This window comes from Ostrinia nubilalis, chromosome 11 (assembly GCF_963855985.1).
Source record: "Ostrinia nubilalis chromosome 11, ilOstNubi1.1, whole genome shotgun sequence".
NCBI lineage: Eukaryota > Metazoa > Arthropoda > Insecta > Lepidoptera > Crambidae > Ostrinia > Ostrinia nubilalis.
In genome coordinates this window covers 8569465-8641553 of record NC_087098.1, presented here as the reverse complement: position 1 = coordinate 8641553, position 72089 = coordinate 8569465, and the positions used below count along the sequence as shown (strand labels likewise).

At 36.5% G+C, this 72089-nt stretch overlaps 1 protein-coding gene and 3 long non-coding RNA genes across 4 annotated transcripts; 2 read left to right on the top strand and 2 right to left on the bottom strand.

Moving 5' to 3' along the window:
- The first annotated feature begins 1520 nt into the window (after positions 1-1520).
- Positions 1521-7536, top strand: LOC135075985 (protein Daple-like). The gene is made up of 5 exons (XM_063970432.1): positions 1521-1679; positions 1923-2040; positions 4572-4707; positions 6816-6879; positions 7378-7536. Exons 1-5 carry the CDS (start codon positions 1596-1598, stop codon positions 7534-7536), a joined length of 561 nt encoding a protein of 186 aa, XP_063826502.1. The 5' UTR covers positions 1521-1595.
- Positions 7537-12481: 4945 nt separating this feature from the next.
- Positions 12482-13109, bottom strand: LOC135075875 (uncharacterized). Its single transcript, XR_010258137.1, has 2 exons — positions 12901-13109; positions 12482-12608 (listed from the first exon to the last, which is right to left on the bottom strand). It is a non-coding gene; the product is annotated as an uncharacterized LOC135075875 (long non-coding RNA).
- A 4992-nt stretch (positions 13110-18101) lies between these two features.
- LOC135075874 (uncharacterized) lies at positions 18102-19743 on the bottom strand. The gene is made up of 2 exons (XR_010258136.1): positions 19615-19743; positions 18102-18657 (listed from the first exon to the last, which is right to left on the bottom strand). It is a non-coding gene; the product is annotated as an uncharacterized LOC135075874 (long non-coding RNA).
- Positions 19744-37055: 17312 nt separating this feature from the next.
- LOC135076200 (uncharacterized) lies at positions 37056-38458 on the top strand. Its single transcript, XR_010258205.1, has 2 exons — positions 37056-37282; positions 38324-38458. It is a non-coding gene; the product is annotated as an uncharacterized LOC135076200 (long non-coding RNA).
- Positions 38459-72089: the final 33631 nt, after the last annotated feature.

The window sequence follows — 72089 nt, the reverse complement described above, 5'->3', positions numbered from 1 at the left end:
TCCGTGGAACACAATTTCTGACCTCGGGACTTTATTTAGCCTAGTTAGGTGGTGAACATAGCAAAAGTCCCCGCCCTTAGCCCTTGAGCCGGCGGGGAGAGGGGGGTTTAAAGGTACCACTTTTCGGTTTTTCGCTTAATCCTTGGAAACTATGCGTCCTAGTGACATGACTACTATGAACCAAAAAAAGCTTATTCAATTTGCTACAGGTGAGACCGTCAAGTTTTTCTATATCTTGTATAGTTTTTGCGGCATCTGCTCTAGAAGGTCTGTAAAATTGGAAATTTTATTGTTGTCTTACATGTTCCTTTCAGGAGAAAATCGACTAAATCAACATTGAGCAAACACTATAGACATGCGGGAGCATGTTAAGCCTAGTTCCATGGAGGGGACTGCACCGTGCGTATATTTAGACGAACCAATTAGAGCCACTTTTGACTCCTCATCATTCAAAAACTACTGTGCATTAACACTTCAAATTTGGCTCATGTATTGAGACTTGCAAGATATACATCAGCTTCAAATTTCATAAATATACCTCAAACGGTTATTTAGGTATTGACGTTCAAAAATCGATATTTAGAGCACTAAAATCTGTCTATCACATGTGAAATGTTAAAATTTACTGGTTTTTTATTTGTTCCTTTGTATTTACATAACTACCTTTCTGGATGCCAAATTTGAACCTTCAAGGTCATCTGGAAGTGGTTAGAATTTGGTCTATAGGTCAGACTTGTAGATTTTTGGACGTCAATATCTAAAGAACCGTTTGAGGCATATTTATGAAATTTGAAACTGATGTATATCTTGCAAGTCTCAACACATGAGCCAAATTTGAAGTGTTAATGCACAGTAGTTTTTGAGTGATGAGGAGTCAAAAGTGGCTCAAAGTGATTCGTCTAAATATACGCATGGTGTAGTCCCCTCGCTGGAACTAGGCTTAACATGCTCCCTCATGTCTAGAATGATTGCTCAATGTTGATTTAGTCGATTTTCTCCTGATGGGAATATGTAAGACAAAAATAAAATTTCCAATATTACAGACCTTCTAGAGCAGATGCCGCGAAAACTATAGAATTTATAGAAAAACTTGTCTATCTCACCTGTAGCAAGTTGAATATGCTTTTTTTGGTTCAAAGTAGTCATGTCACTAGGACGCATAGTTTCCAAGGATTAAGCGAAAAACCGAAAAGTGGCACCTTTAAACCCCCCTCTCCCCGCCGGCTCAAGGGCTAAGGGCGGGGACTTTTGCTATGTTCACCTCCTAACTAGTCTAAATAAAGTCCTGAAGTCAGAAATTGTGTTCTACAGTTTTCCACCTATAATGCTTTATTGACTGGACTATAATTTTTATCGGCTATATTCACCATAGTCAAAAATCTGCGTGCCCAAGTTAAGCTGTATAAATTCTGATTTCTTTGCTTCGTTCAAAGACAACAGAGAAAAAACGTTGAAGTTTTTACATAATTTTTGGCGGGCGCGTGGTTACACAATATTTTTCACGCAAGCCGCAAATTACTTTAGTATTGAAGCTGTAGCTGAAACCTGCGTACTACTTAATTGCTTACCTACATAAAAATATCGGTGCCTTGAAAATGTTTTCTCCGGAGGAACAACAAATTGAAATTTGCTTACTGAAATCGAACTTGGAAAAAATTGGAGATGATTTGTTGGTTCAAGTAAGTAAAATTAACTTTTACCACGAAGTCCTACTTAACAATCCGTTTGATTTTTGAATATTTTGCAATATGGTATTATCACACGTTACAAATACTTATTGAATGTTTTTTACTCGACTTAATCAAATATGCGTTTTCAACATGTCCGACGTTACGAGTATGACGATAAGTTTTGAAAGGTATACAATATTAATTAAAAAAATCAATTTGAATTACTTATGATTTTTCTTTTAACTATTTTAGAATTCGGCGATGCCCGCCTTAGACGCTGAAAACGAGCAAAAGTATCGGGAGACCATGTCGGCGCTGAGAGTTGCACGCTCCCTCAATGCTGAAAGGGAGCGTCTCAACTTGGAGAATGGTGAGTTCCATACACATTTGCCTTTACATAAGTAGGACAAATAAATAAAGGACAACCAGGCGGCTTGATGTCTGCTGCTTTATTTCTAAGACTTTTGACAACATGTCAAAAATCAACGACTCATGTTGGCGCCTCGCGGGTCGGCATGACAATAATAATACCAATTACGGCGGGTTCATACTTGAACCAGAGTGAGATTATTTGCTCAGGTAGCCTTCTACTAGAATTCACCATTGAAGCTCCACTGGATTAATTCTGTGGTAAGGAATCATTAAAAATATTGTTCGAAAAACATTGTTAGCTATGTAATACATCTTAAAGGCTTATCTTGAACCCTTTCTCCTATTTTCATCTTTAATTCTCTAAACACAAGAGAATTTCTATTCTTACCGAAAGGTTCGTTTTTTAAGAAGTCTGCATTTGACAGGGTGCTTCGAAGAGATTATATTTCTTTCAATATAATTGATACTCGAAGTAAGAATAAAATTTAGCTCAGCGAAAAATCGTATTACGTCGAGCATCTAATAAACAAAAAAGAAATTGTTTTTAGTGACATTAATTTAGGTATACAATCTAAAAATAAAACATCTTGAATTTGCTTTTACTGTTCACAATAACAATTTAACTTTTTTTGCCAACAATTTTCCGTTCATAAATTGATTATGACTCTTTATAGACTACTGACTGACTTTAATGAACCTCTACAATATTTTATGTAATAGTTAGCTTTTACCCACGCCTTTGCCTAGGTAAGTAGGTAGGTAAGTGCGTGTTTTTTACATAAGCATTTTTAGCGCAACCTGCCAGTCACAACACTCTTTCTTGCTAAAACCATTAATATGAATTTAAACTCACTTTGGCAGAAAGCAAAGTACTGTACTTGTAGAAAATAAAATAGGATTGTAAAGAAAGAGATGTTTACTTTATGCGGACATTTTATTGACAGCTAAATCACTTGTCAAACAAATAAAAATATAAAATCTTCGTCCATCGACAAACTCAAAAAGAGGTTTTGTACAACCCTCCGAAGAATAAAATAAGAGAAAAACAAAAAAAAACTAATTCTCCGTTTCTAGCTCCAGTGGATAGAGTCGCTGCACCGGTCGCGTCATCACTCCTGTCGCCGTCCGGATTTCCGCAACTCTAGGCCATCCATCCGTACCAGTCATAATCTTTATGACTCGGCCTAGTGGCCACAGTGTCCTTTTCTGGCTACTCTCTATCAACACTATCTCGCCGACCTTAATTTGCCGCTGCACAGCCCTCCGACCGCGATGAATCAGCAATGCCAAATACTCCTTCCGGAAACGACTTCTGAGCTCTATCCTGAGGTTCTGCATACGCTTAGATACTGAGTTGAGGCATTTGGCATCGACCGCATCTATGTCTTCCACTCTTGTACTTGGCAACTCGTGCAGAAACATTGCTGGTGTTAGCGTACTAACCATGTCATTCTGGCCAGTGTAGGTTAGCGGTCGCTCGTTGACAACTGCTTCTACGTCACATAAAATTGTATACAGCTCAATATAGTTTAAGCGAGCTTTACCTAGTACGCGCCGCAACAAGTCTTTGATAACTCTGAACAGTCTCTCAAACCAACCGCCCCACCATGCTGCCGTAGGAGGATTGAATATCCATCTTATCTGTTTTACCGCCGTCTCGGCTTCAATATCTTTCCAATTCAACTTCTTGAATAAATTTTGGGTACCAGTGAAATTCGAACCGTTATCAGAATATATAGTGTGAACACGACCACGTCGTGCAATAAACCGCCGTAATGCACTAAGAAAGGCGCTAGTACTTAATGAGTCTACCAACTCCAGATGCACAGCGCGAAACACGGCACACGTGAATAGAACAATATACACTTTATCCCCTGACTTTAAATACAGTGGACCCGCCAGATCTACTCCTGTTGTTTCAAACACAGCTGAAGTTTCCTTTACCCTGTTTAATGGCAATGGTACACTTGGAGTTTCAAAATGTTTCACTGAAAAAAAAAAAATGTAGCAAGCTCATGTAAAGAATATAAATGACACTAGCTTTCCGCCCGCGGCTTCGCCCGCGTGGAATTTTGTCTGTCACAGAAAAACTTTATCGCGCGCGTCCCTGTTTCAAAAACCGGGATAAAAACTATCCTATGTTCTTTCCCGGGACTCAAACTATCTCTATGCCAAATTTCATCAAAATCGGTTGCGAGGTTTAAGCGGGAAAGCGTAACAGACAGACAGACAGACAGACAGACAGAGTTACTTTTGCATTTATAATATTAGTTGGGATTAGGTAGATCAACCGTAGAGTAGGATACCTGCTCAATGAACCGACGACCTTTTGTAGATAATTCTTTGCGGCGTTGTGGCTCTTATGGAAGACAGGTAATGGTGATGTTGATAATTATAAATACTAGGCACATTACTGAAATATTTTAACAGATTCTTCTAATTTCACCCCTAGTTCTTACGTATTCAAATCAGCATTTAGCTCACATTTGTACTAATTACATTCCATGCATACATTATGTTCCGTTTCAGTGAAGTTAACAGCCAAACGCATGCAACTGAAGCGACAATGTGACGACATTACTAAAACGCTGGAACGTGCGAGAGCGAATCGCGACGACCTAGCTGGTTCATTAAAACGCGAGGAACAAGAAATGGAACTCCTAATGTATGAATACTATTAAATTAATTACCACACCCATCACTTCTGCCCCTCGTACAACAGTGAAAGAGAATAGTAAAGCAAGTTCACATGATCACCAAAATTGCTATCGCATTTCGTTCACGTAGATTGCAAGCGTTATGAGAATTCTGGCAGTTGCGTTGTGGCTTTGTTCTTACACGCATGCTTTTGTGAACGTAAGAGTTAAAAGCCTATAAAGCTATTTTACTATTTCCTTTTACTATGATAACGATTCATCCCTATTACGCTGGCGGGTCGTTATGTATTCATTTTGCACAGTCATTGTGACTTCGATGACTCTATATCGATTGCCATTTGTTTGTCTGACCTTTCATGTCTAGATTTAACAAAAACAAATGTGGCTTATGGTAATATGGATAAATCACTTCGCTACAAAAACAATTTTTGAAGCTTTCCAAATACAAATTAGATAAGTTCCTGACTCCTATAATGATTATAATTGTATACTTTACATACTAATTTACGTATATTTTTGTTTTTTATGTTATGTACCTACCTTACTTACTTATTCAGCTTTTATGTGTAGGTAGGTACCTAGGTAGGTAGGTACCTAAAACTATGAAAGCTTTTTCATTATGCCAGCAAAAATTTAGAGTTTACTAACTAGAGATTGCTAACACTAATGTGCACTCATTAGGGCACTAAAGTTGAATTGAGGTCAGCTGAAAAATAAACTAATGTATCTTTATGACCAACTTCTAATCTACTCTTCACACTCACTAATCACTCCTCTCAAAATTTAGTCATGCGACAAATTAATATATTTTGGCACAAACTTTGTTTTCCAAAACACCATTTGAAGTCATTTTGAGGAGCACACGGACTATTTAGGCTGAGTTGTTCTACTTTATTTTACCCGTAGCAATAACATTAACTGGTGCTTTTTTATGGAGTATGACAGATTTTTGACGTTTCTCAAAGTTAAAGCAAGATGGTGCAACTCAGCCTTAGTGTGCTTTGCCAGGCATACACGATCCTATCACAAGAGGGGCTCTCTTGGTTCAATAATTCTGACTTAACTACTCCATATTATTGAAACTTGAAATTAAGTACAATGTCAAAGACATACTTTCAGTTACACGGCTAGTGACTTTCTACGAGTGAAAATTACTTTCTTGAGTACCTATATCTTAAATTATCACGAATACATCCACATAATCTTAGAATTTATTTTATTTTATTACGTATGTACTACAGTTGAAAATCGAGTTTTGTTAGAATCTAGATGCTAGATGCTCGGATTGCTAGAATCTTTTATTAGTACCTATATATTTTATTAAATACATTTTGCACCGCCTGCTCAAATTCTCTGTTTTGCTTAAAGTTAGCTAGAAGAGAACGCCACATGGCATTAAGTTCGCCTTTTTGTACTGCTTTTTTGTGTGTGCAATAAAGTTTAAAAAAATCTAAATTGATTATTTATTATGTGTGTGGTTGACATGGTCAGACAGAGACAGTAAAAAAGTCTGAAATCTAGTACTTACTAATTTCATAAGGAATCATCCATCAGGTAACTCAAAATAGTGTATACTTTAATCACTACAATCAGGTACACATTCATATTTGTAGGCACGTGACATTACAACGATATATATAGGGTCTCATCTCGGTCTTACTTTGAGGAATCATGTTAATAACAAATTATTAAATAACTGTCAAATAATTTCATCTAAATTCCATCACTGTTGCTGTGAAGAATAAATCAGGGTGACATGGGCTCTTTAATAGGCATTACCCTATCAGGTCCCTTCCAAAGCTAATAACGATAGATATTAATATTAATCTTCGACTTGCTTTGCATGAGAAATAACGATGGCGTAGGATGAATCGATGAAACAAGGTAAAAATAAAGGGGAAAATGAAAAAAAAAATATTTTGAGGAAAATAATTATACTTTTATTATATTGATGGTAGGTATATGACGCACACTGAGAGATTTTGTGAGCCTTTTATAATAATAGGAGTCATTTTGTAACAAACACCTTCTTATGTACGTAGGTACTTTCACATACCTATCTCAGGATTCATACCAAGCACCTAATTTTAAATTACCTACCTCATTTGTTTTTCAGACGGAAATATGAAGATTCTTTGCGTGAAAAAGCGGAGCGTTTTAGAAAAACAAGCTCGTTTTATGTAAGTACTACCAGAAACTGGCTGAAAATTATTTTAGATCTTGCAAAGTCTGAGTCTTTCTTTTATCTTTATTGTTTTTGGAGGATCTATGCTAATGAATCTCAGCGCGTCTATAAATCTTTGTTTAATTAGCATTCTAATAGAATTTCCCGTGGCTACATTTGTCCAAACGTTAATTTCAAATAACACTCATTTGCTTTGAGTTCTGTTTATTGTTTGAGAAAAACTAGTTGCGAAACAGGTCTGTTATTTTATTTTGCATTATAAAGTTTGGTAAAATTTTAACAATTTAAATTCAAGTTACATACCAGTACCTATTGACATGTTTCTAATTTTTATGTATGAGAAAAACCTAGGAACATTGTAAATAATAAACGAGTTCACTAGAAACATTTTTTCATAAGCGTATGGCTTGAAGCCTTGTTTTTTTGTGATGAACTGTTTTTGTGCCGTCTCGCCTTCTCATTAAAGTAATAAATACAATCTAACTTTTATTAGAATGAGGACGAAATGAAAGCAGAATTGGAAAAAGCAAATAATTCAATAAAAGATCTTGAAGACGAAATGATGAATCACCAAAACATCGTGGACGAATTAAAACGTACACTGGACGAGCTCCAAGCCGAAGTACCGGAAAACCTGCTGGCAATATTGTAAATATTTCACGATTATTCATCCTGCCACATTTATCTTTGTCATCCCAACCATTACGAGGCGTTGTCTTGGGAATTACTTATATTTCTCCCCACCTTTTAATTTTTTTTCATCTTCATAAAATTATTTCACTTGTTACTCTAAATATTTCATCTTGTCAAGTTCTATTAGCAGTTTTCAACTTGTCATACTACAGTAACTAGATAGTTTTATTTCAATCGTTTAAGAATATCTTTACATAATATTATCTTGGTCATAATAGAGCCTTTGTTCGTTTTATTACAACCTCTTCCCACAGAAACTGTTACAGAGAAGGGAAACCATTTTTGTCATGAAATCTAGAGGGCCATTTCACTGCTATTTTATCTATAGTTACAACAATGTTTGTAGGTAGGTATCAAGAGTAATTACTTGGATCGAAATATAGGTCTAGACAAAAAAGAAAAGAAACTAAGTAGATTGTTTTGAATGTTAAAGATATCATTAAATTAAAGGCAACATCTCATCACTCATTGGATAACAGAATGATTATCCAATTTCGACCCAAGGCGCCATTCTTTTATAATAATAATAATAATAAGTCATTTATTTCAACACACAGTCATAGGTTTAAGGTTACAGTTAATAATTATAATAATAATAAAATATTTAAATTTCATTTCAATTCACATTAAATTAGATTCAAACAATTCAAACAGTAAACTTTTGCATATTGCTATTTAATAATAATAATATAAGGTGTTATTTTTTGTACTGATCATACTTTACCAACGCATCTAATAAAATCATACAAATACAACCCAAGTGTTTTTAAAAAAAAATTCAGGCTAGTTTTCGAGTAAATCGACAAAGAATGTTTCGAAAAAAATAAAAAATAAATCATCCTTTGAGCGCGGTGAGTATTCGTTTGTACGCACTATCGTAGTAGCCGGCCGAGGGCAACGACCACTGCCACGTGCCGCGCCGCGTGAGTCGGCCATATTGATATCGCTGCCAGTCGCTCCGCGCCCACAGCCCGCGCCGAGCCGCCGATCGGCATGCGGGAGCGCAACAACATAAATAATCGTCCCAGTCCGTCCAATGCGCCCAAACGTATTGCAGTGTATGTGTGGTTTATTACAATGACGCGCTTGATCAATAACAAAACGCAGGTGAAATTATGTTTCGGGCACACTAACTGGCCGACGAGAAACATTGACGAGTCGAAAACCTTCATACCTTGCTTGTTTGGAGCCGCGCAGCGCTTCAGGGAGCGCAGCCGTATCCTGACTTGACGAGATTCCGTGCGCTTCGAGGACGAAGTTCTGGATTTCAATTTCAATCACCGGCACAGTGCTGGCGGTACCCAGATGCGAGCGCCGCAGACGGCGGCTTTTGCGTAAAAATACGGAATGCCTTATCAAGGAGTTGTTGCCAGAGGGCCACGACCGCGACCTAGTTCTATCGATGGTTATTGCGGAAGTCTACCTAGGTACATACCTACAGTGTGATTTGGACAGATGAGTGCTTGTTTACGCGAAAGGGACTTTTTCCGTAAAAAAGTTAGTGCGCGAATTGTGAATACAACATCCGACGTGGTGTCTAGTGAACAGCAAGCAAGTGTGCAGCCCGAAAGCATTACCTCAATTCGATCGTGGCTAGATTAGACAGTGCAAGACAGTGTTTACGTGAACATTCAACAAAGGCTTGACGTTCAAAATGTATTGTGATTAGTGTAATAATAACCTAGGAACTTTAAATAACAACATTCAAAATAGGTAAATGTGTGAATAAGTGAAATCAATGAATCTAAAGTGTGATGGCAAATCATAATTTAGGAATTAAAACCAGGAAAATTGATCAGTGAGTTTTATTTACAACACCTGTTCATATTCAATATTAGGGTGCATTTCCACTGAAGCGAAGCGAAGTAGTAATAGGTATGTACCTATCAATTTTTTATTACGTCTCTAAATAAATTGCGTAGGCATTACGAAACCGTAGATATTGAATTCCAATTTCTATCCTTTTTTAAATTTCTAGTTTAACGCGGATGATTCGCCTCGGTTCGTTGGAAAAGTCCCCCGCTATTACACTAATGAAAATACACTTATTTACCTACTTATGTAGCTAGATTTTGTTTCTCCCAGCGCGTAGTACCTATTAACATGACGTAACATCGTACATACTCACGAGTGATAATTTTTGGTAACGTAGGTTTAGTGTAATCTAACCTTTATGTGTGTGAACGTTGAATGAATGCGCGCGGCCATTGTTCGTACTCGTATGAATGAAATGAGTAAAGAAAGAGAGAGAGGCAGTGAGTGAAGACAGGATGGTTGTAAAAATAATATCTTTTTTTTGTTAGGAAAAGTAAAAACAAAAACTAGCCTGAATTTTTTTTTAAAAACACTTGGGTTGTATTTGTATGATTTTATTAGATGCGTTGGTAAAGTATGATCAGTACAAAAAATAACACCTTATATAATAAATTTTTGGACAATTCCTTTTCTTATTACATCATAATTGAGTACTGTCTTTTCAATAATATTTGTAATAACACAGAAATGAGGGTTTAATATTAAAATATTTTTTGAAATAACGACCAAAACTTACATAAGGTAGGCAATAAATATTCCGGCTCAAATATATTCTAGTGAATTCGCAAGTTTTCCACACTAGTGGCTTTATTTGAATGAATAGAAAGACATTAGAGCAGATATTCAAAAGTAAATCTTGGAAATATTAAAAGTCAATGGAATTGAAACTTTTCATAATATTCCAAGACTCACTTTAAAAGGCAGAGTTTGTTAGTTAGTGCTGATGCAAAATCACTCATCGTCATTATCAAACAAATACATTAGGTATGTTCGATAGCAACGAAAGTAATTATTTTCTTGATGTCACATTCTTATTAAAATTTATTAATTGATTATTATGCAGTCGATTTTATGAATTACACTAATTAAGACTTAAATTGGAAAGCATTTAATTTTCACTTTATGACGAATAATATTGAAATCTTATTTCAGAGGGAAATCCGAAATGGATGAGGAAGTCAAAACCATAATGGCAAAGTACGATGCTGTCTTAGAGAAACGGAATAATCTCAATACTTCAAGAAAATAAATCTAAAATATATTTCAACTTAATTTCTTTCAAAGTCCATATTTCTAAATAAAAAGCAATAATTATATTTTTATTGAGTTTATTTATGTACTTAGATATTCATGAATCCTAAATGCTCTATGAAATAATGTTCATAAATATTCAAGCCTGTCACCGCAGTGAGACCAAAAGTAAATATCGTAAGTGATTCAAAATATTACGATCTTAACTAATGCAGAAACATTAAAGATCGGATAATTCCTTAAACTGAAAGATTAGTCGTAATAAATTAAAAAAGTCAAGGTTAAAAAGTTCCAACAATAGCTTAAGTAAGACAATGTTCTAGCTAGAGCTTCAGAGTTTTCAGAGCTATCCTACTAATATTATAATTGCGAAAGTTTGGATGTCTGGATGTTTGTTACTCTTTAACGCAAAAACTACTGAACGGATTTTGATGAAACTTTACAGTATAATTGTTTATAACCCAGAATAACATATTATAGGCTATAATTTATGACGATCTGTGACAAACTAAATTTTTCACGCGGGCGAAGCCGCGGGCAAAAGCTAGTACTTACATAATTAAATTGAAAACAGAGTAAATAAATACTTACTAACAGTAACTTAAAGTTATAACTGTTATAACTTTAAATTTTAAATAGATCCAATATTTCAGTTTATCCATGAGGTGTTTGATTTTTGTAACAATTTTTAATGTTTTAATGAAAGTCTGTTCGCGCATCTCAGCCTCATTGAAGCGTATCCTTTTTAATCTGTGGTCAGAAAATCCGCGCGCTTTTCTTCAATCATGAGAATCGAGTATCTGAACATTCGGAATAATAACAACCAATAAATCTTCTGATTTATTTTCGGAGGTTTGAGGTACGTATTGTCCCTTAATTTTTAACGTCTATTTCCTAGTCTTACAAAAAAAGATAAGAAATAACAAAATGATGACTGATTTTCAGAAAAAGTACCACACGAGCATCGCTTTTGTGATACTATAACAGGAGCAAAAACGGTAATGAGGGTTAACAGGAAAGTCGCGCGGTGGAAAAAAGTTCAGTGATTTCTTACAAAAACGACAAGGAGCAAAGTAAGTATCCAACTAGCTCACTAACATAGCAGTTGACTAAGGGTTGCTCATAACTCTTGACACTTCCTTTGTTGGACGCTGGCCAGTTAGACCAGCGCATCACATTTCGCCGCTGATGCCTTCACATTTTATGATGTGTCACATGACTTGAATGCGTGAAGGTTACTGCAAAATACCGCAATACATTACAAAAGGCGCTATTCTTGCATTGTTGGTATATTTTTAGCAGCAACGGTGTTTGATTTCATTCGGTGTTCACTTATTTAAAGGGATCGAGGGTTCTCAGAATTGGAAGACACTGGCGAATTTATTTTTTACATGATCTGTGTTGATATATTGTTACGTAAGTATTTCATCTTGATGAAAATTCAGTATTATTTTGGTAAAAAAATATTGAAAAGGCAATCTCTTTATCTGTCACCAAGTTTGAAGCTTTTTCCAGCCGCTTCGCGTCGCGTCTTTCGACAGAAAAATATAGTCTATAATAATAATGTAAATAGTATCTACTTATCTACTAGTAAAAGAGGTAGTTCAGTATAGTCTTAGCGATTATTCCCTACTTACCAACTTACAAAGCTTTCCTCTTTATAATAGGTACCTATCCACTTATCATAAATACTAATATGAATTTCCCCTGTCACCTATTTATTTACTTTGTTCGTATTTAATGAATACTTTGATTTGTTCATATTAACATTAATAAGTAGGTAGGTGCTCGTATTAGGTAATTGTGTCCCGGCGGGTAACTGTCTTAATTAAAATGCATTTTAGGCTAACATTGTATAATTTATTAAGGTTTGGCATCGTGAGGAGGTTTAATTTTGGAACTCTTGTGATTCTGGTAAGCACCTTGGAAGGCACCAACTACGGCAGCTCCCTGAAGAAATGTACTCTGAAAAGATACATGAAATAAAAAAGTAAGTTTATTTTTTCAATTTGGGCATCATGAAGTAAACGATCAAAAAGTAACAATAAGTACTTATGTTAATCAAAAACCTCATTAAAAAGACCGATTAATGTATTAAGATCCATGAATATTCAATTAAACTTCAGAGCTTTCCTCATTACAATTTCACTAATAATTAATAAAACATTTGGTGCGCAGCCAATTTCACTAAGACCTAGCTTAGCTTAAAACATATAGTACTAAGATTAAATGGTAAGTGCTTAATTGTAATACACACCAATCCGTCTTTAATTTTCTTTGTCCATGGCTTTGGAGTGGTGCTAGAGATGGCTGGGTTGGCGGCGGTTGTAGCGCAGCATATTTGCTCGCAGCAAAGCGCCACAATCAGAATTAAAGCAACGACCTTCATTTTCCCGTCTAATGCAAGCCTCTACGAGCGAGTGACGTGATCGCTACCAAAGACGCGCTTTTATGTGAGCGCACAGGGAAAATAGTCTACGTGAGTTACTTGTACGAGTAAAACAAATGAAGCGTATTTACCCGTATTTGCGTATTTAAGACACACCAGTCTCTTTCATACATCTATTTTTTCTACTACGTACGCAAAGCACTCTATAGTGAACAGGATTCTCAATCTTTACAATAAAATATTTTGTGCAGCAGACCCTTTCATTGGAAGTAAGGAACACTTCAAAAAACAAATAAAAATTCAAATTATCAATAACGAAATACCGTAAAAAGGTATTCTTTCCTCTGTTTATTAATGTCTTAATAATTAACTAACGATCCGCCCGTGTTTCGCACAAGTGCAATATGTTATACTTACTTACATAAAAACCTTCCTCTTGAATATCTTTATCTAATAACTAATAAAAAAACCGCATCAAGATCCGTTGCGTAGTTTTAAAGATATAAGCATACATAGGGATAGACAGCGGAAAGCGACTTTGTTTTATACTATGTAACGATGACTATGTAACACCATCATTTTCATGTCGCAGAAACCGTTGCTCAACCTTGTCTGTGTGATAAGGTTGATGACAGCGCTTAACCTCGCTCTTTGCTGTGCTTCCCTCCATTTGGCGTTCGAGTAAATGGTAAATAACAATGTGGAATGTAATTATAGTATAATTTAATAGGTTATGAGCACTGTTTTTTGCAAATATTTTACAAGTTTAATTGTAAAATGTTTGTAATAAGACTAATAAAATTATGTAACTTATCTCAGCTTCTCTTCACAAATGTTTGTTTGTACACAGACAAAATTTAAACTAAGTTACTGCGTGGATATCTGTTATTGGCTTTCCATAGTGTTAAGTGTCTAATGTTACATTGAAATCTGTAAGCTGTTGATGTCCCTAATAAATAAATAAATAAATAAATAAATAAATACCCAAAAGGATGTGTCACATTTTTATTGTTTAATTCATACACACTGTGTCTTCCAAATTCCAAAATGTAGCCCCTAAAGTGGGTGTGTCTGCTCAGTAGGTTACCAGTTAATAAAGCCGCCGTATTGAACATTATCATAATATACTTACCTACTTACCCACGGAATAGGTTATCACGCCTTTGAGTCACACATCTCTTTGCCCGTTATCAAGAAGTAAAAAATGAATAATGTATGAATCGTTTGTTTGTGTTTGTCTCTTATTTGTTTATATTAAGTTTTACACTCATCTGTCAGCTGAATAATTATACTTTACATTGTTAAATTCCATTATAATGATACCTACTCTACTACGCTTTAATAATTTAATGGGAAATCCGATAAAGCAAATAACATCAACAATTTTCCTGTAAAATTAATTACTGCCAATTTCATAAATATTATTGACAAAAAAACCAGTTGGAGGCTACTATTACGTGTTCTCATATTATTGTCACACTAGCGGCCGCCCGCGACTTCGTACGCGTGGATCCCGTTTTACCCCCTTCATCTATCTTACGCGGTTTAGATTTTTTCATACAAAAGTTTTTTCCCGCTAACTACCGTTCCCGTTGGAATTTTGCAATATCCTGTTGTAACTAAGCTTTAAATTTACTAAGGTACCTGCATGCCAAATTTCAAGCGTCTATCTTACGTGGCTTAGATTTTTTCATACAAATGTTTTTTCTCGCTAATTCCCGTTCCCGTAGGAATTTTGCAATATCCTGTTATAACTAAGCTTTAAGTTTACTAAGGTACCTGCTTGCCAAATTTCAAGCGTCTAACTTAAGCGGATTAGATTTCTCATACAAAAGGATTTTCCCGCTAATGCCCGTTCCCGTGGGAATTCCTAAGTATCCTATAACCTGCCCAGGAGTATGAAGAATAATTGTACCAAGTTTCGTTAAAATCCGTCGAGTAGTTTTTGTTTCTATAAGGAACATACAGACAGACAGACAGACAGACAGACAGACAGACAGACAAAAAATTTTCTGATTGCATTTTTGGCATCAGTATCGATCACTAATCACCCCCTGATAGTTATTTTGAAAATATATTTCATGTACAGAATTGACCTCTCTACAGATTTATTATAAGTATAGATTATTTTTACGTAATTATAGTAAGCAGGTATAAACATTTGAAATTATCTTTAATATCGATATCCCAAAGGTCTGGTTAACTTATTTTTTAAGAAAACCGATTTTCTACCAGATTTCATGCCCCTCTAACCTTTTCAAAGCATTTAAATTAATTGCTTTTTAATTAATCTAAAAGCTTTCAAACCAATTTGCATGCTTTAACTTCAAAAAAGGTTTGTCGATTTAACACAATTTTAATAATTATTAGATAATTATGATGATGCGTAAATGAGTCGGAAAATCTTTTACTCAAATTAATGTCAATGCCTTTTTATTTAATCAGGCTATTGATTGTTGGTTAACAATTATTTATTTATATTATAGGCAAAAGTACATTCTTTTACCTAAAAGGATTACCTAGGATAATGGTAAATGAGAGGTAATGGATGGAGGTGAATGGACTGTCTTGTGTAAATATGGTTTAAAATTAAACATATTTTTGTGAGACAAATCCACTCACACTAATCTACAATTATAGTGAACTAATTGATTGTTCAGTATCACAAAAATATACTAACCGATCTGATGCTACGATCCACTTTTGTATTAAGATACTCGTAGCAAATTACCTACTCAGTTCCCTGTGGGTTCCCAAGTTAATGATAGCTTATTTTGTGCTCCAGTTAAAGTAATAATATCAAATTATACGTAGATATTAATGATCAGAAGATAACTTATATCTTATATAAACTTCTACTAAACACAAAAAGTGGAAAGAAAAGATAAAATTATCACTAACGGATTAAAAAAAACATAAAAATAACTATCCTTAGAGAATTACCAGTTGATCATTCCTAATTAGGTAGTTGATGACAGGTTATCCGGTTCTCTTATAGGAAAAATAATCTCACATATATTAATGAATCGATCCCAACAGAATCACCTATAATGAATTATTTGGCATCTTTTCCTGTAAACCTCGCTCGCCTTCGTCAGTTGCAAGAAATAAATATTCAGTATGATATAAAGCTTACGGCTTCAAAAAAGAGTTTCATATAACTTCATCCAATCTCATTCTAAATGTCCATAATGTATTGGCATTTTCAACCAATATTTTGATTTACAAATTAATATCTTAATTACAAAATCGATGCAAATACAGCAAATAAATTATGTGGGGAAAACGAAATTGCCTAATGAAGAAAATAATTGCTTTTCGCTCACACATTGTGGGCCTAGCTTTGTAATTTACAGCCCATTTCACACAGCTCACGTTGCCAAATACGCTTTATTCTAAATTATGATAATCAAAGTAATAGAACAAAACGTAAGCACATAACGTAGACACTTGCTAGTCTTGCTACATTACGTATGCCGTGCGAGTTGATTGATTGGGACGTCAATATTAAATATTGAAAAAAAAAAACTTTACTTCATATTCAAAGTAAAAAGTCTAAAAACAAAACAAAAGGGCATAATTACAGAATTATACTTAACTAGCGACCCGCCCCGGCTTCGCACTGGTGCTAAGTATAAGAACCTTCCTCTTGAATCACTCTATCTTTAAAAAAAAACATATCAAAATCTATTGCATAGTTTTAAAGATCTAAACATACCTACATAGGGGCAGACAGCGGAAAGCCACTTTGTTATATACAGGGTGTTAGGTAAATGGGTATATGAGCCGACACTAGCCCATGCTAACATGGGCATATAAATGGTATGGTGAAGTCAGAAATTTGATATCATCATTTTATTTTTTTTAATTTTCATACAAAATAATTTTTTTAATTCCGATTTGTATGAAAATTAAAATAATTAAAATGAAGATATCAATTTTCTGACTTCACCATACCATTTATATGCCCGTGTTAACATGGGCTAGTGTCGGCTCATATACCCATTTACCTAACACCCTGTATATATCTACATAATACTTATGTAGTGATGTAGTGTTTTTTTTAATTAACTAGATCCTTGTTTGTGCATTACAATTCCAGTGTTTCTGGCCCTATCTGGGACTTGATACATTGCAGTGATGCTATAAAAGGAGAGTATAAAGAGAGAGTAAGAGAAAAAATGAAGCCGAAAATACAGTCACGGATTTGCGTTACGGATTTGCGACAGTAAGTAAAGCACCAATTTGGTTTCCTTTGAGTAATCTGATTGGACATCTGAGAGATGAGGAAAATCCTGATCAGACGCAGGTATGTTTTCTTTTCCTTTTACTGATGTGTTTTCCTTTGAAACAAAAGAAATAGACATCAATTAATCAATGTTATTTTAACAATTAATGCTGCCCATCAGCATTAATTGTTAAAATAATTGCTATATTGAATATTATGTAATAATTATTACATGTAGGTACATACCTACCTCTGTACATACTGTTGATTGTTAGTAGAGTCGATTACTGTTGTGCCTTATGCGATCTTGTATAAAATACTATAACATTTGTTTTTGTTTTACCTTTATGTTTATGGGTTATGTTTTTGCTTACTGAGCTATGTAAGTAATTCGTCTTTTCAAATGACAGCGTGAGTGTAAAGAAGAATGATAGCTCATAAAACCTTAATACGTCGTCTAACTTGGAATAAATGTAGAACTGATCTGCACGCAGCCTCTTTTACACCCAGCCCAGACAGGCTTATGAAGCCCCGCGTAGACTACTAATGAAATGCGCCAAAGCCCGCTTATGAAGCTAATAAGTTATTGGAAAATAAAATCCTTTGCATTTCAAGAAATTCCAATCTAACTTATTTAAAACCTATAATCGATTGGTAGGGAATTTAACAAAATATAAGGCCCACCATTGTTTTGTACTCATATAACTCGCTTAATTAACTCGGATTTAAGTTTGTTTCAATAACACAACAATACAACGCAAAGAATGACAGCCATGAGTTATAAAATATTTAATTAATTTATGTTGCACACGAGGAGGTATATTAATTGAAACTTCGTAAATGTAATTATAAGTTTATTAATAATATTAAACTCATTTAAGTGTATTAATACACACCCCTTATCGATATCGTATAATTATTACATAGGGATCACTAACCGTAAACTTAATAATACGTAGGTTTACAGTAATTAAAATGCCCAAATCCTTATCGCTAAAAGGCTATCAATTAATTTGGTTCAATATAATGTGTAATTACTAAATATATTCGACTCTCAGGTTATAATTTATTAGTATAAAGGCTGAGTTGCACCACCTAACTTTAACAGTAACTATAACGATAACCGGTGTTGTATGTAGCGAGTTTGACAGATTTTTGACGTTTGTTAAAGTCAAAGTAAGATTATGCAACCCAGCCTAAGTAGGTAATGCGTTTCTTTATTTGCATTGACTATTAATCTAGCTCTAACAAAATCAACATGACTGCTAAAATAAGAATACTATGATGTAAGTGCTAAAAATCGTAAACGAGCCATTTAGTTAGTGTTTTTTCCCAGTGATGAAGCGATATCCGTCGTAAATTGCATCTGCTGCGCCAATCGCATTCAGACCTTTCCCCTGAAACCAATTAGAAAACTCATTAATAAAAGTAAAAAGTATCTAATGACCTAGCCAATAACATAGACATAGCATAGTACGGAGGGATCTATTAGTAGTGGATTCCTTCTTTTAATACGGCCACTAATTACAATTTCAGGGATGGTGTACTGAAAATATTCCCAGAAGCAATATTGGTTCCAAATATGGGTACTGCTAATATGAGCAATCTGTATTCAAGGATTATTATTCAATTACCCAAGAGTACGTCCTATCTTAAACTGTTCAATAGCGAGGTATTAATTTACATGATATATGAGTCTCGCAACACCGTGTCGATAGACGTTTATATTATCTGAGTACAGACGACGGCACATCAGGCTAATCACTGGCATCTTATGTAGAGTTAATAGATGCTATTTTGCAGCAAAAACAGATTAATGTACTGTCGACTGTACCTACATTAATGGGGAAACCATAATGCGCAGGTAAAGCTGCCTAGACAATGTAGTGGCTGGTTTAATGGCGTTTTAATAAAACCACAATAAAGTATAATCCATTAGGTTGCATCTAAGGAAGGAAAAGATCACAAATTCCATCTCATGAATTCAACAATTTATCAGAAAAATCTCGAAACACCAACGTTAAAGTATTTCCTCGCAGTCTCCTCGAAGTATACAATGTTTATTTCAGAATTAGACCCATAATGACATACCTGCGAAATACTTAGAAAGTAAGAATTCCATGCTTTGGAGAGATTGACAAATAAGAGATGATTTATCTGTCTGTGTGCCAATATTACTCGTAGAAAGATAAATTAGCTTATACGTTTTTGCCACTGGCCACTTACTATTCCCTCATTCTTATCAAATATCCAATATCCAGTTACATACTCATGTCATATTGTATTAAATAAAATCTGTCGTTATAGGTCCATGATAAACGTGGGTGTGTTTGTAATATAAACAGATTACTTACAATATATCGACCGGCTGTCTTGATAGCCGTTAACTTGCCAGGGACTGGGGCAGGAGCGGGTGCGGAGTTCACCGAAAATAAACATATCACGGCCATTAATACGGCAATTATACTGAAGAATTTCATTTTTTTTTTTTTTTTTTTTTTTTTTTTTATGTGATAGGAGGCAAACGAGCAGACGGATCACCTGATGGTAAGGATTTTAATTTTAAAGACACACCACAAATATAACTTTTCTCAAACAATTATCGTTTTACAAATGAGTACCAAAGTATGAGAGACTGGAATTTATACAAAAAAGATAAGGTTCGGGACTAGGGAGTTTCCCTTCTACATGACACGCCAAACAATAAAAAGATGCAGGGCCATAACCTATTTTATCTTAATCGTAGTTAGGTATTTCGACGAATTTAAATGTTTACTTAACGTGGATCTCCCAAGAATGTTAGTCGCCAAAATTAGGTCCACGAGATCTTTAAACGGTTTGAGTTTGATGCGTGTGATATTGCTATATTTAAACATAATAAGTTGCTCTACATTAATTTAAAATGTTTATTTATAATTACATAAATTATGATTTTTGAGAATTTGACACAGCTATGTTAAATAAGCGTGCATTGTATGTTGTTTACTTTGTTCAACGAGTTCGTTGTGAAATTCCTTTGGGGAGGTCTTTATCCAGCGGTGGACCTCCGTTGCCTGAAACGTAGGTAGAGCATAAAAATCCTGAAATAGACACTAGAAATAGTTACGATAACTAACCACGTTATATTTGTTACTTTAATAATTTAGGTCACACACACACACACACACACAACTATGTTTTATCTTGAACTTAAGGGTTATTATTTCACATCCAACTTTTGGCTTCACTTACAGTGCCACACGTTTCCCGTATAGCAAGACCTTTTTACTGAGAAAACAGATGTGTTTCCTTATTTTTCCTTACATTAATTAAGAACCCAATAAAGAAAGATCACACTATCGTTACCTTTTTGTTGTTACATAACTCATGACGATGCGATAACCCTGTTGGTCTATCTTAAAGACGACGAATGATTTTGTTGTGAGATATTTGTGTTAAATATTAATAAAATATTTAGCGAGTCCATAAATATCTCATTTTATTTATAGGCATTCAAACATTCTTTCGGGATGATACAATGCAAACAAGACATATAAGTATTTAGGGAACGGTAATTCCCATGACCACTGTGTTTTGCTTTTAAATAAGGCAGAGTACATACGAAAGTTGACAAGTTTTTATAGCAACGCAAACGTAAGTTACTCGTATGTTCAGTGGTTTAATCTAATTCAATCTGGGGGCACTGGCACACGGTGGATCGAAATGGCATTAAAGTGGACATAGGGATTTTTTCCGGAAAATCGAATTTTAAAAATTGCCAATCGATAGTCCTTTGCTCACTCATCACGACATGTCATATCACATTTTTCTTTAAACCTGATACTTTAGCTTAAAAAAAATAATTTGTGTTTTTTTTGTATGAAACGAGACATAAAGTGCTAATTTTCTCCGAAGACCTGCTAGATCGTGACTTGAAACAACCTAGGTCGGTATAACTGCATTATTTATTAATATTCTAAGCTATTTCCAGCTGCTCCAAACCGCAACTTAGCCTGTTAAACGATTCCGAAAAAAATTAAAAATTGACTCTTCTTGTAATTGTATTTTAGTTCTTTTTTTTAGAAAAAGCTTCGATTACGGTACTAGAAAGTGATTTTATCGTTAGGTGACATTGTTATCTATTCTCAAAACCTGTTAAACCCTTTCTTTCCTATCAGCACATGACTTTAAAACAACAATGAAGTTACTCATACCTCGTAAATAACGTGTTTTGCGAATAAGCAGATAATGGTCAGGGGTGGGGGTAAAAAACAGATAAGGATTGTTTATTTTTTTTTAAATTTAGTTTGGGCTGTGTAACGTCACCAATAACATTCAACTTTAAATGCGGTTTTTAACATGTAATTACAATGGAAGCTATTGTGAATAATATAGATTTGTTCGTAGTCTTAAGAAATACCTTAAAACCTTTCATGGACAGTGAGGAACTTTATAATCACTGTCAAGGACAGAAAAAAGTAATTTAAAAGAAAAGAATAAAACGTCACTTTTCCGTCAACCGAAGAAAAATATGGTTTCATTTGCTCTCTTCTAATACGAAATATTATGCAGATAATCATTTGGTGACCCTTAAGAAGACGCATTTTCTCATGATGGAGTCTTATTTGGCCGTGTAGTCCAGCGTCCAGCTCGAAAATCCGAAGATTCTCGGAAAATACCAATCAAGGAGGGCGGAGGACACGCGCGGCGTACCAACGGTTGTTGAATTCACAACTTCTACGAACATTCTGCTAAACCAACGTTTGCTGTATTGGAAAACCAAATAGAAGGAAAGTCATAAAGGTATTCGAGTGGTAATTGTCTTCAAGTGAGTGGCTGGTGTTATTTTTTTACTTGGGTGTGTTATCGTAACCTACTTATTACAATTTTACCTGGTTCAAAGTATTGTTTTCAATTAAATCATGGCGTCAGACTCTGACAGCGCTTCCACAGTAATGGAGCATGATTTGTTAAGAGATCTGATAAAGAAAAGGGGGTCTGAAAAGGGCAAATTAACGTTGTTCAGAAAGTACCTAGCCAAATTGGACCCCCAGGCAATTTCAGCTGAACAGATCATAGATCTCGAGCTACGGACTGACAAGGTTAGAACAGTATTTTCAAAATTCGAAAAAATCCAGGACAGAATTGAGACTCTCAGTACAGATATAGATAAAGAGTTAGAGGAGAGGGAATGTTTTGAGAACTCCTACTACGAGTCAGTGGCTAGGGCAAAGAATTACCTAAACCAAAATAAACCCAATAATGCTTCATCCAATTCAAACCAGGACAATAATGCTTCTCAAATTTTTCCAGATTCAAATGCAATTAAATATCCTGATATTTCCTTGCCAAACTTTTCAGGCAATATCACGCAATGGATTGAATTCAGAGACACCTTTGATGCGCTTGTTAACAAGACAAGTTTGAAATCCATTCAGAAGTTTAAATACCTGCGTGGTTGCTTGAAGGGTAGTGCGCTGGAGGTTGTGAGCTCATTGGAGTATTCCGAGGAGAGCTATGCTATAGCTTGGCAGCTTTTGTGTGAGCGCTACAATAATCCAAAAGTGTTAGTATACAACCATCTAAGAGCTCTTATTAACATTAGCAATGTTCCCACTAATGCCAATTCTTTAAGAGATTTAGCTGACAACATATCTAAGCACATGCGAACGCTGAAATCACTCAACATTTGTACTGATGGTTGGGATTTATTAGTAATTTTTCTCTTGTCTGCTAAGCTTGAAGCGCACATGCAACGTAAATGGGAGGAAAAAAGTGTTTCACGTGATTTACCTACGTTACAGGAATTTAAGTCGTTTTTGCGAGCTCAAGCTGACCTTCAAGAGACACTGGACCAGGCAGGTACGGGTTCCAGTGAACAGCCTTCCACCTCGGCGCGGAAGGTCATGCTGGCCACGTCCTCTCCTGGCTCTCAGAGTAAGGTACCACCTAACAACAATACCAATACCCGTCGTAATCAATGTCCTAATTGCAAAGAGAGTCACTACATCAACCAATGCTCAAAGTTCTTGGCTCTGAAAGTACCGTCACGCATCCAATTGATTAAGAAATTAGGCCTTTGTCTTAACTGCTTAGGTTCAAACCATATCTTACCAAATTGCAAATCTTCGAACTGTCGAAAACGAAAGCACCACACTTTATTACATATTACTCAAAATGACACTCCACAACCGAGTACGTTACCACAGCCACAGTTATCAACTATGTATAACCCAGAACCTATTCGTATCAATGCTGAATCTCAATCAGTAAACTTATTTACAAACCAACAAGTAACCAACACCACTTTAGGCACGGTTGATAACAATTTACCAATTCAACACAAAGCGATTTTGCTTTCTACTGCGCAAATAACTGTTGTAGATATCAATAACCAATTACATACAATGCGAGCCTTGTTGGACTCAGGTTCACAGTCAAATTATATTACCCAAAGTGCATTTAATAAATTAAATTTAAAGGCACAAAAAATAGATATGGAGGTCATTGGGTTTAATGAAAATGTAACCAAAATTAACCAATTGTGCAACCTAAAAGTAAACTCAATGGACAATACATTCTCTACCAATTTGTCTTGCTTTATTGTACCTAACATTTGTAGTTTGCCTTCGTACTTACCAAGTGCGCAGGGTCTAAATATACCTAAACGAATTAATCTTGCAGACACCTCATTCTATAAAGGGGGTGAAATCGATATCATCATCGGTGCTGAACTATTCTACCAACTACTATGCATTGGCCAACACTGTCTCGGAGACGGTTTACCAATTTTACAAAGAACTCGATTAGGTTGGGTGGTTTCAGGCTGCGTTTCTGTAGTAAACAAACCCTTACAAGTAAGATGCAATTTTACTCTTAATTCAAATAATTTTTTGAGAGACTGTGACCAGATAATGAAATCTCCAAATTATGATACCACATATTGTGAAAATGTGTTTGCGACACACACAAGAACAGCTGATGGTAATTTCACTGTCAAAATGCCCCTTCAGGAGCCTGTCACAAGTCTCGGGTCATCTCGACCAATTGCATACAAACGATTTCGATCACTAGAATCTAAATTTGAGAAAAATCCAGAGTTTAAAGATAAATATGTAGAATTCATGGACGATTTTATAAATGCAGGGCATATGATTGAGAAAACAACCTCTGAGCCTTGTAATTACTTACCTCACCACGCAGTCTTGAACCCTCAAAAAACAACAACACCTTTGCGAGTAGTTATTGATGCATCCTGTAAAACCAGTAGTGGAAAGTCTTTGAATGACATACAACACAAGGGTACAATGGACCAAGATAGTTTGGATAATATTTTGATACGATTTCGAAAACACAAATATGTTATTAGTGCAGATATAAAAAAAATGTATAGGAACATATTTATTGACCCAACACAACAACACTTACAATGTGTATTTTGGCGTGATAACCCAAACAAGCCACTTCTGACATACCAATTAACTACGCTTAGTTTTGGCTTGAAATGTGCGCCATACTTACTTGGCTACTCGATGTTTGAAACAACTCGCGGACGAGAACGAAAAGTCATTTCCAATAGCTTCTTCTGTTATAGTTTCGGACTTTTATATGGATGATTTGATTCATGGTCAGGACGACGACCTGGAGTTAGCCAAAACAGCCGTTCAAATAGACAACATTTTGAAAGGCGCAAACTTTCACCTAAGAAAATGGAAGTCCAACTCAGAAACTGTAGTGGACCATATTAGAAACTCTACTCATGCACCTACCGATAATAACGAATTAACTTCGCTAGGGTCAGGTACACATAAAGTATTAGGACTCGCGTGGTCAAATGATGACGATAGCATACGGTATAAGTTACAAGTAGAACCAGTACCAACCGACTTAACCAAAAGGAAGGTTTTATCTATAGCCTCTGCCATTTTCGACCCTTTGGGTCTGTTAGGACCCTTAATAATAATTGCGAAATGTTTCAAACAACGTTTATGGAAAATTAAAATTAACTGGGACGAAAATCTACCTAACGAGTTTTGTTATGAATGGGAGTCATTTTATAACAAATTAAATTTTGTAAACTCAATAGTTATTCCGCGACTTGTCCTTATCGGTGATTACATCAAGGCGGAGCTGCACGGATTCTGTGACAGTTCATTGACCGCTTATGGCGCGGCTATCTATGTACGTTCTCTTGATAGGCATGGTAACGTGGTTGTACGATTGCTTTGCGCGAAGTCGCGGGTTGCGCGAAACGAAACAATAGCGAAATTAGAATGACGTGCTTGTTTATTGTTAGCCATATTATACAACAAGGTTAATGATGCCCTGAAACAGGAAATACCTAACATATTCTTGTGGTCAGATTCCAGGGTGGCGTTGGCTTGGATAAATTCCAAATCGGACAAATTATCAACCTTCATCAAACATAGAGTAACTGAAATAAATAAATTAACCAATGCGAAGGATTGGTACTGGGTTTGCTCGAGTGACAACCCTGCGGACCTGCTGTCGAGGGGGGTAGAGGCAGATAAACTGCCAGCGTGTTCCCTTTGGTGGCAGGGCCCCGCATGGTTGTCCCAGCCTACGATTCCAGAGAACATTCTATTACAACCCTATTCTTATGATGAGACTTTAAACACAACCAATTGTAACGTTTCTACCAATTCTAGTGATACAATTGATAACAGGTTGTTTGAACGCTGGTCGAACCTCAAGAAGTTAAATCGTTGCTTTGCATTTGTGTTAAGATTTATTCACAATTGTAGAGATCCAAAAAACAAATTAACTACTTCATTGTCAGCCCTAGAGTTGAACGATGCTTTAATCAAATTAATACAATTTTCACAGATTCAGTCGTATGCTACCGAATATAATTTACTTAGTAAAAATAAACAATTACCGAGGTCATCGAACTTATTGTCCTTGAATCCCTTTATTGACGAGGGGGTTATGCGTGTGGGGGGTCGTTTAGGCCAGTCTAACTACAACTACGATAAGAAACACCCCATAATACTACCACGTCACCACCCACTTACAGAGTTGATAGTTGTTGACTTTCATAAGCGATTGTTGCATGCAGGCCCGCAATTATTATTGTCATCCATACGTGAGCAATATTGGCCTGTGCATGGCAAGCAACTAGTAAATAAAATAGTACATAAATGTGTGACGTGTTTCAGAGCTAAGCCTAAGGTAACTACACCGATTATGGGTAACCTACCCCCATCGCGAGTTAACCCTGCACTTCCCTTTGTATTGACAAGCGTTGATTACGCGGGCCCATTTCATATTAGGGACAGGAGAGGACGAGGATTCAAGGCAAGTAAATGCTATGTCGCTGTATTTGTGTGCTTAACAACCAAGGCTGTTCACATAGAGCTGGTATCTAGCTTGGAAACCAATAACTTTCTCGCGGCTTTTAAACGATTCATATCCCGTAGGGGAAAACCAAAAGAAATGTTGAGTGATAATGGCACAACATTTCATGGAGCTAACAATGAGCTTAAGGAATTGTATAATTTTCTAAGGGACAGCTTGGATGAGTTTACAACCTCATGCGCTAGTGAGGGGATTATCTGGAAATATCTGCCTGGTTACACCCCGCATATGGGCGGGTTGCATGAGGGGGCTGTAAAGTCTTGTAAATACCATCTGAAACGAGTATTAGGTAATTCTTTGTTGACTTTTGAGGAGTTCGCAACCGTTCTCGCTCAAGTAGAATCCATTCTTAATTCTCGGCCCTTGTGTCCGTTGCCTAATTCAGCTAATGATGAAATATTTTGTTTGACGCCAGCCCACTTCTTGATAGGCAGAACACCCATTTCGATACCTGACTATAATTATACAGACGTGCCAATGGGCAGATTGACACACTATCAACAGTTGCAACAGCTGTACCAAAGCTTTTGGCAGCGTTGGTCGAGGGACTATATTGGACTTCTGCAGACCCGTACCAAGTGGAGGAGCTCAAAGGGCATCAGTCTACGTGATGGCACCATCGTACTCGTGAAGGATGACCGGCTGCCCCCGAACCAATGGAAACTAGGACGCATCGTTAACTGCTGCAAGGGGAAGGACGGAGTCACGAGGGTTGCGGAGATCCACACTTCAGGGGGAGTCATCAAACGCGCGTTCAACAACATTTGTCCACTGCCTATAAATGGAATTGATTAATTATTTAAGTTTATTACCTACTAAGTTTCAATATTATTTTAAGTTAATATGTATGTATATTGTTTGTATTAATTTAGAGTCAAGGGTGTACTTACCAATAGTTACTATGTACCTATGTGGAACTTGGTTTGTATTCGTTTAAATAATTTCCTATTGTTTGTTTCAATTACCCACTTAGGATTAGTAGGTATGTGTGAAACCTGGGTGTCTGGTACCTTTTTTCATGGATTAACAAACTTAAATTTATTTCAATTGATTAAACTTATTATTACCAGAGACCTAGATTTTACTGGATAAGGTTTTGTAGTTCTACATTAATAATGCCTGTGGTGGCAGCATGTCAAGGACAGAAAAAAGTAATTTAAAAGAAAAGAATAAAACGTCACTTTTCCGTCAACCGAAGAAAAATATGGTTTCATTTGCTCTCTTCTAATACGAAATATTATGCAGATAATCAATCACCTTTAGCAGAAAATGGTACATTTGTCAGAAGAAAACAGTGTTAAGTTAAAAAAAGTTTGCCGGAATTTTTGTACTAATCTTAATGGACGATGGACAACCTGTCATCTATCTCTTCCCCAATTTTTAAGAAGAAACAGTGATTGCCTTGAATCTCCAATTAACTGGGTCTGGCAACTAGTTTTTGATGTAGACAAAATTGAGGAAAATGTTGGTTCAATTACTGAACCTAGTGAAAAAACAACGTCAAATATAGATGCTATTACAGAAAACATGTCAATTTCTACACTACATGCTTCGACTACTTCCTTTATCCCGAGGAAACCGTTACATAAATTAACTCAGAAACAGAACATTTTCCTCAATTTTGTCTTCATCAAAAACTAGTTGCCAGACCCAGTTAATTGGAGATTCAAGCCAATTACTGTTTCTTCTTAAAAATTGGGGAAGAGATAGATGACAGTTTGTCCATCATCAAGAAGAATAATGGTGTAAAAATCACTTTGATTTTTGGGTATTTCACGTTCTTTGAATTTGTGATTTCTTATTGTAAAATGCTTAAATCTAAGAATTTTCTCAACTAACTATTTGCCTAAAGACCTATGCTATAGGATATAAATGTTTGTTATATCGTTTTCACAGTATTTTTATAAAAAAATCAGCTTGTAAACTGACGCTAAAGTGGAAATTTGAAAACCTGTGAGGACTTATCTTGATAGAATTCTTAAATTAATACTATACTAATCGAAATATTATCTCAACTATTTAGACGACGAAATTGCCTAATTATTTATGCCTATAACATATTTGTAATGTAACTGGTTAATGATTGTAACGGGTTAAAAAAGTACTTATCGGGTTAAAAAAGTACTTATCGGGTTAAAAAAGTAATATGTCGGCCGTTTGGTGTAGTGGTTCGGAACGGACTACTATTCCGGAGGTAGCGGGTTCGATACCCGCACAGTACAAACATTTGTGTGCATGAACATATTTGTTTGTATTGGACTGGGTGTTTTCTATGTATAATAAGTATGTATTTACAACAAAAAAAGTATTTAACCCTTAAGTAACACCGTGGGGTAATTTTTTACCCCAGGCGCATAAAAATTGACATATCTTTTTTTCTAGCGTAGCTAGTGCAATGTCGTTTTATGTATTCTCAATCCAGAGTGTGCGCTTTAAGCTCGTAGATGCGGGATGTGAAAAAAATCATCCGTTTGGCTTGTACAGGTAGGTGGGGCAGAAATTTACCCCAGGGTGTTAGTTACGCATACTTTAATTTATCATCACCTAACATGTTATTAATAGGTTTTTACAGCATTGAAACAAAATGAGTAAATATTTATATGACGATTAAGTAGCACATTGTCACTAGAATGCAGAGAGATAATTAGAGCTTGATTTACATGATACTTTTCGAACTTTGAAGACATCCTCTCAGAACAGAGCGTTCATAAATTCGACACAGAAATATGGCTCAAAAGTGATAATTACGTTGTAATTCAGCGTGTCTGATGTGTTTTGAAAAAAATAATTAGGAATAAAATAAATAAAAAATATTTTTAAATATTTTTTCATAATTTTATAAAAAAAATAAGTTTTTTTATTTTGCTTTATTATAAAGCCAGAAATTTTCGTTTTATTTCATTTTGTGTTTAAAGTATGCATAAAACATCTATTTAATGTCCGATTAGTGTAAGTTTTTGGTTCCCACAATAACTTTCTAAGATTTTTCTAGAAGACCATTGTGAAGACTATTAGTTGCCAATGACAAATTATTTGTTTTTTGTTATGATTGATTTAAGGTGTTTCTTTGCGCTAGATAGACGTTCTTTTAAAGCAATCTTATAATTCAGTGAGTCCATTAATACACTGTAAATCACAAAATTAAATTGATTTTAAATATTTACTTAAAATTTTTCAATTTCCGTTTGGGGTAATTTTTTGCCCCAGGGTGTTAAAAGTGTAACCAAAAATAAGGATGTTACTTAAGGGTTAAGTATGTTTATATCCGTTGTCTAGTACCCATAGTACAAGCTTTGCTTAGTTTGGGACTAGAAGCGCAGTGTAAAATGTCTAAGGATATTTATTATCATTTATTTATTTTATTATTTACTGTTTTTGCGCCAAACGGCGTAAACGCTCTTAACCCTTAATTACTCGCATAAAGAATCTTACATAACTGCTCGCATGGGGTCACAGATGACCCCAAATTGTGTGAGTAGTTTTTAATACATACTGAAATTTATAAGTAAATGAAACTATATTATTATAAAAATGCTTTATTTATTCTTTAATATCTATAGGTAATAACATGAATTTCTAACTAATTATACAAAAACAAGCTAAATTAAAATAATTGTCAATAATTAACAATTTGTACTTAGGTATACTGAGATCATAGATAATACTAGTATTTTTTAGGAACTCTCCGAATCATTCTTGTTACACTGTTGACAGTATATTTCAGAGTGATCATTGCACACAAATCTTGTTCATTTCTTGCATTTTTGATTCACTTGATTGTGCGGAGGATTGCTCGATCTCATTAGCGCTATCATGATCACTTTTTGTTATTTCATCTAACTCTGGCTTAGAACTCGACCCTCCAACTTCTTCTTCATCAGAAACATCTTCCAACCATAGCACAATTTGCTATTTTTTCCTATCTCTACTAACTCTAAAAAAAAAAGGATAAGTAGTAGTAAAACTGAATTTATCAATATTTTTATTGTTTAGAGCTGTAAAAACACATTTATAACAAACATTTATTCACTGAATATACAATAACACAAATATTATTCATAATACACAAAATAAATATATAAAACAAAAATTTACCTCTTCCAAAAAAGTTACGTAATTACTCGCATGGGGTCACCACTCAAGTGCGCAGCGACGCATCCTTCCACTCCCGTGAATTAGTCGCTATCAAAATACAAACTAAGACGTGTTTTATGAAGCTACCGGGGGCGCGGAGGAAATCGGGCCACGCCAAGTGCTTCATTTTTGAATCCGAAAATGCTTTGACCCCATGCGAGCAATTAAGGGTTAACACTGTTTTCTTCTGACAAATGTACCATTTTCTGCTAAAGGTGATTATAAAGTTCCTCACTGTCCATGAAAGGTTTTAAGGTATTTCTTAAGACTACGAACAAATCTATATTATTCACAATAGCTTCCATTGTAATTACATGTTAAAAACCGCATTTAAAGTTGAATGTTATTGGTGACGTTACACAGCCCAAACTAAATTTAAAAAAAATAAACAATCCTTATCTGTTTTTTACCCCCACCCCTGACCATTATCTGCTTATTCGCAAAACACGTTATTTACGAGGTATGAGTAACTTCATTGTTGTTTTAAAGTCATGTGCTGATAGGAAAGAAAGGGTTTAACAGGTTTTGAGAATAGATAACAATGTCACCTAACGATAAAATCACTTTCTAGTACCGTAATCGAAGCTTTTTCTAAAAAAAAGAACTAAAATACAATTAAAAGAAGAGTCAATTTTTAATTTTTTTCGGAATCGTTTAACAGGCTAAGTTGCGGTTTGGAGCAGCTGGAAATAGCTTAGAATATTAATAAATAATGCAGTTATACCGACCTAGGTTGTTTCAAGTCACGATCTAGCAGGTCTTCGGAGAAAATTAGCACTTTATGTCTCGTTTCATACAAAAAAAACACAAATTATTTTTTTTAAGCTAAAGTATCAGGTTTAGAGAAAAATGTGATATGACATGTCGTGATGAGTGAGCAAAGGACTATCGACTGGCAATTTTTAAAATTCGATTTTCCGGAAAAAATCCCTATGTCCACTTTAATGCCATTTCGATCCACCGTGTGGCAGTGCCCCCACCAAGTCGAGCAAAAAAGCGGCACGGCCGTACCATCCTTTTCTCGAAGCAATTCAGGCCATTTTCGACCTTCAATTTAATATTTCAAATAAATTAATCAAAAACCTCGAAGATGAACTGACACATTAAAATTTTCTACTTTTTCATGACATGAACTGCCAGAAATAAAAATAATGTAAATGACATTATAATTTCGAATTCATATGAATTTCGCGGTTAAAAAAATAAAACCGACTCCAAAAAACCTACACTAAAACGTAGAAAAATAATTACTAATTACCTACTTATTTATTAGGACGAATTATTAATATTTATGTAGGTATACCATGATTGATACTTCTGGAGTCGGTGCCAAGATTATGAAACATGTAAAGTTTGCCTGCACCGACTCCAAAAGTATCAATCATGGTATACCTACATAAATATTAATAATTCGTCCTAATAAATAAGTAGGTAATTAGTAATTATTTTTCTACGTTTTAGTGTAGGTTTTTTGGAGTCGGTTTTATTTTTTTTTATAAAATTTTACTTATTTCTTGCTTTTTAGTTAACTAATTATTACCTTGATGTTACCACTGAAGGTAGGCAGTACACTGAGACCAAAAAAAATTGGTTCATAATCGGCGGAGATATTGCGTATAAAAAAGTTCATCCCCAATTTTCCACCCTTGGGGGTGAAATATTTTCTTCAAATTCGCATGAAACCACCCTTTTGATAATACCTATTCAACAAAAAAATAATCGTTCAAATTGGTTTATAATCGGCGGAGATATTGCGTATAAAAAAGTTCATCCCCAATTTTCCACCCTTGGGGGTTGTTTTTTTTATTATTAAATTTAAATGGGACCACCCTTGAGGTAATACCTATACGCCGAAAAAAGATTTGTTCAAATCGGTTCATAATTGGCGGAGTTATCGCGTAACAAACATAGAAAAAAAAAAAAAAAAAAAAAAAAAAAAAAAAAAAAAACATACGGGTCGAATTGAGAACCTCCTCCTTTTTTGAAGTCGGTTGAAAACTATTAGGTCTGGTACGATAAGGCTATCTGAATTTCTCTTGTGATTTAAATCTCCTGTTTTATTGATCCCTTTTAATATTGTTTCGACTGCATTTTTACACCAAACTTAATTAAACTAACTGAAGCCGAACTATTTGTATTTCCGCCCGGAAATTTAAGGAATAAATGGTATACACCTAGACCTACCTACAACATTGTCGAGTTCGACAAGGAATGCAGACAGATATTTTGCTCAAATGGGCGCAACAATTTTAATCCGACATTTCATTACATTTCATATTTTGACAGTGTTTTTTTATTAAATTCATCCATAGTCCATATTCTTAATATTTATTATACACACTGTTCCCTATACCTGGCTGGATGACATCACAAGTAAGTACTAATCCGTTTTGGTTAATTTTGGTATGGAGAGATAGACCCAGAAAAATGACAGCAGGTAGGTACATTTTATTGCTATTAAACTTAATCTTAAAGTGAGAAAATAAAAGATAAAAGCTTTTATATAATTTTTCTTAAGTTTTATTACCAGATAGATTTTTGTCGAGAAGAGTGACAAACCGTTCTATGACAGACCTCCACGCGGGTAAAATCGTGGGCAGAAGCCTTTATGTATTATGCTATGTACCTACTTAGATAAAAGTTTATTTCTCAAGGACTCTGCCTGCATTATCGATTTACCACATTGAACTTGTAAAGTATAAATAAGTAATACGTACGTCTTAAATAAATAAATAAAATTAAATAAATTATGCTAGACTGTTGGCTACAATAGAATTAAATCCTGCCCTGACATACCTATCATAAATATAGTTGGCGCCAAGTGACTGTCACACTAACGGCCGAATACTGAAACACTACTCAAATCTTTCACTCAGCTGACGGGCTCCTAAAGGACAATGGGCAAAATGGTACCCGGCTCCAATAGATATGCTTCTAGTGTCGTTTGAAAGGTCTTACCAAGACGAACAACTTTTAATATGACCACCAGCCTCAGATCTGGTTGTGTTCGAAGATAAACATACTTTTTTGCAAAATGGTACCCGGCTCCAATAGTTATGTTTGTAGTGTCATTTGAAAGGTCTTACCAAGACGAACAACATTTACTATGGCCACCAGCCTCAGATCTGGTTGCGTTCGAAGATAAACATACTTTTTGTGTAACCGAAGTATCATATGTGTCCATCTTATAGTACTTAGGTTATGCGAGGCATGAAGGGTTTACTGCTCCAGCATCCTTCCTTAACTCTATAATTCTGATAGAGATAATTGTGAAATAAATGTTTTTATTTGAAGAACTACTACCCCCTTATTTAAAAAAGTTATACCTAGGATGAACCTTGGATTAAAATGACATTTCCATACCAAATGACAATTTAAATCAGAGTTCAACTAGGGTGTAACTTTTATTAATAAAGGGGTTGGAGATTTATTATTTCTTAAGGGTTTTATTATGGGTTGCTAAAGCGAATAAACCCACAAGACCCAATAAGTCCACCCACAAGATGGACCGACGACCTTATAAAGGTAGCGGGAAGGCGCTGTATGCAGGCCGCCAGCAACCGGCCATTGTGGAAATCATTGGGGAGGCCTATGTTCAACTGGACGTCTTATGGCTAAAATGATCATGATGATGATGATGAAAGCGAATAAAGGGCTAATAGCTTGGGTAGTTCATCGTAGGTATTATCCTTTTCTTTTCAAGGCTTCTTTTAGTTATATTAATAGATTGTAGTCATAGTACATACTCGTATACATGGATGATTGTGTTATACTTTCATTATAATACTTAGTGGAATTACTGCTTTCAAAACGTGAATTAGAACTGGCCCCATAGCAGACATTTTCCTACATCTAAAGGCCTTTTGAAATATATATTGGTTATGGCTATTGGAGCGGGTACCACTTTCCATACATTTGTGCCCATCATCCTTTAAGTATCCTTCAATTTTAAATGGTATTCTCAAACGCTACTCAACGGATTTGAAGCCGTGATCAGCTAAGCAGCTCTCAAATGTTTACATAATGGCAACATTTGCCAAAAAAAGTATGTTTTCATTTACACAAATGATGACTTTACGTTTTTTATCCATTACACGCAGCATCGTTTGGTTATGTATTGTCTTTTATGGAAATATACTCAATCGACTTAACATAGAACAGTTTATTTTTAGTTTCTATTACATATAAATCTCGTTTTATGATATAAAAAAATTAATGCTTGCATTTTTATTTAATAAAAAAAATATTTTTAAAGGTGATACTTTTTATTGTTGAAATCTACTAAGTGGCGATCGTGGACCGAAACGTAACCACAATTGACATTTATCATTGTTGACAGAGCATCAAATTGACAAATCAAAAACTCTTGGAAATGCTGCTATACCTAGCTTAAACCCATTTGCGATGTCCCCATATTCCTCAGAAATAGGCATGTTTATGTAAAGCGATTTCATAGCAGCTATTTTGGTTGTTACTTTGTGCACTATACGATGCACAGTTGGCTGTTCGATGTGGAAGATATCACCTACTTAGTACACGTTCATAACTTCCCGTTGCGTAGAACCGTAGGGTTATAATAAGTATTTGGTCCACTGGTTGTATGGCGTTTGGTGAGAGGTTTCAAAGAGCTTCCAAATTATGAATCCAGAAACAACACCGTTTCTTTTGAGACGCGGAACCTCGCTCGGAATTGCATGTCATTATCAAATAATATTTTTCAATAGCGTTCAGCCTTATTGCGTTCCTGCGATTAGATCTAGGTATTTCCTCGAGGTTCGAAAGAAATGATAACGTTGACACAAACATTATTTACCACTATTTAGGTCGATTTAGGTATAAGAATAGGATTTAAGATACCGCGCAAGCACTCTCAAATTTAACGGCTGCTCAAGACGATTTGACAGTTGTTTGAGTAATGCTTAGCGTTGAATGGCGTTTCAGTATGCGAAAATTCATTTGAGTGGCGTTTGATTGCAACTTAATTTGAGAGGTGCTTAAAAATTGAGAACTGCTTAGATATTGTTTTGAGTATGCGAAATGTAAGTTTAGGAGCTGCTTAACTATTTGAGAAGCCGTCAAATATTTAAATGGCGTTTCAGTATTCGGCCGTAAGCCCCATTGTTACCCAGCCGTGCTTGGGATCCAAGCGAGCTCTTGGCTCTTTGAAAATTAACATTTTCACTTTTCACCTTCAAGTCACTTTTAGTCTCGGTATGGAATTTTATATCGGATAATATTCTTTTACTTCACTTTGAAGCAGGGATTTCACATGATTCAGTAATTTCTGTGTAAATGAGAGTATGAAAATAGATAGATTTGAATAGGTAGATAAGCTTTTTTCTAGAATAAAGAAACCGTGATACCCACCAAGAATCAAAATAACTAATAATATGAAATAATATGGGGGATTTTCATTTGTTATCTTTCTCAATAATTCTTTAAACCAGATTGATTGACTTTGTACCAAACCATTTAAATCCATGTAGCGTATGTATCCAAGATCAAACAACCAATTCAGCAGTAAGCAAGTAGGTACTCAAAGAGTTGTATTGGAAAACAGGTTATTGCTGTTTGAACCAGAAATCCCGTATACGAAAATTTTAATAACGTTACAGGAAAATGTCACCTGTCATACGCTTTCCTTACAATGTAGGGAAGTCGAACCCTAACTTCGAAGTCTTCCTATGTTCTTCTGATTTAATTTCTTTGCGGGTCCAACGGCAGTTAACTTTCCCCTGGAACAAACTTGACCTTCACTGGGTGGGTTTTAATGGCGGTCAAGCTGTAGATCCTGGCTACACTGCAGTTGCAGCGGTGGGGACGAGAGGTGGCAATAGTCCGGTAGCTTAAAGTTGATTTGATTATTAAATAATTTATTAAAAGTCAAAAACCTGTATTTTTCTGCACAATATTCTTTTTCGTCATAAAAATTATATAGGTAGTTATTACATAATATTATTACAATAATAAATGATCTCCATACTTAGATTAACGTTCTTACAATACTTCCATAATTCACATCCGTCCTTTTCGATTATGATACGTTATGAAGTACCTATACAAGCAATTTGTAATAATAATGTAACTAATGTCCATTAATAACATCATAATAGAAACGACTATTATAAAATCAATTACTTCAGCAGTACTAAATACGCTTAACGGCATATCATCAAAGTAAATACTGTGATCTTATGTAGTTGCAATAGGTACTATTTTGGAACAATAACATACAGGCTGATGTGTTTTTAACTGTACGAGAGTTGGTAAAGCAGCAGGCCACTTTGCATAGAACTGACATTAAGAGCGGGAATTTCAACGTTTAAATACGATCCGCCATAAAGTACGTAGTCATATTCACGACAAAACCTCCTAGGATCAAACTCAGTACTTTACCCAGCCAGGAAGTAAGCATGAAGTTTACAACACTTTTCATGATGGTGGTAGCAGTTCTGACGCTGTTCTTCGGTGCCAGTTACGCCAATACAGATGAATTTCCAAAGCCAGTGCAGGTGAAGAAACTCCCTAGAGGTAAGGCACATAATAGTTAACATGCTGCCAAATCCTAGTGCAATCTTTGACCACCAACTGAAGCGAATAATATTATATGTACTGACGACGGCATATCAAACTAAACACAGTGGCGTCTTATTTCGTTGGTATACAAGCTATTTTGCAATAAAAATTTATAGTTTGATGTGCTGTTGACTGTACTTTCTAATTAGATTTAGTCTTCATTTATCTTCTATCAATAATAAACTGCCTAAATATGCAATTTCATGTAACTTCTGTGCAATTTATATTGTTGTCTGCAGACCCTGTATAAACCGCGCTGTTAAATTAGAGTAAAATATACCACGCGATTGAAGTTTTAACCATGCTAGCCTACCTACTCAGTAAAGTAATAATAAATAGTTACTAATCGGAAAAGAACTAGTGATTGTTCCCTTGATTCGCTCGTTCGTTATCTTAATCAGTCTTCCGGCCAGCAGCCGACCAACTGGTGCTTAGTATTCTAGCTGAATCAATCTAATAATTCAATTTGTTAGATTCACCAATATAACTTCTGTTGTGCGTCAATAAAAAGGGCATATTATTTTAGGCCGGCCGTAAAAATAAAAGCCGCCGGTCAGGTAGCATTGTGTCAACACAAAATTTGTTGAACTGAAAAACCTCTTTGATCTTTTTCACACGTGTTTCCCACCGCGTGCATATCGATTGTATAACAACATTTTATTTATAATAGCAGTGCCCGCGACTTCATACGCGTTAAAATCATTTTTGCTCTGCACCTATTACTCGTAGCGTGATGGTATATAGCCTTCCTCGATAAATGGGCTATCTAACACTGAAAGAATTTTTCAAATCGGACCGGTAGTTCCTGAGATTAGCGCGTTCAAGTAAATAAACAAACAAACTTTTCAGCTTTATAATATTAGTACAGATTTCTATTCTCATAACAAGTGTGGGGAATGTGACAACAATAAAATAGTAGGTATCGCTAAACTGAGTCTCAAATCTTTGCCTAGGATTTTGTAGAGACTTTTCCAGATTGTTTTTTAAATTTTTCAGATCACAGGATTTCAGGTCAGCAGCTCAGTACGCCGAAGCAGGATCACTAAGTGAAGAATTTTTAATTAATAAAGAAAACAAATAGTTTTGTCATTTTGGAGAGGTTTATTTAGAATACATTCAAAATACATAATTCTGTACCCCCAGTGAAAAGGGATCTAACTCGACTTAGATCAAAATTGAGTTTATAACATAATGTGAATCTCTGAAAAATTAGCTATTTTTGTATCTAATCGGTATGTTTCTACGACGTATAGAAAAGAAAATAATGTTGTGCCAAATGATACAAGTAAGGCTTTGTGAACCAATTTTGAGTTTTCTTTCGTGTATATTGATACATGTCTACTTTTAACAAAGTGTACCGGAGGCTTCTTTCACTTTTTTATTGTGTCAAGAGGTATGACTCGTGTTACTACTTTTTACACGATTGAAGTTGTTCAGATTGAGTTTGTGATTAACAATATAAGATGACTCATATTAATATACACAAAAAAAACTATGTACTGTTGGTTGGTGAAAAAGAATGTAACTTAATTTATAGCACAAAAAGTAAAAGACAAAAGATTATTTATTTTGTGTATAATGATTCAATTAGACTAATACCATTAACCACAAAAGTTTCGTACATGTGTAAAATGTTATAAGTTACTTAGATCAAAAACATTTGAAAATCGCAATATATTATATATACATATTTGGTGTAAAATGATATAATTTAGCCCAAACGTCAGAATAAAGGAAAAAATAATGTCGTAGTTTTGAAATCAAAGAATTTTAGTTAAAAGTTTTAATAAAAAATGGTAAATATCTACTAGTAAAACATATAATTGAATTCATAGTGCCTAACGTTGTCAATAAAATTACTTAATAAGTGCATTATCGAATTTACAAGAGCTCCAACTACCAGAACTCTTTATAAACAAAACTCATCACCTTTGACAACAAATTGAACTGGGCGAGTCATGTCGAGAACAAAATAAAAATGGCCTATATAGCATTCCATCAGTGCAAGAGACTCATTGGTAGTAGATGAGGTCTCAACCCAAAGATAACACTTTGGCTCTACACGTCGGTTATATGGCCCTCTTACACATATTATTATGGATCACTTGTGTGGTAGCACAGAACACAACTATCCACAGCAAGATCAAAACTCCAAAGCCTGCAACGCCTAGTAAGCATAGCGGCCACTAGTTGTATGAGAACCACTCCATCGACATCACATGAGTACCTTCTGAATCTTAGATCTTTAGACCTCTTCATTCAAGAGGAAGCGCAAGCAGCCGCTCTAAGACTTAAAGGTAAGAACGGCATATAGAAGCAAAACAAGGAGACAGGACATTCCACGATCCTGCACAAAACCCTAATAAAAGAAATACCTCTCACCGAGGCACCCATCGACAGAATTCCCTGCGTTCACATCTTCGACTGGAAATATAATATCCAGCTTACAGCGGAAACGCAAGATTGCTCTGGAATCAATGAAGTTAGGATATACAATTTCGGCTCCAAAACCCAAAAAGGTACGGGAGCTGGTGTCTTCTCCAATTACCTAAATATACTAAGAATATCAACATCACTAGATAAACACAATACAATTTTCCAAGCAGAATGCGATCAGAGCAGCACATGCGGTTGCAACCATAGACATCCGAGGTCTGAATATAAAAATAATCTCAGATAGTGCAAGCAATACAAAGCAACCTAATATACTACATTATAATACTTATATTGGAATGCCATGACGCGCTCCTAAGTCATTGCAGACGCAAATGGCGTTACCCTGCACTCCTGAAGTGGATCAAAGGGCACAGTAACTCCTTGAGCAACGAAGCAGCAGATGAACTGGCCAGAAGGGGATCGTGCACGACGGTATTTGGTCCGGAACAATTATAATGCCGATACCATAAGCACAGATCAAGACCTGGCTGTGCTCCAAAATAGAAAAATAACACCACACAGAATGGGAAGATTGTGAAAGATGCAGGCAAACAAAAGATGCAGTTGTGGATATATCGAAAATGTTCTCCCGCAGCCTCATAAGACTAAACAGGGACAACATCCGCAAGGTCCTAAGTGTAATAACAGGTATGTTAAACAAATACCTACACAATATAGCTGTTACAGACAGCCTACTGTGCAGAAGATGCATGGAGGCAGAAGAAAAACCGCAGCACGTGCACAAGGAGTGCACAAGCGTAGCAGATCAACAGGCTCAAATTCTCCAAACACCAGGGTCGCTGCAGAAGGCCTGTAGCGACTTAGATAGGCTGCTGCTACCTGGGGGATCTGGAGTGGTTGGAATAGGAAGATAAACTACAAATAGCGCATAATGGTCTAATCAAAAGGCTATCTAATCAAAGGTCTAGTGCAATATTCGATTGCTCTGCAAAACTAACTACGAAAGGCCTTATGAATGGATACTATGTATAAAGTAAATAATTATGTAAATGGCATGTGTGGCTGGACTTTATCTGCTTAGCTCGCAAGTATTAACATGTCTTGTTAATTCATGTCTCTATTGATTTAAGAAGATTCCTGCCAGGCAGTTCGATTTTTTCAAGTTATTTATGATTTAAGAAGAGGCTGACAAGGGTGGCTAAATTTCTTGGGCTGCTTCTTCTCAGCACTGGCCCATTTATGTCCCAAAATAAAAGTAGGGTTCAAGTAATACTAGGACGTGTTAAAGGGCTTTTTAAAAGCCTCTTTGTTGAAAACAAATGCATTTTATAACTTTACTTTTATATTATCCTTCTGTAGCCAAAAGGCAATCAATACAGCTTGACATCACCATCTCTGGTCCAGGAATTGATTCCTAATAGGTTAATTGTAGAAAACAAACTTTTCTCTGTATCCTGTCTAATTAGTTGATGTGAAACCATTGTTGTTTCTGGTCTTTACTACACAATTGCTTCAGCTATACTTTCTTTAAAATAGGAGATAATGTATGTGATTTAGGCCGATATCATTCATGGTATATGGTGTAATTATTAATAAAATAGTAGTTTCAGATCAGTATAAACATTTAAGGAGTAAATAATTAAAATTTAGTCTCAAATTCTAGCCTTATTCCTTTACAATCGCCACTTATATCACTTTACACATAATGATTTGGATACTTAGATCGCTGTTATGTTAGTTAGATCAGTTTACACATTTTTTTTCTCACCACAAAATTGGTGTATATTGATATAAGTAACAATTTTTGGACGATTTACCCTAAATAACCTGAAATAATGATTCCTCATAGTGTAATTACTTGTGTTTGTTTTACAACTTTTTATAAAATTGAAGAAACAAAAAATTATCAACAGAAATGGCGGAAAATGTATCACTTTACACTTGATAGCGTGTGGTCAATTCAGTGTGGCGTAAAATGATTTATGTCTCATTACATCACTTTACACGAATGTAAAGTTGTCGTGCATGGTGATATAACTGTGTTTTTATTTAATTACGAAAAAACCACATGCTATATTTCACAAACTGGCACACTGCCTAATTATATCTAACATTACCTTTCACCTAAAAAATATTTCACCAAGTTATCTCTAATAGCGATGAAGCAGGATTTTTTTTAACTTCAAATGCGATTTCCCAAAAATCACCATTTTCGACTTAACTCCCTTTTCACTGGGGGTACAGAATTGTAAATGTTTTTTATTTCTTACATTTGTTAGATTTTCCATTAATGGTTATAAGATAAAACATGAAAGAGACAAGTTGCCTTGTTGGCTTAGTAATAATATTTATTTGTTTAAGTCGAATGTGAGGTACCTATCATAACGAGTTTTCCCGAGCGGTCTCACCAGAGTTGAGAACTTCAAGACTGTCAGTTTTCTATAGAAAACATATTCAGCATTAGTTTTTCTACCGTGTACTACCAACTTCGTAGTAGCAAGTAGTACATATCATTTGACAGGAAAACGTGTGTCCGTCCATTACTTAAGGGTCACTTGGACAAACTGCTTGCGGTATCTAGCCTAATCCAAATCTTTGCTTCACACTCTTCCCATTCAGGTCGATTGGCTTTCTAGGTTCAGGGTTGGCGTAGCCAGCTCCGGAAAACATGGCGAGCACCGCCATCACCACCATGAGAAGCTCTGTGAACTTCATGATGACTGATTGATGAGACTTAACCGCTCAAAAAGCGAAGACTGAATGTATTCTGAAACCAACACCAGTACTTTTAAACAACAAGATTTCCTCAATTTACCTTACTCATTAGAACATGTTGTAAGTTAGGATAATCCATACCTACGCGTTGGTTATTGAGATGATTAATTAGTTTTTGCATTTTATTGACCACATTTTCCGCCTCCAGTTATTGGTCAAACAATATTGCCCCGTTTATATTTTACCTTCTTAGGCAAACGGTCTGACTATAACAAACTACTAACAAACTTCGGAGTTTGATCATAACTTGGCGCCGTCTGTTCTACATTAGTTTATTGTCGAATCCTTTCGGTAGCGGCATTCTGTGGTGGCGGTGAGTCGAGGTTGAGATGAATTCAAAAGATTTTCCAAGGAAGGTTGACATGCTGTCAATAATTTCAATACAATTCCTTAGTTCACCGTAAATTAACTCACAATATTGTTTTAAACATAATTTCAAAAGATATTTTATAATAATCGTGACACAGTTTATTTTCTCAACGTTAATTAATTGTTCAAGTTTTATTTCATTTTTTTTTGGAATCTTAATCTCTCTTTCTACAAAACATAATCACATTGACTGAGCAGCTTAAACCAGTATTAAGCAGTAGGTACAGTAATTGAAGGGAGGCCCAACAAGTAACCTACATAGGGTAAACCGTATAGCTATTGCCCACTTAAAGATTTCAAACACATTGAGATGAAAAATTAAAGAAAGTATTTTAATTATCGACCATTTATGACTTTTTTCTTATAACTCAATAAACTGTTAAACAGAATGTTAACAGTTTTTAGTTAAAACTTACGTAACTTAGAAAATATTGAAATAAATTTAAAATCCTCCAAAAAGTACAGTCATTGCCCATTACTTACAATAATTGCCCACATCAAAGCACAGTAATTGCCCAGTATCTTAAAACAAAATAATCAATTTTAAAATGACAAAATAGGCTTTAAATAAACAAAACAAAACATTAAACTTAAATTCTAGTAGTACAGTCTTCAAAATTTCAAATTAAATTGCGTTTGGCCAAATTAACATATTATCAAATATTTCTTGAGCTGATCTTGATGAGTCAGAATCGGTAGAGACAGAATAATCTATTTCAAAACATAGATGACGCAAAAATTTGAATTTTATATCTAAATTTTATATGTATTTATTTTTTTATCTTCTTTGATATCAGTTCAAGTGGTTGCTCAGAATGTTCAATTAGCTGTTGGTTATTTTTCCCTAAAGTTGTATCTATTTCCTTACAATTAACATTTTCACTAGTAGATTTAACGTAGGATTTTCATTTTTTGTATTTGCGTTTGAATTTTTATCAATTTTTTCAAGCCAAACCATATTTTTTTAGCAATTTATCTTGTAGATAAATTGTTGGATACATCTTGTACAGCTTTGATCGCTTTTTGCAAATTTTCTATGCTATATTGAACTTTTGGAGTCTTTGGCATACTGAAAATGAAACATTAAAAGCCATTTCAATATTTATGCCTGTAAATTACAAAACAAGTCTAGCAATGAGCAACTTAAACACTGCTACTGCATGGTGGCAACACTCTAATAATAATTGCCCTGGGCAATAACTATACATTAACATATGGCAATAACTGAAATGATGGTGGGCAATAACTAAAAATATACAGATTTACGTGCAGTGATTACCCACCGTTAAAATGACCGTTAGAAATCAAATTTTATCAGTTATTTTCATTGATAATGGAGAAAACACTTATAATTTCATCATGACTATACACCATTAGTTGAATATTAAATAACTTGCAAAAAAAATTTAACCTCTAAGCAAGTAATTCCTTAGTAAAATTGTTTAAGTCTTTACCTGTTTGAATAACATTTTCACCCGTCTTGACAAAATCCGCCATAACTATTTTTTTTAGTGTTTCCTATTGTAAATTTTACATACTACTGTACATTGATCTCGGAGCCATCTACTTAGTAGATTCAAATCTAACTAGAGTGATTCAAAGTCAGCACCTTACAATATTATTCTTAAAGCGGGCAATCACTACCAGTGGGCAATCACTCTCTGGTTTACCCTAATTAATTTTAAATTAATTCAATTAACCTACATAAAAACTGAAAATATGCCGAGTTTATCAAGATCGATGGTCTCTTAGTTATTGTAAACCATGAAGTGGTGATAGAGGTCCTAGAGAAACGAGACAAAAATGTAAAGTTATCTAATGTTTTTTCACATAACAGACATCATAAATGGACCTTAAATCTCATTAATGGTACTTATCGTGTTAAGATTTTTTATTTAACAACAACGTTTTTGCAAAAATATACAAGAAAATGAAAGTTCATAGAAAACAACAAAGATGGTTAGGCAGAACCATTATCTATTGTGACCAGTGATTCCTTCCAGACTAATATTTAACTTTGTAGACCCGAATAAACAATACTCTAGTTCGCCTATGGGGTATTTCTCAGTGGCGCAGCCAATCGCCCTGAATTTAGGAATAGATTCTCAATTAACTTCAATTGACTCGACCCTAAATAATTATATGCTAGTGACTGGTGAGGTGTCCCACAATCTGCCAACCTCATTTACAAAAATACAAGTAGAACAAACAAGTTCTTGGAAACACGGCTTATTTCGTATATTTCATTATTTACGTCTGTTCTCATTTATATCCCGATTATAATGGTTTTCAATTTCGTTTTCATAAATAAGCTCCTTTACACTGGCGCAAAATATATTAACATAGCGGTGCCGAACCTGCTTGAGAAGCCGAAAGTATCTGGCTCACTCAATCAAAAGTTATGGTATTTAATTGAACTCATCCACATTGTATCCGGGAAGCGCGAAGGCCTCTTTACTCAATTCCCCTTCTTATGTTTGGAACAACTTGTACGATGATGCTAATAAATTATGTTCTCTTTGAAAACTTTTCCATTGTAATACGATCCATTCAAATGTTATACTTAGGCTGAGTTGCACCACCTAACTTTGACCGTAACTATTACGATAACCGGTGCTTTTGTATGGATTTTGACAGATTTTTGACGTTTGTCAAAGTTAAAGTAAAATGGTGCAACCCAGCCTTAGATGTTAACTTTTTTGCTGATTTGTAAATTATAGCCTAGGTACCTAGTTACGCCATCTCATACCACCTACATAATCAAGTCAGAAACAGTCGTTAAGCTCTTCCTAAAGTTATCCATAAGTGAGTTATGCTAGATGTCAACTCTTAAGTGGGAGGATGCAACTGAGTCGCATTATTTGATTATAGTGCGACTAGCATGAAATATTTCGGTCACACGTACATTACGTATTAAGCATACCTGTCTACTTTAATTTCAGAATAGGTACATTAAGTTACACGTTAACTCGTAGTAGATTCAGCAAACATTTCAACTCGGATTGATTTTTCATGAACACAGTTTCCTCGTAAATGCTTTCATAGCGACCAAACATTTTCAGTATATTTACCAAAAACAACTTTCAAAGGTTACAATAATATTGTTGATATTTTTAGGTTTGTGTATTGTTCGTAAGTTGGTTAGAACTTTTTGTTTATAGGAAGGAGTTTTGTTTTTCTACCGCTTCAATGCTGTTACAGGCATGGCTCAATTTAAATGTAAAACCTGCTATTTTCATCATAAAATCCTCCAAAATGTGTTAAACTAGGTACTGTAATTTGGTTTCCATATAACAAATATGTCCCTAGGCTAGATACTAAGTACTTCTACGTACTAAGAAGATTCGAATTAAATAATAATATCTAAAATAGTTTACAACCACACAGCCTCTAATTAAAAAGAGCTTAACTACGATGACATCTACCAAGTAGATAAATTATTAATACAAGAAGTGCAAACCAAATAGTAAAAAATTCAAACTATAGATAAATGAATTTTTGAAACAATAAAATGACTTAAACATGTCCATAATAATTAATAACCTGAGAGGTAATTTCCGGCTATCGAAAGCATATAGCACTTGGTTCCATTGATTCCTGTGAGGAACATGCTAAGGCCGGGTAGCAGAGAAAATGGCGAAAATGAGGTTTTAATTTTTCATTTTTGAGGTACTAAACAGTAAAATTAAAGGCTAAGATTTTTATTGGACATAGTTGAGGATATTTTCTAGGGCTATTAACGGATGGAAACACGATTTGATGAAGTTGACTCGATAGAATAAATTCCCAAATTTACCTCTATTCGTTTTCTATTTATGGTTTTATTTTTAAAATAAGCAATTTGAGATTCTAAATCTTTTACTAAACTAAAGTTCAGAAATAACTTGCGTCTTATTTAGTTACTATGTTAAAAAATGTGGAAAAAATCGTCCATGACGGCTTGGACAATCTCAATCAGTCGCGCGGTGGCGCTTACGGAGGACGGACGCGTGTCAGTTTTTTGGCCGTGACAGTTCGCAATTTGTCAATATTTTTGACAATGATGACTTTGATGAGTCACAGTATAATAATATCAGTGTTACTGGAGAAAGCTTAAATTCAATTCAATTTTGTCTACCTTTTGAAATTTAAATCGTTCGCATCCTTTTAAACGAAGACTCTCATGATACATAGTACATTCCTCAAATATGAGACAAAACCAATGAGTTAAAATTACATTTTAATAGTACCTACATACAATCGTCTTACACTCTTTAGAAGAGCACACTGACACAAATAAATAATAAAAAATACTGTCTAAGGTCTGTAGCTAAAGGTCTAAGCTGTAAGATAGAAGAATCTTCTAGCCAAAAAGATGGAAGATGCAGTAGATGTCAACGGATTTAAAACTGGAGTTCATATGACTCCTTGTAGACTTGAGTCTCTAGAGCGTCCCTTCCTCCACCATGCGTAAGAATTTTCACAAAAATACTGTCTAAGGTCTGTAGCTAAAGGTCTACGCTGCAAGATGGAAGAATCTTATAGCCAAAAACATGGCAGATGCAGCAGATATCAACGGATTTAAAACTGGAGTTCATGTGTATCCTTGTAGTTTTGAGTCTCTAGAGCAGTGGTTCTTAACCTTTAAGTCATGAGGGACCATTTTACCAAATTTCTGTCTTGTCAGGGACCACCTCATAATCGGTCAAAACCAGTTTGACTGCAAAAATCAGTTAAAAGTGGTTTTGACCAAGGTGTGCAAGTGCACATCGTGGACCACTTGGAATGCCTCCAGGGACCACCAGTGGTCCGCGGACCACCGGTTAAGAACCACTGCTCTAGAGCGTCCCTTCCTCCACCATCCGTAAGAATGTTTCAAAAATACTGTCTAATGTCTGTAGCTAAAGGTCTAAGCTGCAAGATAGAAGAATCTTCTAGCCAAAAAGATGGCAGATGCAGCAGATGTCAACGGATTTAAAACTTGGAGTTCATATGACTCCTTCTAACCTTGAGTCTCTAGAGCGTCCCTTCCTCCACCATGCGTAAAAGTATTCCAAAAATACTGTCTGAGGTCTGTAATTAAAGTCTAAACTGCAAGATAGAAGAATCTTTTAGCCAAAAACATGGCAGATGCAGCATAATATCAACGGATTTAAGACTGGACTGGCACCACCTTGCAATGGCATCCTCTCATTGTTATCTGTAATGTAAATTATTTTTAAAATGTATTTAAAAAATAAAATGTTCGTTTTATTATTTCAATAATCTGACCTCTCAACTCAACTACACTACACAAACACCTTTGTTCGCAACTGTACTGACGAAACTTCGATATTATACCGTTCATTTAAGATGGCAACCTTTTTGCTGCGGTAATGCACTCCAGGTAACCGTGTGTGATGCTTATTGCTCATAGTGATTTTCGATACAGAGCCCCGTACATACGTTATACATAAATTATGGAAAGAAAATACCCAGACCAATACAAACAAATATGTATGCAATTTTAGTATGATATTTTTATTTATTAATAAACAAAAAGACTGAACAAAATTGATGCGTGTACTGATTAATGTAATTAACCACATGCAAAGTGTTTAACCCTCCCATAGAGGAGAGTGGAATTCCCTCACCCTGCGCACTTCCTAGGCGCTATCACTCACTCCTACCTACCACTGACTGGGTACTACTAACTACTAGTGAATGAAACACTGTCTTGAGGTCAACTGAATTCAATGCTTTATTGCGTCCCGGTTATATTTAAAGGCCGGGCAAAAAATCTGGACACCGCGGGCTAATATTTTGCACATAAAATACAAGTGTCATCTATTGGTAAAACTATGTAAACTTAAACACAAACATAGCATGTGGTGCCATCTAGTGATAGGACAATGAACGAACTTTACACTAACTCTAACATAATCGCCCACCAAGGACGAGCTAAGCTTCGTCCTTCACTACATCGCCCACCATGACAATCGCCCATTATGAACACTTAAAACTCAAGAAAGAAGGCATAATAATTTTGAAAGATAACCCTGACATTTTAAACATTTTATATTACTTCAATCAGTCTGCCTTCTAACCTTACTACTATCCTTATATCTAACCTTAGCCCTAAAATTTCTGTTTGTTGACTTTGTACAATTTCCCGATAAAATCCACCCAAACAATGTCTCTTGTGCAACAGGGGTACCGCTTGGACCTTTCCTAACTCCCTCTAGCAAGACTTGACTAAACACATCTACTCCCAATAACAAATCGATACGATTTGGCGTGTGATAGCCAGGATCTGCCAACGGCAAATTCATACTTTCAGCCCCTTGCACAGATTTTATTTTATGGGATGGTAATAGAGAAGTTATTGACTTTAAAACATAAGCGCTCACCCCTAAATTCTCCCCTGGATGAATCTTTGAACTAATATTCAAGTCAACAACAGCCTCGGATACTAAACTATCCCCACCTACTCCTGACAAGCGCTCTTTAATTGGAGTCTTTTTCAACCCAAGTCTTCGTACTGTTTCTTCAGTTACGAAAGACGACTCCGAGGCCTGATCAAGTAATGCTCTAATCTCTATACTCTCCTTCTTGGTCGACATAGCTTTGACTACCGCAGTCGGCAGTAAAACTTGATTATTATTTCCTGTCGACAAACAAGACCCAGAACTTTTACTTGAATTTCTATTTCCTACACCTCTATGGACATTACCTCGAGGGTGCAAAAGATAATGATGTCTGCGTTTGCAGATTCGGCATTTAGTTACATATTTACAGAATTTGGCAGAATGATTGAGTCCTAAACAATTAAAACAAACATTGTTATTTAAAACAAATTCCCGACGAGACTCCACCGCCTCCCTTGCAAATTCTTTGCAATAACTAAGTTTATGCCCTCCTTCCGTACAAAACGGACATTGCACATTTTTTACAATATGCATAGACTTAGTAGTTCTATTATGTACATTATTTACATTTATCGAAGTGAATTTTGAATCTAAAAACTCCAATGCCCTGTAACGATTCGTTAAAAACTCTTTAAAATGATCATAGGTAGGCAGTTCATCCGATGTATTAGTTTCCGAAATCATGAACTCCCACTGACGTCTAGATTCAGTATCCAACTTCGATGTCAAAACATGAACAAGAACTACATCCCAACTATCTACATTTACACCAAGATTCATCAAAGTAGCCAAGCAATCATTAGTTGTGTCAATTAATTCCTTCAGCGCATGTGCTGACTCCTTTACAATATTTTTCTGACTAAAGAACCGATTTAATGTTTGCTGGCAAATGAATTTCTTATCGTTATAACGTTCCTCTAACAATTGCCAACACCTATCATAATTACATTCAGCTATAGATATGTGCTTCACAAGTTGTTCTGCTTCTCCTGTAAGGTAGCTCTTTAGATAATGGAACTTCTGTACCTGTGCACGACGGACGGCCTCCGAATAGAAAACGTAGAATAGCTGTAAATAATTGTTTCGTTTTGTTTCATAGTTGTTTCATTTTTATTTCGTTTATATAGTTAAATAGTATAGTTAAATTCGATAATTTCGTAATACAGTCCACTTTCTCTTAGTTGGTTCTCAGTTAGTAATGTGTAAAGTCTCTAATTAATTAATAGATGTATGTGATATTGGAGATGTATAAATTATAGTTTATTTTAGAAAACAGTTAAATTATAGTTTATTTTAGAAAACAGTTAAAATGTATAGTTTATTTTAGAAAACAGTCAAAAATGTATAATTTAATAGCCCTTTGTTTATGTATAATACTTAAATAGGTAATTTCACCTAGTAATAGTTAACAGATCGTGTTTATAATATGTATATTAGATAGATAATTATGTGTAGATCTTTATAGTTATTTACTTTTAATTGGTGATAATCTTAATTAGCCATAAAGGCAATTAATGTAAAATAGTGTGGCCAAATGAGCCCTATTTTGTGTACAAATGCTTAATTAGTAATTAACCCCGTACCTGTGTACCTTTATTTACCTATCGAATAGTAAGAAGTAATTTGTCTGAAAATAAATAACATAGATTCCAAAGAATAGTGGAAGAGCTAATTAGAATCCGATAAGAATTAGGTCAAGGTCATAGTTAAAAAATAGGTCACCGAATAGATAAAAAACAGGCTCTCTATACGGTATTGCCGCCCAGGGGGGGTCTAAATTAGAAAGAGAGGGCAATAGATTTGCTGTTTCATTAGAGCGAGAGACAGCTAGGTTTTCTCACTCTAATAAAAGTAAATAAATATCGGGGTGCCATCCGGACCCAGTCAGTTCCGCGTTTTCTCCTCAACAAGCTACAACACCAAGCTCTCGCCACTGCTCCGAGGAACCGGTCACAGTCTCAACCACAACCGAGTTATTATTTCTGCGCTCCCCGCCCCCTTCGTCTCGCTCTCCCGCTCGCGCTGCACCCCGCATCGCGCCGTGTCGGCGTACGGTATCAAGGGTCCGCACAGGGTTGCAACCCCATACCGTCCGGCACATTGGTCCATTCGGAGCCGGATTGGACACTTCGGCAGCAAAAGCGAGTGGGAAATTTCATCGGCTTCATAACCGGAAGCAAGGGGAGCGTAGTAAAATGCCGGTGACTCGGAGTAGAGGCAGACCCGCGGAGCCGATCGAGGCACAGGAGCGCCCTGAGGAGAGCGCTCCCGCGACCGCGTCACAGTCAGTGGCGGCCCCGAGGCCGTCAGCGCCGGAACCGGTGCGGCATATCGAGCCGCCCGGCTCCCCGTCGGAGGCGCCACCGCCACCGCCACCACCGTCGTCGCAACAGCAGCACGACGACGCAGCCAGAGCGTCGTCGACGAAATCAGACCGTGCGCGAAGGATCGCGCGCGCCAAACAGAAGATAGCCAGACTCAAGCTGGAGCTGGAAGAGGCCAGGCTTGCCGTCCTGGAGGAGGACAGCCAGGACGGCGAGTCGGTCGCATCGGGTGAATCGCTGGGCCAGGCGCGAGTGGCCGAGTGGCTGAATACAGTGCCGCCGCCACCGCCCGCCGCGCCGCTCAGTGCACCGCAACAGTCTACAGGCGTAGCACCGCCGCCCGGCGTGCCACATGCACCGCCGCCCGGCGTGTCACACGCACCACCGCCGCCACCCGGCGCGCCACACGCGCTGCCGACCGGCGTATCGATCGCACAGCAGCTCGCCGCGCCGCTATCGGGCGTGGCGCCGCCGCACAGCGTACAGTTGAAGCAATCGTCGTCATCGAAGCCGCCGCCAGCAGCAACGGGGTATCATCGGTCCGAGGGACAATTCGACCTTAACGAGCTGGCGGCCGCCATCGCGCAGGCCGCGCGCCCACATGGGGCCACGCCGCGATTCATCGGAGAACTGATGCCCTTCGGGGGCTCGCATCTCGACTGGCTCGCCTTCAGAGCGGGCTATCAAGAAACAGAGAGATACTTCACAGAAATCGAGAATACAGCCCGCCTGCGACGGGCTTTGAAAGGAAAAGCCAAGGAAGCGGTTAGCAGTTTACTCATAGTAAACACTAGCCCGGCGGAAATAATCAGCGAACTCGAGACAAGATTCGGCAGACCGGAGACGATTGCGCTCGCCGAGATCGAACGACTTCGCAACGTACAGAAGCCTACAGATGCGCCACGGGACATAATACAGTTCGCGAGTCGAATAAAAAACAGCGTCGCTACACTCCGCGCACTCCAGCAGCCGCAGTACATGTACAACCCGGAAGTGGTCAAGCAAGTGACAGAGAAGCTGACGCCGTCGCTGCGGTACCGGTGGTTCGACTTCAGCCGGGACCAGCCGCCAGAGGAGCCGGACCTCGTGCGCCTTCACCGCTTCGTGACCAGGGAGGCGGAGGCGTGCGGGAAGTACGCAGACCCCGAGCTCGTCGGCGGCGCCGAGGAACAGCAGCAGCGCGCGGCGCCACGCAACCGGCCGCAGCGCGCCTACAACAGTCGGAGTGACAGCGAAAAGTGCGACAACAGAAGCGAAAAGTGTCCAGTGTGCAGTTTACCGAACCATAGTGCCGACAAATGTAGAAAATTTGTGCGTGCGAACAACAGTGAACGATGGAGCATAGCGAAAGCGGATCGACTATGTTTCCGTTGCCTGAACCCCAGGAGAGGGGGGCATAAGTGTGAAGACCGTCAGTGTGGAGAGGACGGCTGTGAGAGGACCCACCACCCATTACTGCACTTCAAGAGACCCGAAGTGCCAGCCAGCCGCAGTGTCCAATGACAGCCGGCTGCGCTCACTCGCGCTGGCCTTCGATCCGTGCGAGCCGGTGATTAAGCTGAAATCGAGAATCACGGCCGCAGAAAACATCACAGAAGAACAGAAGCATCCGATTGTGCTGGATGGAAACCACCAGTACACCAAACTCTACGTGGCATGGACGCACCAGAAATTACACCATGGCGGCGTGGAGACAGTCCTGAACGAAATCCGACAACGCTTCTGGGTGATCCGAGCTCGTCCCATCGTGCGCAGCGTGATCAAAAGTTGTCAGCAGTGCAGAATTCGGCGTGCGGTGGCCGCAGTACCACCGACAGGCGACCACCCGACGGGACGCCTCGCTCACCATCAGCGGCCCTTCACCTACACCGGCCTCGATTATTTCGAATAAGAATAAGAATAAGAAATTTATTCATAATGTTCATTACATGTCAAATTTTCAATATATTTTCTTATTAATAATAAACAATTGCAGTATTAATAAGAAAGAAATACACATCATGGCCGCTCTCAGTCACCGTGGGCCGACAACACCAGAAGCGGTATGTGGCGCTGTTCACATGCCTCACCACCCGGGCCGTGCACCTGGAGGTCGCGGCCTCACTCTCCACCGACTCCGCCGTCCTCGCGCTGCGCCGCATGATGGCGCGCCGAGGGCAACCATCAGAGATCTGGTCGGACAACGGCACCAACCTGCGTGGTGCCGACGTCGAGCTCCAGCGGGCCGCCCTCCAGGCGAGCCGGCAGGAGGCCGCCAACCATCTCATCAGATGGCGCTACATACCGCCGAGCGCACCGTTCATGGGCGGGGCGTGGGAACGCCTCGTCCGGTCCGTCAAGGACGCCCTCAGTACCGTCCTGCGCGAGCGTCACCCCCACGAAGAGACGCTCGCCACTCTGCTTTGCGAGGCAGAATACACAGTCAACAGCAGACCACTGACCCACGTGTCGGTGGACCCCGACGACGCCGAAGCCTTGACCCCCAACCACTTCCTACTCGGGGGGTCGGGCCGCATCCAACAGCCGGGGACGTTCACCGAAGCAGACGTCGCCAGCCGCCACCACTGGAGGCGAGCTCAGCGGCTAGCCGACGAGTTCTGGGACCGCTGGGTCCGAGAGTACCTGCCGGAGCTCCAACACCGGCGGGAGCCGCACGGGAGCGGAGCACCGCTCAACATCGGCGACCTCGTGCTCATCGCCGACTCCAACCTGCCACGCAACGTGTGGCCCCGGGGGCGCGTCGTCCAAGTCTACCCTGGGCGCGATGGCATCGTGCGCGCCGCCGACGTCGCCACCCGCACCGGAGTCCTGCGCCGCCCCACCAAGAAGCTCGTCGTGCTGCCCACATCGACCGTCGTGACACCGAGTGAGGTGTAGCGCCGAGTCAACCAGCGCTACACGGCGGGAGAATGTGCACGACGGACGGCCTCCGAATAGAAAACGTAGAATAGCTGTAAATAATTGTTTCGTTTTGTTTCATAGTTGTTTCATTTTTATTTCGTTTATATAGTTAAATAGTATAGTTAAATTCGATAATTTCGTAATACAGTCCACTTTCTCTTAGTTGGTTCTCAGTTAGTAATGTGTAAAGTCTCTAATTAATTAATAGATGTATGTGATATTGGAGATGTATAAATTATAGTTTATTTTAGAAAACAGTTAAATTATAGTTTATTTTAGAAAACAGTTAAAATGTATAGTTTATTTTAGAAAACAGTCAAAAATGTATAATTTAATAGCCCTTTGTTTATGTATAATACTTAAATAGGTAATTTCACCTAGTAATAGTTAACAGATCGTGTTTATAATATGTATATTAGATAGATAATTATGTGTAGATCTTTATAGTTATTTACTTTTAATTGGTGATAATCTTAATTAGCCATAAAGGCAATTAATGTAAAATAGTGTGGCCAAATGAGCCCTATTTTGTGTACAAATGCTTAATTAGTAATTAACCCCGTACCTGTGTACCTTTATTTACCTATCGAATAGTAAGAAGTAATTTGTCTGAAAATAAATAACATAGATTCCAAAGAATAGTGGAAGAGCTAATTAGAATCCGATAAGAATTAGGTCAAGGTCATAGTTAAAAAATAGGTCACCGAATAGATAAAAAACAGGCTCTCTATACGGTATTGCCGCCCAGGGGGGGTCTAAATTAGAAAGAGAGGGCAATAGATTTGCTGTTTCATTAGAGCGAGAGACAGCTAGGTTTTCTCACTCTAATAAAAGTAAATAAATATCGGGGTGCCATCCGGACCCAGTCAGTTCCGCGTTTTCTCCTCAACAAGCTACAACACCAAGCTCTCGCCACTGCTCCGAGGAACCGGTCACAGTCTCAACCACAACCGAGTTATTATTTCTGCGCTCCCCGCCCCCTTCGTCTCGCTCTCCCGCTCGCGCTGCACCCCGCATCGCGCCGTGTCGGCGTACGGTATCAAGGGTCCGCACAGGGTTGCAACCCCATACCGTCCGGCACAGTACCTTTGTCAAATGCTCATTGAAATGCACCAAAGAACTATATAAATCGCAAAATGTGGGCCATTCCGAATATTTCCCCGAAAATGATGGAATAATAATTTTGGGCAATTCAAGTTGACTAATTTTCCCCTGAACAACTTGCGGAGTACTATCTGAATCGATGTTGGAAGTCAACTTCAACAAACAGGTTTTGAGATCACATTTGAACCAAGTGTACAATTCCTCTACTTGATCACATAAGTCCTCTTTAACATACAAGGAATCAGCTAGTCCCTCAGGACATGCACTACGCATCAACTCTTTGTGTCCTGAAGAAAACTCTACCCACAGCTGTTCCAACAGTTCCAATTTACCTTCTACATACTGTTTAGTTATTTGACTTTCAGAAAGTTTGTTGAAATTAACTTTATGTTTGTTCAAACGTTTAAAAATATCATGCTGAAATCTCATAATATTTTCCATTTCAATTTTACATTCTTTACGTTTCGCCATTTTATGAGTTTGACAAAACAGAATAAACAAAATACAAAACCTGTCACCGAAAAATCAAAAATTTTAAAGTCTTCTAAAAAGTAAATCGACTGTCAAAATTAAAACCCGCACTGACACTGACAGTCAATCAAAAAGTTACTCACAGTGACATTTCTCACGAATTATGCCGAAGTTTGAAGTTTCGCGTCTGCCGATCCTTGCCGAACCTCCTGCAACCTCTGGTAGGAGGGCTGCTCCGCGGACGTCACTCCGTCCTCAACCTGACGTGCGCCGACCAAGCCAAGCGCCGTCGAGATCCTCCTCAGGACCTCTTATGTAAAGTAGACTTCACCTCCTGCAGCCTCTGAGGACTGCCCTTGGACCCTCCTCTGTCCTCAAATGGCACCGGTTCCTGACGTACACGCCGGCTAAGCCCAGCGCCGTCTGAGGCCCTCCTCTGGACCTCTGAGGTGCCCCACAGCAGCAGTCCACTGCTCGCGTGGAGGAGGAATCCACTCCTTAGGATGCTAGACCTCCTCACAGCATCCGGCTCGAAGGACCATGTTTAACCCTCCCATAGAGGAGGGTGGAATTCCCTCACCCTGCGCACTCTCTAGGCGCTATCACTCACTCCTACCTACCACTGACTGGGTACTACTAACTACTAGTGAATGAAACACTGTCTTGAGGTCAACTGAATTCAATGCTTTATTGCGTCCCGGTTATATTTAAAGGCCGGGCAAAAAATCTGGACACCGCGGGCTAATATTTTGCACATAAAATACAAGTGTCATCTATTGGTAAAACTATGTAAACTTAAACACAAACATAGCATGTGGTGCCATCTAGTGATAGGACAATGAACGAACTTTACACTAACTCTAACACAAAGCTTTGTGAATTGCAACAACTATAATTTATTATCCAAGCTCTAAATAATCGCTACTACGAGTAACTGATCATAAAAAATGATTTTCCAATCGCTCAAGCTCCCGAGGATCTACCGATTGGTCGGGTGACGTAATCTTGAACTTCTTTTAGCCGGCGCGGAACTTCCGGAAGGTCGGGTGACGCCACGCCTCTTTGAACCGTGTTTACTTTGGCAGTTATATTCTATGTTTATTCGATTCTAAAATATATTCCCAAAAATTTTGAAAGTTGTTTTAATTTGTATCACTTGGATATGATTTGTATTAGAAATTGCTGTGAGTGTGACGCTTGAACGGAAGGAAGTCAACCTAACCTAACCAACTGCGTATTTCTATACTGTGTAGCCGCGAGAGCTCTTTGGCGCGCTGTCTTCGGCGAAGTATTGCGCGCGCAGATTTTGACAGCGCGAAATACCTACTAGCAGAAATACCAAGCCTTAAGCCAGAAGACTGCACCATCTGATTCCATTGAACATCCAAAATATGGCCGCCGCGAGCCCAGATTTGAGATAGCCTAATTCACCCGTCGCTTAGAATAAGGCCCGTATTATGAAAGGACACCCAATTATCACTCAAGAGTATATTCAAATGGGTTTCAGGTTCATTAAAAGCAAAAAAGTAAAAGATATTCTGATGCTCAAACACAACTTTTTTAGGGAAACCAACAGAAATATTTACGAAAAAATCCCATTGGCTAAGCTTTTATAAAAATGAAGGGGGCGTGAATGTTTTTTGATGTTCAACACTTTCGGCTCTGGTAGTTACAACATAAGTAGGTATTTCAACTTAACCAAGTACAGACTTTAATCTAAACTTGCAAGAAAATTGAGCGTGTTGCAGGCAAAATACGGGCCTAAATGGCCAATTTCTACAACACAGGCTCAAAGCTTTCTTACAGACAACTGCAATTTTTATGAATAGATTTATTTATAAACGTGCCACTAGTTGGTACCTACTTACTCGTTCTATTCGACGGGATTTTTATTAATTTACATTTTAATGTGTTAATAAACTGATTTCTAGGTTAGTCCTATCAGTATTTTTTCCATATGATACAAACCGCACACAACATTATTAGTCACATCACGTCTGCGATTCTCACTAAGTCGCTATTGCCGTAAGCTGCAAACCCACTACGAAGCCAAGCTCTGACGTCACAATGTTACAAATGGGAAACAGAACTTCGTAATACTGGAATAGCCCAAGCCTACCTGTGGAGTTCAGTAAGGAAAGGCACGTCAATATTGTTTGCTTTAAATAAAGTGCGTACTGCGATAGACCACATTCATCACTTCACCACCGCAGCGTGTGTTGGTACTCCTCAGTTCTCCCAGAAGTCAGTCAGTACTCAGTCATGAAGTTCACGGCTCTTTTCATGGTGGTGATGGCGGTGCTCGCCATGTTCTTCGGAGCTGGCCACGCCAACCCTGCGCCTAAAGTCCCTGTCAAGCAAATCGGCAAAGCTATTGTAAGTAAATCTACTTGAAAACTATCCTAATGGATCCTAATATTACCTTGTAAAGTTTGTGAAGACTGATACATTCATCCTTTCTCAACAAAATATTCGTCTGGGTGTACTACTCGTATAACATCCCTACTTCAGAATAAAATGCTCTAAGTTACAGTATCCTTTGAAATGAGTTATATTTCAAAACTAATTGTCAACTTAATATGATAAAAAATTTCATTGATTTTTAACTTGTTCCAGAAAACTGGTTTAGGTGTCCTGGGAGCGGCAGGCACAGCCCACGAAGTGTACAACAACATCAAGAATCGAGGATAAAATAATATAATTTGTATCTAAGTAATTTTTAAGTTATTTATTATGACAGTTACACCTCTACTGCCCTTCGTCTGGAAGAAATCGTTACCTGACATTAAAATTACCTCAATCCCAACTAATATTATAAATGCGAAAGTAACTCTGTCTGTCTGTCTGTCTGTCTGTCTGTCTGTCTGTTACGCTTTCCCGCTTAAACCTCGCAACCGATTTTGATGAAATTTGGCATAGAGATAGTTTGAGTCCCGGGAAAGAACATAGGATAGTTTTTATCCCGGTTTTTGAAACAGGGACGCGCGCGATAAAGTTTTTCTGTGACAGACAAAATTCCACGCGGGCGAAGCCGCGGGCGGAAAGCTAGTATTGTATAATAATGATAACACTGCACAACAAAATTGCAACTTTTGGCTGATGATTGACTTTCATTACATGATGTTTACTAATTTGACGTCGCTGATTCTGAATCTGCCGTCCATTTTTTCGTAGCAGCTCTTGTTTACGTGTTATAGCTTTCACTCAAAAATTGCTCAATTTCAGTCTTATTTCGCCGACAGTTCAAAAAATACTATGTTTTCTTTGTATAATTTAATATGGTAGCATTAAGAAGTGTTTGTGTGAATTATCTAAATCAATTTTGTTTCATTTGCGGAGAGGATATGTTTAAATAATCCGTTTAAATGTGACAAAGTTCGTAACATTGGCTTAAAAAAATTTGTTTGGGGACCCAGTGGAAATGAAAGATAAGCCTTGAATTCCGCAAAAGGCGTGGAAAAGATGCGTTGAGTTTTTACGTTTATAAACAAATAAGAATATGTGTAGATTTGGGTACGAAACCGCTATGATCTGAAAGGAACCCTTGAACCATCGCGACGACTGTTATTTTTATTTTTGAACAAAAATGGTATTAACCAAAAAATATTGAACTAAATAGTAATTCCTTGCATACGTTTGGCATGTAGACGTCTTTTCAACCCTAAGAAGTCACCTGAACCTCATGTTGATACTTCACATGAGGATTTTGAGGCGAAAACTGTCAGTGTGGTAGAGACTTTGAATGTGACCCGAAATTTTCAAAACCATGTAGCCAAGATGGTTTAAACGATCGTTTTAGAGATTTAGGATCTTCAAGTCTTCCGAAAAGACATGGAATGAGTTATTTTGGCATTTTAATATTTTTTTTGGAAAATCCGAAAAAATCTTACTATTCTTACACATCGAACAACGTATGAGTCACTTACAAACATGTTTTTTTGGTTGGATGTAATAGAAACATCGAATTACACTCTCTTCGCAATCACCTGAACAATTTTATCACAACTCTTAAGGATCTAAGTGAAGAACATGGCGAGCAAATCCACCAGGGCCTTCGTACGATAGAGGGACGCTATCAGGGCCACTGGAATGCACACATGATGGCTGACTGCTGTTGAATCATTCAGAAGAGCTGTCTGCCTTCAGCATCAGCAAGGAAGTCAAATAAAAGAAAGTTTTTTCAACTTAACAACTTCATAAAATAGGATCATCTCTAAAAAGAGAGTGTTTTTTTACAAAAAGACCCAAGTGTCATATTTTTTTAACCAGAGCTCATACAGATATTTCAATCACAGATTTGAAATCGTCATTAAAAATTGGACTAATATCATGTAACATAACCCAATCATCAGAAATGCTGTTGTGCAGTGTAATTAGTAATGTAATTTAATAGATTAAAAACATAAAAATACATTCTGGGTTCAAACTAAAAAATGATTTTTACTTTATCAATTTATCAACCAAAATATGGAATGTCCAAAAGGACATGAAAATATTGGACTCCACGAATAAGACGTCCAAGATAGAATCAAATGGCCGACCCCGAGTAACGGGATAAGGTGAGGCAGAAGAAGCAACTCAAAAAGCTTAGATGAGCTCCCTTACCACTTTCCTTTTGTAGACCAAACAAACTTTAATAAACAAACATAATATTGTATTAGTGCTATAACTTCCTTCGTAAGTAGTTAAGTGCACAACAAGGTTCGTGCACATTTCAATCTATTTGTATCTGAGTCATTTTGAAATTAAAAACGTCTACTGAAATACGAGTAGGTATGATCGTATTGATGGTAACATCCATATTAATAATAACAAATAAAACGAAAAAAAACTTATTTACGATTTACTGAATGAATAGACTTAAAGACTTAGTACTCAGTTGCTAGAACAAAAGATCTGATTATAAATCAGTGAAAATTACTGCCGGAAAACTCACTATTTTCCACGTTTTAATAACATTTTTTTCCAGTCTACAAAGTACACCTTAATTGTTTGTTATAAGTGACAAAAATAAACTAAAGTAATTAAGTATCGAAAGGCCTTTTTTGTGTACATTTAAAAAATATTTTTCTTATTAGATATTTTATTTCAATTCATGCATCCTTTACGGGTAAAAAAAACAGATCGACTACTTAATTAGAAAAAGTTTTCCACGCACATATAAAAAATATTATGAGTATAAAAAAATCATTAAAGAAAATATAAGATCCTCTTTTACTACATAATTAATTAAATAAAACTCGTTAAATATAAGTTAACCATCCGCCTATCCCATTTACCCGTTTACCTACATTTTGGTAGGCTTTTAATCAGATTAGGCAATAAAAGTTTTGATTGGAATAAAATTAACGATATAACTTAAGCCCATGCCATGAACATTAAGATTAAATACCTAACTTTATTAGTGGACTAAAATAATGTTGAGTTTCTCGCCATACATCGGGGTGACTGGAACTGAATCCGCCCATAGCAAATTCGAACGTACAGTCGCGGAATGAAAAGGTTCGTCACCTTAGTGTCGGTTTTTGCTTGCACTAGGTACCTACTGTAAGAGTCAAACCTGCCAACATAACAGTGCAAGAAACAGTGCTGCTAACATTTAAATAAATATGACGTTTGCTAACGAATAAGGTTTTGCTTGTTTATTTTTTTATTCCATTAGTGCAATATTACAAAATGTAGTTTTTTTATTTAATAGATAATGGCAGGTTGAACCAACAAGAAGGTTTTAGTTTATCAATCATAATAATCTTCTTGACAAGTTGTTTGACACAACTTCAGCAGTTAAAGATTATTTTATCTAACTCGAGATTATTCTGTAACATATTAGTTTCAAAAGGTAATATATTGTGCTCGCGATTCGTTGAAGGAATCAATTTGAAAACTGACGAACCTTTTCATTCCGTGACTGTACAAGTACATAGCTCACGGAACTGTGGGCTGAGTGTTAGGCAGAAAAGTTCTCGAGGGGCGACCAGGGACTAAAATAAGTAGTGTAGGCAGGCCTCCAACTGCTGGCGAAGGTCACGGGAAACCTGGGTGTGGGTATTGCAGGACCGGTCGTTGTGGAAATTATAGGAAAATCGGAGGGGAGGCCTTATCCACCAGTGGACGTCATTTGGTGAACGACACAATGTAATGTAAATTGTTGTTGTAAAATAGGTAAGTATAAGTTAAATCGTATTATTGAGCTTCTGTTACGGGCATTGTAAAACAGTTTTTTTCCGTCAGTGAAAAAAGTCCGGTCAGTCAGTGTCAGTAGCATCATTTAGTAATTTAAGATTCTTATTGTAATTATAAAAATACTTTTTCGGGAATAAGTTTCACTGATTTTCTACTCCGAATTATCATGAGATTAGTGTTTCATCAACTTACCTTAAATTTCGGAATACATTGAATATTTTTTTGTTTACATTAGAAAGAAATATTAGAATTTAATTCTAATTGTTACATTAGAAAGAAAGTTTTTTTTTTATTATGATAAAATTCTAAAATCTCTATTATAAACCGCTTCGGTTAAGAATATTTCAATTAACTCTCCCTATGAAACGAACACAAAGATCTCTGATCCTTGTTCACTTATTTACTTAGGTAGCCATTTCAAAGAAAGTTATAAATTACAATATAATATTGTTTGTTCACAAAAAAGAAAGTTTCAACAAAAAGGTAGGTTTTAGTGAGAAATTTTGTTTTAACTTGTAATGTAATAATAATAATAATAATAAATCTTTGGACAATTTCACACAGCGCCAGCTAGCCCCAAAGTAAGCAACTTAATGCTTGTGTTATGGGTGCTAGCTTAACGTGTTTAATGTGTTTGTGTGTTCTTCCAAACTTTCTGGGTTAATAAAGTGAAAAGTCGTGTTTAGGAACTTTGAAAATAGTAAAGAATTTATTTTCATATTAGTTTTAAGTCTATTATATTAAGAACTAACATAAAATATTGACGTAGACAATACATGTTTAGGGCGGAAAGAATTTAACTATCATTAAATTATAAATAGTTAAAAATATTGAAGAACAGTATTATATTATATTATTTTATCCTCGATTCTTGATGTTGGTGTACACTTCGTGGGCTGTGCCTGCCGCTCCAAGGACACCTAAACCAGTTTTCTGGAACAAGTTAAAAATCAATTAAATTTTCTATCATAATATTAAGTAAATTTCGTCCAAGGTAAATTAGTAAACTTTGAAATATACTTATACTGTACATGAGTATTCAATACTTACAATAGCTTTGCCGATTTGCTTGATAGGGACTTTAGGTGCAGGGTTGGCGTGGCCAGCTCCGAAGAACATGGCGAGCACCGCCATCACCACCGTGAACAGAGCCGTGAACTTCATGATTGACTTCTTGTAGTTACTAACTGAGGAGTTCACCAACTAACACACGCTGTAGTGTTTGAGTTGTGAATGCGTTCAAGTACAATACGCACTTTATTTATAGTTCAAATATTAACATTCCTTTCCTTACCAAACCTTCGCCTAAGCTTGGGCTATTCCCATGTTTAAGCACTTAAGACGTCAGAAGAGGGTACGGTCAGTAACACGCTTACGATAGGCCCTGGTAATGAGTTGTCCATATTAATTTGTACACATTGTGAGTAATAATGTTATTTGTGTGGTTTGTTTACTACGGCCGATATCATTACTCGTAGATCGGCCATAGCATTCGTAGTGAATGATTCATATCGTAGCTTGTACTCGTACCTTAACAAGACTAAAGCTGTGCCAATACCTCTGACGTCAGGTTTAACAAATGGGAAACAGAACTTCGTAATACTGGAATAGCCCAAACCTACCTGTGGAGTTCAGTAAGGAAAGGCACGTCGATATTGTTTGCTTTAAATAAAGTGCGTACTGCGATAGACCACATTCATCACTTCACCACCGCAGCGTGTGTTGGTACTCCTCAGTTCTCCCAGAAGTCAGTCAGTGCTCAGTCATGAAGTTCACGGCTCTTTTCATGGTGGTGATGGCGGTGCTCGCCATGTTCTTCGGAGCTGGCCACGCCAACCCTGCACCTAAAGTCCCTGTCAAGCAAATCGGCAAAGCTATTGTAAGTAAATCTACTTGAAAACTATCCTAATTGATCCTAATACCTATTACCTACCTTTATAGGTAGGTAAACTTTCACATTTATATGTGAAAGTTTGTGAAGATTGATACATTTTCCAACAAATATTCGTTTGGATGTACAGTCACGGAATGAAAAGGTTCGTCAGTTTTCAAATTGATTCCTTCAACGAATCGCGAGCACATATTACCTTTTGAAACTATGTTACAGAATAATCTCGAGTTAGAGAAAATAATCTTTAACTGTTCGTCAGTAAAGTTCAAAATTATTCAGATCAAAGTTGTTTGACGATTTATCGTGTCAAGAAGATTATTATGATTGATAAACTAAAACCTTCTTGTTGGTTCAACCTGCCATTATTATTTTTATTAAATAAAAAAAATGGTCAATGTCATCATTGCATTGCACTGATGGGATAGAAAAATAAACAAGCAAAACCTTATTCGTTAGCAAACGTCATATTTATTTAAATGTTATCAGCACTGTTTCTTGCACTGTTATGTTGGCAGGTTTGACTCTTACAGTACCTAGTGCAAGCGAAAACCGACACTAAGGTGACGAACCTTTTCATTCCGCGACTGTACTATAACATCAGTACTTCAGAATGAAATGCTCATGTTACAGTATCATTTGAAATGAGTTATTTATAATAAACTAATTGTCAACTTAATATCATAAAAAAATTTATTGATTTTTAATTTGTTCCAGAAAACTGGTTTAGGTGTCCTGGGAGCGGCAGGCACAGCCCACGAAGTGTACAACAACATCAAGAATCGAGGATAAAATAATATAATTTGTATCTAAGTAATTTTTAAGTTATTTATTTTGACACCTCTACTGCCCTCCGTCTGGAAGAAATCGCTACCTGACATTAAAATTACCTCAATATTGTATATTAATGATAATTCCTAATGTAATAGGTTAAAAACATAAAATAAATTCTGTCTTCAAAGTAAAAAAATATTTTTACTTTATCAATTTATCAACCACCTTGATGTCCTGTCCTGTTGAATGTACAAAAGTACCTACATGAAAAGGTTAAGTTTTTTTTTTACACACAGTAAACATTTATATCTTCTGCCAAACTGTGACACAGTTTGTCGGCAGCAGTTTTCACAATACGTACTGTTACATATTACAATAGCCTCTAAATAACATTTATAAATAGGTACAGGTACAGACGACGCCACGCCAAGTAAAACACTTAGGTTGAATTGCACCACCCCACCCTAATCGCGACCACAACAACAACCGGTGTCTTCTATATTATGGAGTTTGTCAGACCTTTGACGTTTGTTAAATTTAAAGTAAGATGGCGCAACCCACCCTAAGGCCTCTTTTCAACCGACTTCAAAAAAGGAGGAGGTTCTCATTTTTTTTTTGGTTTCGTTCTTTCCTCTTGCAGGAAAAGGCAAAGGCATTCGCCATACAGCCAAGTCTTCAGTTTGTATTCACGGAGACGGCGCGAGAGAGAGGAAACATTTTCATTTTGAAGCCGACTGAGTAATTTCCCTTCAATATTATTTTTTTCCCTTCAACTTCGGCTTTGAATTTCTTCAAATTTCTTCTTTAGTGGTAACTAAGAACTTGTATAATGCTACGAAACAGTTTTCATTTTTGAGAAGATCAGGTAGAGAGCGCGGGATGACTTCTGGTTCTTTATAAACTTGTAATAAGTCTTCTATCAAAATGAGTCTTTGGAGTGAAAATATAGAACACTCGAAGAATATGTGATGGAGGGATTGATTAGCTTGATTGCAGAATGAGCATGATGGGGAGGTGATCATGTTCATCCGGTGGAGATGTTCATTAAAACGGCCATGTCCAATTCTTAATCTTGATATGTAAGAATAAAACTTTCTGTTCTTATAGGTTCCTTTTGTAAACCAGGGCTTTCCTATTCCATGGTTAATCTGGTGGTACCATTTTCCTTTAGTTTGAATACTTTCTTGCCAGTGGTCTAGCCATTTTTTCTTCATTAGTTCTTTTAAAAGGGTTGAACAGTCTGTATATGATATTTTGATCTTTTTAACAGGTACTACATCTGATGTGTTTGTTATAAGCTTAGCTAAAGTGTCTGCCTCTTCATTGCCCACCACGCCCACATGTGAAGGTGTCCAGAAAAAAATAATATCTCTGCCCATGTTACATAGTTTGTGATATTTTTCTTTTATTTGAAAAATAATATAGTTTGTTTTTGCGTTATGACACGGGTTCGACAAAGCTTCTAAAACACTCATGCTGTCGGAAACTATTATCCATTTTTCAATGTTTGAATGCTCAATGTACTCCAGAGCAGCCAGCACTGCGCATGCCTCGGCAGTATATATACTTGCTGCAGATGGTAATTTTATCCCATGACCAATCTTGACATTTAAGTCATAAAATGCCATAGAAACCTTATCTTCGGTTTTTGAACCATCAGTGTATATTTGTCTATAGCCTTCCCAAGAATTAAGTTCATTATTTACAACATATTTACAAGAAAGTTTTTTATTAATTATTACATTTATAAAACAAAACTTACTGTCATATTCACCTCCATAACACGGTAATAAATCGCTAGTATGTACATTATTATCATCTTTTAACCTTCTGATATCCGATAGCACAGTACTCAAATAAGAAGGAAAATTAATTTGTAATAACTTAGTCGTTAATAAACTATTATTTACAGACAACAATCTCATCAAAAACGTTTGTCTAAGATAATCAAATCTAATGAATAAAGGAGGTAAGTTGCACTCGATTTGCATTGAATTAATTGGTGAGGTGTTCATTGCTCCTAATATAAGTCGCAAATTCTTATTTTGGATTTTTTCAAGTTTCTCTACAAGTTTCTTATCAGAGGCAAAACAAAAGAATGCATATTCAAAATGGCTTCTTACCAAAGATTTATATAATAATAAAAGTATTTTAGGATCTGCACCCCAATTGGTTCCAGTAAGAGATTTAAGAATATTTGTAGCACGTAGAGATGTTTCTATAAGGCAATCAACATAGGGTTTCCAAGAGAAGTTTTGTTGGAAAGTAACACCTAAGAATTTTGCACCTGATTCCAGTGGTAGTTCTTGATGGTTATATTTAATACCCGAACTTAATAAATGTATGCAGCGTTTCTTAAAAACAACAACTTTACTTTTATTTGCATTAACATCTAAATTCAAATACGATAGATAATTATGCAGTTTATTAAGTAGTACATTTATTTTGCTTGTTAACGTGGACAAATTTGGGCCTTGAGTATATATTGCTAAATCATCTGCAAATTGTAAATTACATATTTGGGGATCAGGTCCCAAAATTTCATTTAGCCTATGAATGTATACAATATACAACAACGGGCTCAAAATACCTCCTTGACAAACTCCTTTGAAAGAGAGTCTTGGACCATATAATTTATTATTAAGTTTAACATGTACTAAGCGATTATTTAAAAAATTATGTAACCAGGCCACAATTTTAGTTGGAAGACCTAATGAAGAGAGAATCGAGGATAACACAGTAAGATTGACATTGTTAAAGGCACCGACAATATCAAAGAAAACGCAGATTAGATAGTTATTTTCTTTTAAAGCCTTTTGTATGTCTGTGTATAAACAACCTAAACTTTCACGAGCGGAACGCCCACGTCTGAACCCAAATTGATTGCTTGGAAGCAAATTATTACTTTCTATGTAAAACTCCAGACGCTGTTTTATCAATTGTTCAAAAATTTTACCTACACACGATGTTAAAGCTATCGGACGATATGAGTCTGGACTATTTTTATCTTTATTCGGTTTTAATATGGGAACTAAGCAGTCAGTCTTCCATTGACCTGGAATCAGATTTTCCTTCCACAAACTATTAATGATAAATAGAAATTTTAATAGGTTTTCTTTATTTAATTTTTTTAACATTTTATAAGAGATAAAATCCAAGCCGCAAGCGGTGTCCTTTCGTGATTTGATCGCTGATATAAGCTCAGTAAACGTAAACATGCTTAACAGATAAGAATTTGCATTACTTGCTGTACAATTAGTGAAATCTAATGGTGGCGATTCTGCATGGTCTGGAGTGTATTTCGTAAGAAAATCATGAACCCAAAGCGGACAAGAATCATTCTGCGAAAACTTGCAATTATTACTTTTATTAAATTTACGTAAAGTATTCCAAATAAGAGATATGGGAGTAAATCTACTTAAATTTGAACAAAATTCTTTCCAACTCTCAATTTTCTCTGTATTAATAACACGCTTTTTTAGGGCTTGTAATTTTTTAAAATGTATATAATTTTCAAGAGTAGGGTCATTTTTGAATTGCACGTAAGCTTCTTTCGAGTTTTGTACAGCACTAGCACAGCGATCATTCCACCAAGGAACCGAAAGACGTTTAGATTTTTTAACTGACGATCTGTGTGGAACGAAACGTTGAGATTGACTTTTTTTATTTGAGTTTGGCATTGACATATTTACAGCTGACTTGATGATGTCACAAAAGTTGTTGTACAATTCCAAAACATTGCTATTAGACACTGTAAAATCATACAACATTTCATTGACTAACTTTGAGTAATGTTTCCAATTAACTAGTTTAAGATTAGGATGATCAGGGATATCAGTACCTGCTGGCATGTATGTTAGACGTGGTTGCGATGCAGTTGTTAATAGTTGTATTGAGGTTATTGTGGGTAAATGATAACTACCAAGTGGATCATCGTGCACTTTCCAGTCACAGCATAAAGCTAAACAGGGGCTCACCATAGTCAAGTCGAGTCCGTTCGGTCTCCAGACATGTGTTCCCACAGTCGTAACCTGTTTATCATTTAATAAAACTAAATCACAATCATCTAAACTATCTAAAATATCTCGTCCTCGACTGTCTACAGTGTTACAGCCCCATATGGTATGATGGGCGTTAAAATCTCCAGCTACAATAACTGGCTTTGGCAAACTTACAATTAAATCTGAAAATTTCTTTATATGAAATCTAGGTGAACTATTAGTAGGACAATAAACTGAAACTATTGTGTATGATTTATTATTGATTGTGATTTGAACTGCTAAATTTTGTAATGAGTTATCAAAATAAGTTTGAAGTCTACAATATTGAATTCTTTCATGAATCAGAATGGCTACTCCATTATGATCATTTCCACAGTCATTTCGCTCTATTTTATAACCTTTTACCTTAAATTTGTGAATAGGCTTTAGCCAAGTCTCAGATATTACAGCAATATCTATACAATTATCATAAATAAACTTAGTAAATAAATTACGATTGCACAGAAAGCTCTGAGCATTCCATTGAACTATATTTATTTGCTCTTCGAATTTGATGAATTAAAATTTTTACTGAAAGTGTCTGTAAGAATATCTAAAATGTTTTTGGATGAAATAGTTGTGTTGTTGCTTTTATTTAATGTTATAATTTTAACTATTGACTCTATTAAAAGATTCATTACCGTTGCATCAGAGTTCAATATAGACATTAAGTTGTTTTCAGGCTTTGGTAAGTATTTATTATTTGTTCTCAATTCTGGAAAGGTTTGTTTACTAGATATGTCTGCATAAGTGGGAGCTTTAACAAATTTCACTCTATTTTCTTGTATTTTCTTTTGTTTTATTGGACATTGTGCTGAAATACTAACATGGTTTCCTTTGCAATGAGAGCATACTGCATTTTCTTTAGGAGTTGGACAATCTTTATAATTGTGTCCATTACTGCAAATTGAGCACCGTTCCTCGTTCTTACAATACTTGGAAATGTGACCATACCTCTGGCAGCGGTAACATTGCTTAACTGGAGGGATGTACTGGGAGATGCTGTGCCTCCAGCCGCCCAGCTCCACGAAGTCTGGCAGGGTCGTGGCCGCAAAAGTGATGGCGACTGTCCCTGTGGGCTGACGGGAGAAACCTTCAGTTGTGGTGTCTTTGCGGAAGAATCTGCGAACGCTGATAATCTTCTTACTACTGCTCAACATGGTAAAGATTTTTTTGTTATTGTACTTTATAGGCACATTTCGAATTATCCCCGTGGTTTCGGTGGATGAAGCTGGAATGCTGGCTTTGAACTGATTATCACTTAAAAAGGTTTTATTATTCAGTAGTGCATTGGCTAGACCTGGCTTTTCAAAGTAGACTCCTATTTTGTACTTGTTGAGTGCTTTCAAATACTTAACGCCTTTATTGTACCTTCTCAGAACGTTGGAAAGAGATAATAAATCTCTGTTACCAATGGGCCTCTGGCTATCAGATGACTCTATGAAGACTACGAATTCAAAAGCTGCAGAGTCCTCTGGGTATAACCTGGTGTAGTCAGTAACATAATACGGAACAAGGACACTTCCCTGACCATCCTCCACCTCGGAATCTGATGAACTGGTATCGCCGTTGCTGCGATCGCCCGGATCCAAATCGGTGACCTCCACTTTTTTCCTTTTTTTACTACCCCTCCCCATCGTCTTAATAAACTTTCCTAACAACAAAAATCTAACAGATTTAGTTTTATTAATTTAAAACTTTCGGAAGCGCGCCTTGCCACTTCGAAGTTTCCCGCCTTTTTCGAGGAGGTTCTCAATTCGACCCGTATGTTTTTTTTTTTTTTTTTCTATGTTTGTTACGCGATAACTCCGCCAATTATGAACCGATTTGAACAAATCTTTTTTCGGCGTATAGGTAATACCTCAAGGGTGGTCCCATTTAAATTTAATAATAGAAAAAACAACCCCCAAGGGTGGAAAATTGGGGATGAACTTTTTTATACGCAATATCTCCGCCGATTATAAATCAATTTGAACGATTATTTTTTTGTTGAATAGGTATTATCAAAAGGGTGGTTTCATGCGAATTTGAAGAAAATATTTCACCCCCAAGGGTGGAAAATTGGGGATGAACTTTTTTATACGCAATATTTTTAATTTTTAGTTTTTTTTTGTGTTCACGCATTTGAAGTCGGTTTTATTTTTTTAAAAAGTTAATCTTATTGATAAAATGGTGACCGCCGCTGACTTTTTCACATTATTTAAGTATAATATCTAAATGTTACCTATACCATATTGGTAGTGCACAATAAGGTCCGTGGGCTATTACTTATTCTGTGCCGTGGGATTCAATCTTTTTGTATCTTGAGTCATTTTGAAATTAAAAACGTCGACTGAAATACGATGATCATAAGTTGATGGTAACATCAGGCCTGTTCATCTCCGCGAGTTTACATTGAAAACAAAACACGCACAATGGTCCACCTACAGGATACTATTCGACAAGGCCTCACATAAGAGCGAACATTGACTCACGCACACGGCTATTCTTGTGTATGATGGAAGAAAATAAAGAAAATGGTGTACTAAATACTGTGCAGTATTTAACTGCCTAAATAATAATAAAAACACAGAATGTACTTTTTTAAGTTGCCTCAAGACACTGAGAGGTAAATAAGTAGGTAGTTAATATTATTCATGATAATTCATGCTAAATCATGTATTTCCTCCGCCATTTTCCGCAGTTTGGCACCTCACGTCACATCATTTTACCGAAGTCAGCCCTATAGCTTCGGCGCAGTGCCGATCACTGACGTTTGTCAACAAAATGGTGCTTGACTCTTGAGACAGGCTAAATTACACCATATTGTTAATGACATTGAGCATACATTTTTTTAAATATCTTCGCGAAGTAAAACTTCTGTACGTAGTACTTATTATTATTCTGTGGTAACATCCATAATTCCATAATTATCAATAATAACAAAAAAGAACAATAGTACTTATTTAACGATTTACCGAATGAAAATATATGAGTAAAAAGAAAAAGTTTTCCACATTATAAAAAATATTATGAGTATAAAAAAATAATTCAACAAAATATAAGATGTAAGATAGGTAGGTACATCTTATATTTCTACTTTAATTAATTAAAAGTCGTAAAATGTAACTTTAACCATCCGCCTAACCTTTTTGGTGAGTTTACCAACAT

Bases quoted from the DNA above. Each gene is read 5' to 3' on its own strand.
- LOC135075985 (XM_063970432.1), top strand. From the start codon at position 1,596: ATGTTTTCTCCGGAGGAACAACAAATTGAAATTTGCTTACTGAAATCG. The intron at 1,680-1,922 runs GTAAGTAAAATT...TAACTATTTTAG, and splicing joins GAGATGATTTGTTGGTTCAA to AATTCGGCGATGCCCGCCTT. The intron at 6,880-7,377 runs GTAAGTACTACC...AACTTTTATTAG, and splicing joins GAAAAACAAGCTCGTTTTAT to AATGAGGACGAAATGAAAGC.